The sequence below is a fragment of the Cervus elaphus genome, chromosome X, assembly GCF_910594005.1.
Source record: "Cervus elaphus chromosome X, mCerEla1.1, whole genome shotgun sequence".
NCBI lineage: Eukaryota > Metazoa > Chordata > Mammalia > Artiodactyla > Cervidae > Cervus > Cervus elaphus.
The window spans coordinates 140,881,746-140,953,834 of NC_057848.1; the positions used below are offsets into that span (position 1 = coordinate 140,881,746).

A 72,089-nucleotide genomic window follows, 5' to 3' on the forward strand; every position below is an offset into this window, starting at 1 on the left:
GCTAGCTCTTCTCTGGACTTGCTCAGTCCTTTGTTCTGCGAAAGGGCCGGCAGTGTGTTCGGGCCGGTTAATTTTCTCTCTCTCGCTTGCTATCCCACAGTTTAAGTTGCTATCTCACATTAGCTCCCTCTGATTGCCCTCAGGGCATTTGGGCCTGGTCCTTGCCCTAAGCAATGCTGCCCGCTCGTCTCCATTCTGCCCCCACTTGCTGGTGGCGAATGCGGGCATCTGGGGTACTTTTCTGCTGGGACTTGCTTTTAGGCATGTAATCTGTGGGTTTTATTTATTTTTCTTCCCAGTTAGGTTGCCCTCTGAGATTCAAACACTTCCCCCAGACCCACCAGTGTGAGGGTTTCCTGGTGTTTGGAAACTTCCTCTATTATGACTCCCTTCCCAGGACGGATCTCCGTCCCTAGCTCTTTTGTCTCTTTTTATCTTTTATGTTTTGTCCCACCTCCTTTTGAAGACAATGGGCTGCTTTTCTGTGCACCTAATGTCTTCTGCTAGCAGTCAGAAGTTGTTTTGTGAAGTTTGCTCAGCGTTCAAATGTTCTTTTGATGAATTTGTAGGGGAGAAAGTGGTCTCCCCATCCTATTCCTCCGCCATCTTAGCTCCTCCCCCTCAGAAACATATTTTTCTATCAGTAACCTTCATAAAAGGTCTCATTTAAATGACAAACAGTGGAATCTACATTTTACTTCTTTAAACAACATATTTGGTGGCTCAGATGGTAAAAATTGGCCTGCAATGCTGGAGGCCTGGGTTCAATCCCTGGGTCAGGAAGATCTCCTGGAGAAGGAAATGGCAACCCACTCTGGTATACTTGCCTGGAAAATTCCATGTATGGAGGAGCCTCGTGGGCTACAGTACTTGGGGTCGCAAAGAGTTGGACACGACTGAGCAACTAACTTAACTTATTAACCAACATTTTTAGGTTCATGGGACACTAAAGACCACAGTCATCACTACTACAGAGCATTTTATTAAGTGTATATTATTACACAGTGAGTGGATAGATATTTAGTTCTGTATCCCAGACAGATTGAGTACATTTCTGTAGTATAGTTGGCTTTATTTGAGTGGAATAGGCCTGTCGGTGAGAGGTCATAAGTAATCAGCTATCTGTATATACTTGGAAATTTAGAAATAGCTGAGAGTTTATTTAGATGGGTTGTCTTTAAAGGGGCTTCCCTGGTGGCTCAGAAAGTAAGGAATCTGCCTGCAATGTGGGAGACACGGGTTCTATTCCTGAGAAGGCACAATCCCCTGGAGGAGGATATGGCAACCCACTCCAGTATTCTTGCCTAGAGAATTCTACAGACAGAGTAGCCTAGCGGGTTTGCAGAGAGTCGGAGACATGACGGAACAATTAACACTTTCACTTTCAGTCTTAAAAAGCTGAAACTAAAAGTGACCATGTAACCATCAAACTTTAAAGCTAGAAAAAGCCTCATTCTTTTTCAAATGAAAAAACATTAAGTGGGTCATTAAATGAGTTTTTAAAGTTTCATGGCAAGAGAGTGATGGGTTTAGAATTTTAAACCCATGTCTCTGGTGCCATTGCTCTTTCCATCGTACCATGTTTCTCCCTAACATTTCATGAATCAAAACACACACACACACACACACACACACACACACACACACACACACACACACTACTCACACATGTACATATAAAGACCCAGGGTTTACTCTTCAAATTGCTTGCAATACGTGAACTGAGAACTTCCAGATGTTCAAGCTGGTTTTAGAAAAGGCAGAGGAACCAGAGACCAAATTGCCAATATCTGCTGGATCATCGAAATAGCAAGAGTTCCAGAAGAACATCTATTTCTGCTTTATTGACTATGCCAAGGCCTTCGACTGTGTGGATCACAATAAACTCTGGAAAATTCTGAAGGAGATGGGAATACCAGACCACCTGACCTGCCTCTTGAGAAACGTGTATACAGGTCAGGAAGCAACAGTTAGAACTGGACATGGAACAACAGACTGGTTCCAAATAGGAAAAGGAGTACGTCAAGGCTGTATGTTGTCACCCTGCTTATTTAACTTCTATGCAGAGTACATCATGAGAAATGCTGGGCTGGAAGAAGCATAAACTGGAATCAAGATTGCCAAAAAAATATCACTAACCTTAAATAAGTAGATGACACCACCCTTATGGCAAAAAGTGAAGAGGAACTAAAAAGCCTCTTGATGAAAGTGAAAGAGAGTGAAAAAGTTGGCTTAAAGCTCAACATTCAGAAAACTAAGATCATGGTATCTGGTCCCATCACCTCACGGTAAATAGATGGAGAAACAGTGGAAACATGGTCAGAATTTATTTTTTTGATCTCCAAGGTCACCGCAGATGGTGACTTCAGCCATGAAATAAAAAGATGCTTACTCCTTGGAAGGAAAGTTATGGCCAACTTAGATAGTGTATTAAAAAGCAGAGACATTACTTTGCCAACAAAGGTCTGTCTGGTCAAGGCTATGGTTTTTCCAGTGGTCATGTATGGATGTGAGAGTTGGACTGTGAAGAAAGCTGAGCACCGAAAAATTGATGTTTTTGAACTATGGTGTTCGAGAAGACTCTTGAGAGTCCCTTGGACTGCAAGGAGATCCAACCAGTCCATCCTGAAGGAGATCAGTCCTGGGTGTTCATTGGAAGGGCTGATGTTGAAGCTGAAACTCCAATACTTTGGCCACCTCATGTGAAGAGTTGACTCATTGGAAAAGACCCTGATGCTGGGAGGGATTGGGGGCAGGAGGAGAAGGGGATGACAGAGGATGAGATGGTTGGATGGCATCACCAACTTGATGGGCATGAGGTTGAGTAAACTCCGGGAGTTTGTGATGGACAGGGAGGCCTGGCGTGCTGCGATTCATGGGGTTGCAAAGAGTTGGACATGAGTGAGCGACTGAACTGAACTGATGTTTCTGACTTTAAATTGTTAGAGCAGGTTTATACTTAACACACCCTGCATTTGTACAGGTTGCACATTGTACAAAGTTATGATTGTTGCCATAGGTTGTAATACAATGTAATCTCACCAGGATGGAAAATGTTAAGGAAAATTTTTTGTACTGGCCAATAAGGTCTTTTCCAATAGTTGGATCTTCCCATCAGGTAGCCAAAGTATTGGAGCTTCAGCTTCAGCATCAGTCCTTCAGGTTAGTTTTGGCTAATGTGAACTTCTGAAAAAAGATTAGAAGTTAGGAGGAAAGAAGGTAAGGGTATTCATTTCTGTGATGCACCCCCTCCAAAACTTTGGATTGGCAGTGGCTGCCATTTTCTCAGCTTATAGCTCTTGCTGGGTGGACTTCTACTACACCTCTTAAGACATTTGGGGTTGCAGGAACTATCATCTCTCTATGCCCCTTCAAACCTGGGGCTTCTAATACTGGCTTCTCAGTTGCTACCCTCTGGGTACTTCATCATCTCTTGGTTTCTGCTCATTATTTTCACATTTTAGTCTCCTCATTAAATGATATTCTGTCACTCTTTTAAAGTGTGCCATCAGCTTTTGGTTGGACTCTGACTCATACATTGGTAGTGGGGAATAGGAGAAACGTTAAGGTAGTGTTAGGAGGGTGAGATAAACTGCTGGAGGGAGATAGGAAGAGAAGGGTTTCAAAGCTTTTTATGGTGTTCTATGAAAATAACATGTCTCCTTTATGTGAATGACTCTAATGCAGTCTTAAATTGCTTCTTAATTATTTAGTTGGGTTCCTGTTTGTTTGCATGCACAACCAGGATTGAACAGGGCCAAGAGATATCTGGGATTTATATGACTAGAAGATACTACTAGGATCTATCTGGATTGATTATATCATATTAGAACATTTCTCTCATGGCATCAGGAGTATCCCAACCCAGTGCACATACTACATTTCTATCGAAATTCAGTGCACTGCTATGGTGTGTAACTCATTTTTATTGTCAGAACAACACTATTTGACTTTTTAATATTTCCTTTCGTTATCAAACATAAATTGGGGAAAGCCCAATAATTTCTTCAGGAACAAGTAATTCAGTTCCGATTGTTACATATAGATTCAGATTGTTATATTTTAACATAGATAACTCTAAAAGTGAACATGAGGCAGCTGACTGTTGTCCAAACTGTAACAATTTATATATCTGACAATTCAGATCTCACATGGAATTATCTGCCTCAGAGGGATCCACTACTGGCCCACGACAAATCGGACAGGTTATGTGCTCAGCCAGCCAGTGATCAATGCAGTGATCATGAAATTCATGGGAGCAAGGTAGGATGCGTAGTATGTTGCCTTCGGTGTACTCTGTGATACAAATGCTACAGGCTTTAAATTCTTCATTCTCTCCAAAAGATCTTAAAGCCAAGTTGTCAATCTGTGCTTTGGTAAGTCCTGTAAGTTCATATGGGTCATCTTCATTTAGGAGGAAAAACTGATCCAGATTAAGGGAGGGCCAAGAGTCACTATCATCAAATATTATTGGGGTCATTCGTCCACCTTCTTGCCTGGTCTCTGATAAGCCTGTTGATAAGATTCTTTCTTCATTCTCTACCAAGATCAGAGAGCTAGTTTCTGAATCTTCATCATTTGAGCTAGAAATTAAGATAGGACTGGATGCAGAGCTGGAAATCAAATAGGGGCTTGAATCTGATATCACTATTAAACTTGAATCAGGATCATGTCTAGCATTTGAAGCAGAACCAGGTCGACTATCACTACCACTGGGTCCATGTCTTTCATTTGGTGACTCTCCCCTTTCTATGTATTCACTTGGAGGTGAGACACTATGCTCTAAATTACTGTCACTGTCCATAAGATTACTTGAGTAACTAAATCCTGTCATTGTCGGCCATAATGTACTCTGAGTTGGAACAGATGTTGTATCACTTAAGCTAGTATTTAAAATTCTATGAGCAGGATTTCCGATTGTATTGACATAAGCACTCTCATTGGCCTCATCAGAATGTGAAAACACAGGCTTCAGTTCTTCTTGCTCACTTTCTGAAGTGATAGTGTTGTTTGGTGAGTCAGATATTAACTGAGTTCTACTAACTCTGCTGTCTCTCTGAGAACATGCTTGATAATGAACTCGTCCTACTTTAAGATTGAAGGGAGTGGTTAGATTTGTTTCCATCACTTCCCAAGATTCACTACTGCACGTTGTGTCTGAATAACATTCTTCATGAACAGCATTCCTAGTTTTAGAAGTTTCAATAAGATCGCTACTCTGCAACTCATGTCCAGGTATTTGCTGTCTCAAAGTTTCTTCATGCCCAGTTCTAGAAAATCTCTCATTCTCACTTATGAGAGGTTGCTTAGAAGTCTGAGATGGTATATCTTCATTAATTCTTTGAAAAATTTCCCACCGTGAATGTGGAGGTGACCAACTGTCAGTCCTTGCTCTGGTTCTGCGATAGACTGGGCTCCTACTTCTTAGTCTTCTCTGACTTCTCGTCGGTGGGAATTCCATTAATGTTTCTGTCGTATCTTGTTCTGGTGTAGATGGTCTTATAAATAGTGACTCAGATTGTGGACGTTCCACTTGCCTTTCGCTGTCTTCCATATCTTCTATTCTGGGAAGTTTTGCAGATGCTACACATTCATTCTCTGGATTTGAGTTCTCATCATCAGGGTCAAGATTTCTTCCTAAGCCAAATCTGAGCTCATCATTGTTAGCACTAATTTGGCTCTCTTCTTTCCAAGACTGATTTTCTTTTTGTTCACTTGTCACATTTTCAGTTTGTCCGAAAGTGGTAAGCCAGTCTAGTAGAGGGTCATCACTAGACACATCATCTGAAGCATCTCCTCTATCTGTTAATTAAAAAAAAAGGGAGGGGAGGGAATATAAAAGAACTACCAAAATTGGAACCATCATATAATAGCACTCTGAAACTTTGTTTAAAAAGCAAACAAAAATGAGAACTTAAACACTCAGATGTTTCCAACTAATTTCACATTTACAGAGTTAATACTTTAAAAGCTTTATTATCTAGATTTATAAGTAAAGGCAGGGAAGTTTCAATTCCATCTGAAAAAGAGTACACTAATCCTAGATAAATTTAGAGAGTTTTTACAAAGGGTATCTGAAGGAAGTCTGTTTTTCAATATTTCTTCATATACACAGCCCTGTATACCAGTGTGGGAGGCATGTCAAGAAACAACATTTTTTTTTTTCAGTCCACTGGCAATATACCAAAGCAATTCTACAAGGTTAACACCAGTTAAGGTACAGTGCTAGTATTTTAATTCAATTGATGTTATTGTCTAATTCTCATTCGTCTCCAACATCTCTACTCCTAGGCTCTTATATGCTTTTGATAATGTATAAGTTGTTTTACAATATAAGATTATTGCCCAAATATAAACAAAGATTATAGGCTTAAAAGTATTTGAATTTTGAATACTTCTTAATATTACCAAGGTTTTTAACTGGCATTAAGCTGAAAGTCAGATCAAATGAATAGACTGAACCTAGCATGGCCCATAAAAGACCATATTCAAGAACCAAAGTGTTATAGTATCCTCTTCATTAGATAGTAAAATCCTCTATTTCACACTGGGAGAGAAGGCATCAGATCTGAGGTTCCAGCAGGGTTTCTCAGCCTTAGAACTATTTACATTTTGGAACTGGGCAATTCTTATTTTGGGGAGCTACCCTGTGTGTTGTGTCATATTTGGCAGCATCTCTGGCCTCTGCCCACTAGATCTAGTAACACCCATGCCTCCCTCTGTGAAAACCAAAAATATCTCCAGCTATTGTCAAATGTCCCTTGGGGTGGGGGAGAGCAAAACTTTCTCCAGTTGAGAACTACTTGGTTAGAATATAAAATATTTCTTTTTGCTTTTTTTTTTTAAACACATGTATATGGATAGAGAGGGCTTCCCTCATAACTCAGTTGGTAAAGAATCTGCCTGCAGTGCAGCAGACCCTCGTTCGATTCGGGAAGATCCACGCTGGAGAAGGGATAGGCTACCCACTCCCGTATTCTTGGGCTTCCCTTGTGGCTCAGCTGATAAAGAATCCACCTGGAAAGTGGGAGACCTGGATTCCATCCCTGGGTTGGGAAGATCCCTTCCACTCCAGTATTCTGGCCTGGAAAATTCCATGGACTCTACAGTCCATGGTGTTGCAAAGAGTCTGGACACGACTGAGTGACTTTCAGTTTAATCGATAGAGAAAACAATTCAGGACCAGGAGAAACTTTCCATTGAGGTACAAAACCAAAAACCAAACAAAAACCAATAGTCTACTTCACACTGTTTCCCAATTAAAGCAATCCAAATGTGAATCAGGAAAACACGAAAAACTTACTCTGGCGTTCTCACGGCAAATCAAGTAAATGTCAGTTCTTTTTTTATGAGAAGTTCCTTACCAAATAATTTATGTCACTTCTGTATGTTTACTATTTACTCTTATGAAGTGATTATGTAATAATGTGAAGTTCCTTTTTCATCCCATCCTATTCCCCCCAAAGAGAAATATACCTGTATTTTCATCTGAGTTTTGTGGTGGGTTTTCTTTTATTAATTGAAGTCTCCTCAGCAACTCTTCTTCTGTACTTTCACCTAGGGGGCCGAGCAAATTGTTGTCCTTCATAAGTATGTAATTTTCTTCACTCAGATCACTTACGAATCTGTAGTAATCACCTTCTCGAGCCAATTGGTCTATCTGACTTCTGCGTCGGACCGAAACGCTGTCTTCTTCATCGACGGAATCTGAGCTTTCCATCTTGATGAACAAGTGGAAAATTATCTGAATTTCATGATATAGTGCTGAAACTCAACAACCACAGTCAAGTTCTCTTCAGCTTCTGCTTCTGCCCGGGAGCGACCGGAACACTTTCAGTCAGACAACGGTCCGGCTTGGTTCCCCGCTGCTCCGCTACTCCGCTATGGCACCTCAGCTCTGTAGTCTCTGGTGAGGCAATAGTTGAGATCCGCCTCTATCTCATAACTTGCTGAGGCCTTGCCTAGGCATCCATTGTCTTCCTTATGTAACTGAGTAGGGGCTGGTTTCAGGTTGGGTTTCATTTCGATCAAAAGCAGCCAGTATTTCTGAGGGTTTATAATGTACCAAGCACTATCCTTGAACTCTTCCCCCGCACCCCCGCCCCGCTCCCCGCCACAGCCTGTTCTCAGGCTTTCAGAAGGCATTTTCATTCGCTACATTTTACATGACACCGGCTTCAAAATGCCACGCCAAGTCAGTCTCCTTAAATGCAGCATTCCTCATTTCCAGGTGCCGGGGCACCGCTGCCTTTTCTCCTCAGGAATTCCTCAGGCCTTAGACTCTCACTAAGAAAGTAGTTCAGAGTTTTTGATAATTCACCAGGGTCTTAGTTGACTCTCTGCAATGTGTCCTCTCCCTTTTAACTCTTAATGGCTTCATCTTGATTATAGGACCCCTCAATCCTGTTTCAAATGAACAGAAAACACCAAAACTTGGGCAGGCTTTTCTGCTCATCCAGGGAATTTCTTCTCTGCAAAAGCTTTCGGTTTCATTTTTGTCCTTGTGTCTCTTGCAAACAAAACTAGTCAGACTATCACAGGAACTTTAAAAAATGGATCCCTAATAGTTATTTTACCTACGGTATTGAGTACCAACTTTGCTGATTTTGTTCCATGTATCTTAGTGCAATCCGGATGGCTGTATTTATTGGTGAAAATAAACGAACGCTCATTTGTAATGCTACCTGAAGGAGACCTCTAAGAATTTCTGGACTCGTTAATACTATCAGTCCCACTTAACACTTGTTTGAGATTTTCTTTCAAATTATTCATGTAAAGACAAGATTTGGCTACTGAATTTGAGATTATTTAATTTGTCTTATTTAATAATTAATTCATCCAACGTAAACTGGGTCAGTTATTGTCCTAGCTCTACAGATATGTCAATTGTTGGAGCAGTTGTACTCCCAAGTGAGTGGGAAACACCATCTACAAACTATCACAATACAATATATTTTAGAATAGATTTATATATGTCTTATTGTGTAAGTACAGAGACTTGTGCAACACTTATTTAATGGGCATTTCACAGAGGTATTATGTTTAAATTCAAATCTTTAAATATACTTATCAGTTTCTATAGATGGAAAATGGCAGTTATGTGTTGATAGAGAAAGGCTCTGTCAGAAAAAGTAGACTTGAAAGACCTTGGCTTATTTGGGCATCTGTGGCCACAATTTTGGTGTAGGGGTGGAAATACAGAATTAATCTCAGAAAGGATAACTGACACAAGCTGTAAATAGAGTTTTGATTTTTTTAATGAAAGAAATAGGATACTGATTAAGATGTTTTGGTATATTTTGAGAACAAGTAGTGAATTTTATTTTTCTTGCTTAGTGTCCCCGTAACAACTTGTGCTGATAGCATCCTGATTTTCGTGGTGGAAAAACTCATTCTACAGCATTAGTTCAGTTGGTTCACGTTTAGCATGGTAGTGAATACCATGGCTAAAGGTAAGGACATATGATACAGCCATGTCCCATCAGCAAATCTCAAATTGGTTATGATAATTGGTCAAAGCATGAGCATGTGGACAAAAGTATATTTAAGAGCTAAATCTGACATGTTAGCTAGATCTAGTGAAAATGAGAAATCCTTTTCCACTGAGGTTACTAAGCTGGTAAGATACAAACCTAAAGATGCTTGTGGCTATGTTATATACCGAGAATAAGGAAAACTGGCATAAATAGAGGAAAACAAAGATGGAGAAAGAACAAGATATTTGAGAAAGAAAAAAATTGAGAAGTACCTGAAGCTATATTTGCCTTAGGACTTTTAGACCTTTAAAACAATGTATTTCATTTGTAAAACTATAAGCTTATGATTGGACGGCTGATGATAGTTGCCATAGGAAAGTGATATGATTGTGGATGATATAGTAGTAGTTGTTAAGTCGCTCAGTCGTGTCCAACTCGTTGTGACCCCATGGCCTACAGCATGCCAGGTTTCCCTGTCCTTCACCACCTACCAGAGCTTGCTCAAATTCATGTCCATAGAGTTGGTAATGTAGTTGGATGTCAAAAAGTAATTTGATAGAGGGGAGGTGGTCAGGGAATGAGTGAAATAGGTGTGGGAAATTAAGTAGTATAAACTTCCAGTTGTAAACTAAAGGAGTCAATGGGATGAAATGTACAGTGTAGAGAATATATGCAATAGCAATGTAATATCTTTGTAGGATGACAGATGGTAACTAGGTGATCATTTTATAATATACAGAAATATCTAATCACTATGTTGTGCACCAGAGACAAACAGTGTTGTAGGCCAAGTATACTTCAAAAGACAAACAAACAAACTCATAGAAAAAGAGAGATGATTTGTGGTTACCAGAGGTTGGTGGGGGGTTGGATGAAAGTGGTCGAAAGGTGCATACTTCTAGTTACAGGATAAATAATATAGGAATGTAATGTACATTAATCATCTTGTATATGAAAGATGTTAAGAGTAAATCCTAAGAGTTCTCATCACAGGGAAGAAAACATTATTTCTCTTTTATTTTATCTCTATATGAGATGATAGATGTTTGCTAAATTTATCATGGTTATCATTTCATGATGTGTGTAAGTGTAGGAGAACAAAACTTGCCACCCCAAAATGTTTCTTTGGCATGAAGATTATCTCAAGCTGGAGAAAAAAAAAAAAATCTAGGTCCAAAAGTCTCAGGAAGAAACTTTGACCTTGCTCTTAACTGCCTAAAAATTTTAGATAAAGGGCCTATTCCCCAATAGAGCTATCACCAGAGACATCTACAAAGAATATGGCTAGTTGTGGTGGGGAAAACACACCAGGGCCTAGAGATCTAAGACAGTTCTGTGTCCGATTGTCTACACGGCCCATTTGCCAAACATTTCCTTTTCCGTCATCATATGAATCACTTTGCTTTCCTTTGAAGTCTCAAACACTATCTATGACATCCTATTTTGTCTTTAGTTAAAGATGGTATTTAAGTTGAGGGTTTCAGCCATATGTTTTTAAACTTTGATTTTTTTTTCCAGTTAATTTGTCTCATGACGTTTTACTTCTTAAACCAGCTGGAAGAATCTAGATGGGTAAGGGAAAATTTCTTACTGCCCAACATAATTCAAATCATTATGCTGTGTGCCTTTAACTTAGTCTTAAATGTCAATGTCAATTGGTATAGAATATAGAAATTCAATGTCAAAACCTGGTATAGAAAATAAATAACTTATAATTAAGTTGCCATGTAAAACTTATTTGCTTTTGTCCAGCCTATAAAATTAATATGTTCATATAATATGAATTTAATTGGATTTAGTTTTTATGAAAAAATAAGAAAAGAGAATATTTATGTCATTCATTAGTTTAATAAGTATTTATTAGGCATTGAAATCGTGTAAAGTTGAAAGAAATGAGCAATCATTTTCATTTGATTATGAGTAAAATGTAGTTATGACATATTGATATAATGTTAATATTGTGGATAAATTCTTAAATCTTTGTACCATGAGATCCTCTCAAAATGCCCTTATATTGACATGCATTTCATTTATTATACAATCTATTCTGATACCTTGGTCCAGTAATCCTCATTTAATTCTTATATGAAGAGAAAATATGCTGAGGTGACGTATCCGTGAATGTTTGGTTTATATTAAGAAACAGAATGGCCCTGGTGGGAACTAAAATGTCTTTCACTGATACCTTAATAAAGAGTAAGATAATGTTATGTGACCATTTAGCTCCCTCGTGGGATTTTAAGGATGCCTAAGTCAAGAGATATCTTGTGCAACAGGCAAATTTGGCCTTGGAGTACAAAATAAAGCAGGGGAAATGTTAACAGAGTTTTGCCAAGAGAACACACTGCTCATAGCAAACACCCTCTTCCAACAACACAAGTGATGACTCTACACATGGACATCACCAGATGGTCAATACCAAAATCAGATTGATTATATTCTTTGTAGCCAAAGATGGAGAAGATCTATACAGTCAGCAAAAACAAGACCAGAGCCGACTGTGGCTGAGATCATGAACTCATTGCAAAATTCAGACTTAAATTGAAGAAAGTAGGGAAAACCACTAGACCACTCAGGTATGAAAGTGAAAGTCGCTCAGTGGTGTCTGATTCTTTGCAACCCCATGGACTATGTACTCCATGGAATTCTCCAGGCCAGGATACTGGACAGATAGCCTTTCCCTTCTCCAGGGGATTTTCCCAACCCAGGGACTGAACCCAGGTCTTCCGTATCGCAGGTGGTTTCTTTACCAGTTGAGCCACAAGGGATGCCCAAGAATACTGGAGTGGGTACTGAAGAAGACTATCCCTTCTCCAGCAGATCTTCCAAACCCAGGAATTGAATGAGGGTCTCCTGCATTGCAGGCAGATTCTTTACCAACTGAGCTATCAGGGAAGCCCAACCATTCATGTATGACCTAAATCAAATCCCTTACCGTAATACAGTGGAAGTGACAAATAGATTCAAGGGCCCATTCAGGTATGACCTAAATCAAATCCTTTATGATTATACAGTGGAAGTACAAATAGATTCAAGGGATTAGATCTGATAGAGTGCCCGAAGAACTATGGACAGAGGTTTGTGACTTGGTACAGGAGGCAGTGATCAAGACCATCCCCAAGAAAAAGAAATGTAAAAAGGCAAAATGGTTGTCTGAGGGGCCTTACAAATAGGTGAGTTAAGAAGAGAAGCTAAAGGCAAAGGAGAAAAAGGAAGAAATACCCATCTGAGTGCAGAGTTCCAAAGAAGAGCAAGGAGAGATAAGAAAGCCTTCCTCCATGATCAATGCAAGGAAATAGAGAAATACAATAGAACGGGAAAGATTAGAGATCTCTTCAAGAAAATTAGAGATACCGAGGGAACATTTCATGCAAAGATCGACACACTAAAGGACAGAAATGGTATGGACCTAAGAGAAGCAGAAGATATTAAGAAGAGGTGGGGAAAATGCACAGAAGAACTATACAAAAAAGATCTTCATGACTCAGATCAGCATGATGCTGTGATCACTGACCTAGGGCCAGACATCCTGGAATGCGAAGTCAAGTGGGCCTTAGGAAGCATCACTATGGACAAAGCTAGTGGAGGTGATGGTATACCAGCTGAGCTTCTTCAAATCCTAAAAGATGATGCTGTTAAAGTGCCACACTCAATATGCCAGCAAATTTGAAAAAATCAGTAGTGGCCACAGGTCATATTTCATTCCAGTCCCAAAGAAAGGCAATGCCAAAGAACGTTCAAACTACTGCACAATTACACTCATCTCACATGCTAGCAAAGTAATGCTCAAAATTCTCCAAGTGAGGCTTCAACAGGATATGAACCAAGAACATGCAGATTTTCAAGCTGGATTTAGAAAAGGCAGAGGAACCAGAGGTCAAATTGCCAATATCCGTTGGATCATTGAAAAATCAAGAGAGTTCCAGCAAAAACATCTATTTCTGCTTTCTTGACTATGCCAATGCCTTTGTCTGTGTAGAGCACAACAAACTGTGGAAAATTCTTGAAGTAATGAGAATACCAGACCACCTGACCTGCCTCCTGCGAAAACTGTATGCAGGAAAACAAGCAACATTTAAAACCCAACATGGAATAATGGACTGGCTCCAAATTGGGCAAGGAGTATGTCAAGTCTGTATACTGTCACCCTGCTTCTTTAACTTATACTCAGAGAATATCATGCGAAATGCCAGGCTGGATGAAGCACAAGCTGGAATCAAGATTTCTGGGGGAAATATCAATAACCTCAGATATGCAGACGACACCACCCTTATGGCAGAAAGGGAAGAGGAACTGAGGAGCCTCTTGCTGAGAGTGAAAGAGGAGAGTGAAAAAGCTGGCTTAAAACTCAACATTCAAAAAACAAAGATCGTGGCATCTGGTCCCATCACTTCATGGCAAAGAGATGGGGAAACAAAGGAAACATCTAGAGGCTATTTTCTTGGGCTCCAAAATCACTGCAGATGGTGACTGCAGCCATGAAATTAAAAGATACTTGCTATATGGAAGAAAACCTGTGACCAGCCTAGACACCATATTAAGAAGCAGAGACATTACTTTGCCGACACAGGTCCATCTATTCAAAGCTATGGTTTTTCCAGTAGTCATGTATGGATGTGAGAGTTGGACCATAAAGAAAGCTGAGCACTGAAGAATTGACGCTTTTGAACAATGATTTTGGAGAAGACTCTTGAGAGTCCCTTGGACTGCAAGGAGATCAAAGAAGTCATTCCTAAAGGAAATCAGTCTAACAATTCATTGGAAGGACTGCTGCTGAAGTTCCAATATTTTGGCCACCTGAATCAAAAAACTGACTCATTGGAAAAGACCCTGATGCTGAGAAAGATTGAAGACAGGAGGAGAAGGGGCGACAGAGGATGAGATGCTTGGATGGCATCATTGACTCAATGGACATAAGTCTGAGCAAGCTCCGGGAGTTGGTGATGGACATGGAAGACTGGCATGCTGCAGTCCATGGGGTTGCAAAGAGTCAGACTGCACTGAGTGACAGAACTGAACTAAACTGAAGTTTAGCAAAGACTTCATTTGCATGAGTAGGTGTGTACTTGTGTGTGTGTGTGTGTGTTATATTTAAAAAGTTTTAACATATTTGGTTAGGTTAATAACCAGTGACTTAAGGGTGGTTTCTGGATACTAGTGAAAGTGAAAGTCACTCAGTCGTGTCCGAATCTTTGTCACCCCAAGGACTGTAGCCTGCCTGGCACTTCTGTCCATGGATATCTCCAGGTAAGAATACTGGAGTGGGTAGTTGTTCCCTTCTCCAGGGGATCATCTTAACCCAGGGATCACACCCAGGTCTCCCGCATTGCAGGAGGATCCTTTACTATCTGAGCTACCCTTCTGACCACCTTCCTCTGATTCCCCTCCCCCACTCCCCACCCCTCCTTCCCCTACCTCTGGTAACCACTAGTCAGATCTCTTTTTCCATGAGCTTGGTTTTCCGGTTATTATTTATTTATTTAGATTCCACAATTAAATGAGATAGTAAAGTATTTGACATTCTCTGTCTTATTTCCAGTTCTCACTGCCCAATTCTCTTTATCTGAGAAACTGACTAAATCAGTTGTAGACAATAACTATTGTGTTATAGGACTTCAAAATTTGAGATAAAGTACATTCATACCACAGAGGAACTTTCAAAATTTCAGTGAAATAGGGCTCTGTTACTAGTATCCAGCTGAGCTACTCACTGAAAAACAAATTTCTCAAAGTATTGTTTGGAGTCTTGTTTTGAATATTTGTTCCCAAATACCACAACTGATGTTCCCAAACCTCATTTCAATTCCGTGTATTTAAAGTCAATATACGTTGTTGGATTCTGTTTGCTAGAATTTTGTTAAGGATTTTTGCATCAATGTTCATCAGTGATATTGGCCTATAGTTTTCTTTTTTTGTGGCATCTTTGTCTGGTTTTGGAATTAGGGTGATGGTGGCCTCAAAGAATGAGTTTGGAAGTTTGCCTTCTTCTGCAATTTTCTGGAAGAGTTTGAGTAAGATAGGTGTTAGCTCTTCTCTAAATTTTTGGTAGAATTCAGCTATGAAGCCATCTGGTCCTGGGCTTCTGTTTGCTGGAAGATTTCTGATTACAGTTCCGATTTGCTAGCTTGTGATGGGTCTGTTAAGATCTTCTATTTCTTCCTGGTTCAGTTTTGGAAAGTTATACTTTTCTAAGAATGTGTCCATTTCATCCAAGTTGTCCATTTTATTGGCATAGAGCTGCTGGTAGTAGTCTCTTATGATCCTTTGTATTTCAGTGTTGTCTGTTGTGATCTCTCCATTTTCATTTCTAATTTTGTTAATTTGGTTCTTCTCTCTTTGTTTCTTAATGAGTCTTGCTAATGGTTTGTCAATTTTGTTTATTTTTTCCAAAAACCAGCTTTTAGCTTTGTTGGTTTTTGCTATGGTCTCTTTAGTTTCTTTTGCATTTATTTCTGCCTTAATTTTTAAGATTTCTTTCCTTCTACTAATCCTGGGGTTCTTCATTTCTTCCTTCTCTAATTACTTTAGGTGTAGAGTTAGGTTATTTATTTAACTTTTTTCTTGTTTCTTGAGGTAAGCCTGTAATGCTATGAACCTTCCCCTTAGCACTGCTTTTACAGTGTCCCATAGGTTTTGGGTTGTTGTGTTTTCATTTTCATTCATTTCTATGCATATTTTGATTTCTTTTTTGATTTCTTCTATGATTTGTTGGTTATTCAGAAGCGTGTTATTTAGCCTCCATATCTTCGAATTTTTAACAATTTTTTCCCTGTAATTGAGATCTAATCTTACTGCACTGTGGTCAGAAAAGATGACTGGAATGATTTCAATTTTTTTGAATTTTCCAAGACTAGATTTATGCCCCAGGATGTGATCTATTCTGGAGAAGGTTCCATGTGCACTTGAGAAAAAGGCGAAGTTGATTGTTTTGGGGTGAAATGACCTATAGATATCAATTAGGTCTAGCTGGTCCATTGTGTCATTTAAAGTTTGTGTTTCCTTGTTAATTTTCTGTTTAGTTGATCTATCCATAGTTGTGAGTGGGGTGTTAAAGTCTCCCACTATTATTGTGTTAGTATTAATTTCCTCTTTCATACTCGTTAGGGTTTGCCTTACATATTGTGGTGCTCCTATGTTGGGTGCATATATATTTATAATTGTTATATCTTCTTCTTGGATTGATCCTTTGATCATTATGTAGTGGCCTTCTTTGTCTGTTTTCACATCAAAGTAATCTTGAGAAAGAAGATTGGAACTGGAGGAATCAACCTGCCTGACTTCAGGCTCTACTACAAAGCCACAGTCATCAAGACAGTATGGTACTGGCACAAAGACAGAAATATAGATCAATGGAACAGAATAGAAAGCCCAGAGATAAATCCACAAACCTATGGACACCTTATCTTTGACAAAGGAGGCAAGGATATTCAATGGAAAAAAGACAACTTCTTTAACAAGTGGTGCTGGGAAAACTGGTCAACCACTTGTACAAGAATGAAACTAGAACACTTTCTAACACCATACACAAAAATAAATTCAAAATGGATTAAAGATCTAAATGTAAGAACAGAAACTATAAAACTCCAAGAGGAGATCATAGGCAAAACACTCTCCGAAATGAATCACAGCAGTATCCTCTATGACCCACCTCCCAGAATACTGGAAATAAAAGCAAAAATAAACAAATGGGACCTAATGAAACTTAAAAGCTTTTGCACAACAAAGGAAACTATAAGCAAGGTGAAAAGACAGCCCTCAGATTGGGAGAAAATAATAGCAAACAAAGCTACAGACAAAGGATTAATCTCAAAAATATACAAGCAACTCCTGAAGTTCAATTCCAGAAAAATAAATAACCCAAATAAAAAAATGGCCAAAGAACTAAACAGACATTTCCCCAAAGAAAACATACAGATGGCTAAGAAACACATGAAAAGATGCTCAACATCACTCATTATCAGAGAAATGCTAATCCAAACCACAATGAGGTACCATTACATGCCAGTCAGGATGGCTGCTATCCAAAAGTCTACAAGCAATAAATGCTGGAGAGGGTGTGGAGAAAAGGGAACCCTCTTCCACTGTTGGTGGAAATGCAAACTAGTACAGCCTCTATGGAGAACAGTGTGGAGATTTCTTAAAAAACTGGAAATAGAACTGCCATATGACCCAGTAATCCCACTCCTGGGCATACATACTGAGGAAACCAGATCTGAAAGAGACACGTGCACCCCAATGTTCATCGCAGCACTGTTTATAATAGCCAGGTCATGGAAGCAACCTAGGTGCCCATAAGCAGACGAATGGATAAGGAAGCTGTGGTACATATACACCATGGAATATTACTCAGCCGTTAAGAAGAATTCACTTGAATCAGTCCTAATGAGATGGATGAAACTGAAGCCCATTATTCAGAGTGAAGTAAGCCAGAAAGATAAAGAACATTACAGCATATTAACACATATATATGGAATTTAGAAAGATGGTAATGATAACCCTATATGCAAAACAGAAAAAGAGACACAGATGTATAGATCAGACTTTTGGACTCTGTGGGAGAAGGCGAGGGTGGGATATTTGAAGAGAACAGTATCGAAACATGTATATTATCTATAGTGAAACAGATCACCAGCCCAGGTTGGATGCATGAGACAAGTGCTCAGGCCTGGTGCACTGGGAAGATCCAGACGAATCGGGTGGAGAGGGAGGTGGGAGGGGGGATCGGGATCGGGAATACATTTAACTCCATGGCTGATTCATGTCAATGTATGACAAAATCCACCTCAATATGGTAAAGTAATTAGCCTCCAACTAATGAAAATAAATGGAAAAAAAATAAAATATGTTGCAGATAAAAAAAAAATAAAGTCAATATACTGAGGCATTCAATATACAGGAAAGAGGACTGGCTTGAGGATTTAGAGACCTGGGTTGAAGTCTAATCATTAATCCATTATTCACCCAAATACTTACTCTTTCTAGACTCTGGTTTCTTAAATTCTAATATGTGAAAATTGAATCTATTTTTCATGGTTTAATTTAATCAGTTTCTCAGACAAAGAGAATTGGGCAGTGAGAATTGAAAATGAGGCAGCAAAAGACACATATTTTATTATCTCACTTTATGTGGAATCTTAAAAAAAGAGAAAAGACAAAGCCGAAATACCAAGGTCTTTGGAAAAGAGCTCAGGCTAGTGTTTACCAGAGGTAGGGGAAGGAGGGGTGGGGAATCAGAGCTATGTGGTCAAAAGGTACAAACTTCCAGTTATAAGAAAAGTAAGTACTAGGGATGTAATGTACAACATGCCTATAGCTACCACTGCTGTATGATATATAGGAAAGGTGTTAAGAAAGTAAATTCTAAGTATTCCCATCACGAGGAGCAATTATTTTCCTTTCTTTTCTTCTTTCTTTTGTTTTTGTTGTATGTATATGAGGAGATGTATGTTAGCTGGACCTATTGTGGTAATCATTTCTTGAGATATATAAATCAAACCATCATTCTGCATGTCTTAAGCTTATACAGGGATGTATGTCAATTATTTTTCAGTAAAACTGGAAAAGAAAAAAGAAAGAAAATAATGTCTGAAACAGAGGGTCACATTGGCCACTATAAATTAAAGAGGAGAGGTTGAGTGGGGCTACAGTTAGGACCAATAATGCTGAGATAAATTCCAAAGTCAAGCTAGGGTTAACTGTCTCCCATAATATTCACTCAAAACCAGTGTTAAAATAGAGTGTTGAGCCAAAGAAGACAATTCTAAAAGATTCAGAGCAGAGCCACAGTAAAGTCATACCCAGCTTGGGGATCAAAGCCATAAGGTAGTAGCAGATGTGTGTGACATTGATTTTAACTTGCTAAATTATATTTATACCTTGGATCTCTAAAAGTTGATACTCAGTTGTTTTGATATCTTTGTTTATAACACATGTGAGATGTATGACCTCAATTATCTTTTCTGCTTCCTACTTTTATGAGTGAGAATATAATCACAACAAATTTTTTAAAACACCAGGAAAAATGCTTGCTCAGAAAAATACAGTACATACATAAACAAAAAGATGTAGCATGTTACTAGCACTTAGCAAACAACAAACTCTTAGCATCTTTCCTACTTAAGTTCGTAACTGAAGATGGTCAGATTGACCACTTTGGGTGTGAAAGGAAAAAATAAAGACACATTTACTTTTCAATTCACCTGCTAGGTGTGTTCACTGTATGCTCCCTTATATATGCGAGGCCTGGACCTGGGTGACTGCAAGTACAGTGGTCAGGGTTTTTAACAAACTGGAGAACCATTTGTTTCTGCACAGCACATTACCTTTACATAGGAGCAGTCAGCGGAAAACGTCAAGTAGCCAAGCATTCTGTATTACAAAACACCACCGTCACAGTTAACCATCATTGCCCAACTGTTGTACAACTGTGTCTACTGCACAAAAATACATGCAACTAGAAATATGTTTGATAAATAATTCTTTAAAAATTTATTTTCACCTTAAATTTCTCTGTATCAACACAGATCCAGATTACCATTTAAATCCCAAGGTGAGTAACACATGTACATACACTTTATATTGCTATCAAAAACCTATCCATAGGCTCTAACTGCTTTCAAAAAGAATTTGTTATTCAGATAAGATTGTTAGTTTATTTTTTTGGAATTAGGCCAAAATAAACACATATTTTAAAACCTAGAAAGAAAATACAGAGAAAATTCTTAAGATAGAATTATTAATGTTCACAGTGACAGTAATTGATGTTGTGTATTTAAACTGATACACTCTAATGGAAAAAACAGATCAGGTGGAGCTCAGATGATTCTGGTATAAGTCTTAATCTGATTTGTCAGGGCAGATAGAAGGAGTATGATTTGGAAGATCAATATATAAAAATAATTATTACTATTAGCTTAATAATACTACTCAGCAGCTATGTTGAGACAAATTGAGTGGCTACATAGTTTGAAAGTCAGAGTGTTAAGTTAGGTTTATGATAAAAGGCGCGTACGCTGGTAGAATGAGAGAGGGTAATATGAAGTCAAGTTAGAGCTATGAGGTGTTGGTGGTTGTTCGAACAGGAAGCATATAGTCTTCTAAGAGCTTCAGTAGCAGGAATTAGGGATTCCATTCTCAGGAAAAATGGTAGATTATAATGTCATAATAGGCCTAGAACTAAGGCATTAAGGCATTTACTTGTCTTGTTGCCGTTCAGTTGCTAAGTCATGTCTGACTCTTTGTGACCGTCTCGGGCTCATTATAATCATTTTCTGGGTACAGGATGGATCCTATAGAAGACATTGTCCTAGTTTTCTTTTGCTGCATAAGAAATTAGCACAAATGTAGTGGCTTAAAACAACACCTCTTTAGTAGCTCACAGTTCTGTAGGTTGGGATACTGCCATGCAGTGGCTTGGTTCTCTGTTCAAGGTCTTAAAGGTCTGAAATCAGCATTTAAATACTTGTAAGATAATTCTAACATCTAACTCATCCTGATTTGGCATCATTTGTCATTTCTTATTCAAGTTGTTATGTGTCAAGTTGTTATGGTATGAGTAGTGATATTTTATTGTTTTTTGGACATTTTGGCTATTATGTTAGGATACTTTGGTCCCTATTTAAAGTTTTGTTTTGCTTTTTCATTTTATCAGGCCTTTCATTTTTATAGGTTTGGCACATAGTGCCAAATTTTGTGGACCATGGTTCCATGACAATCTAATTTTCAGAACCTTTATGGTACCTTTTGTGTTGTGCAGGTGGAGCTACTTCTGCCCTACTTCTACTTACCTCCATAAGTAGCTGATGCAGCTACTTCCATAAGCAGCCTCCTCATGCTGCTTCTGGAGGATTGGGCCACTTGGTGCTACTGGTGGGGGAAGGGAATCTCTGGACCACTTGATGAGGAGTACTTCCTGTGCCAGGCACTTGTGACAGGTTCTCCCTTGACTGTAGAGAATGAAGGGTACTTCCCAGGTTGAAAACTTTCTGTGGAGGTACCAGCAAGTTGCCTAATGTCTCTGGATAGGGGAGAGGAGTCTCAGGCCCCTCTGAGGAGGAGAGCGTTTTCCAAGTGTGAGCTTATTGGTGGGATCACTTTTTCTGGCTAAGGAGCCACTGGTGTGTATGGGTGGTGAAGGGGAATCTCGGGTTGAGTGGGGAGGAAATCACTTTATCTGGGGATTTATTGTCAGCAGGGATTTCAATTGCTCCTTCTTTTAGGTTCTTCGGTGCTCATTTGGTATTTGTGGGATTCCTATTTGATGTGATGGCAGAGGAGCCCATCTGAGCCACTTCCTATTACTAAGTTGAGAGGGAATGCTGGGTTTGGGTCACATTTCTTCTTGGTAGAGGTCATAAGGTGCCCCACCATGAAGTTGCTCAGTCATTCTAAGGGTCCCTAGCCAACTCACCTTCTTCTTTAGACCTTTCAGAGCTCATATTTGGTTGTCTTATACTGTTTCCAGGATATATAGTTGGGCTTATAAAAAGGGAGCAGGGAAAGAGGAGCATAAACCATCTTATATGGATTAGAAGTCCTCTCTGTGCCTTTTAAGTGGTCACCTGATTGGGACAAGCTCACTCTGTATAATTTCCCAATCAACTGTGCTGTTTATCATAATCTAACAATGGGAACAATATTCCATCACATTTACAGGTCTCATACTCAAGGAGAGGGGCTACTACAAGGATCATTAGGTGTCATCATAGAATTCTGTCAACCACAGAAGGTGTATGTGAATGTACTGAAGCATTAATTAAGCAATTATCATCCTTTGGAAGACTGGAACCTGTTAGGATAGCATGAAAACCAAGTACTGTTATAATTATTCTACTCATAGTAGATGAAGTACACCTGGTATCAGAAATGCTTGATAAAAATCAGAATATTCAAACAAATTTCAGTATTAGTTAATGTCAGTTTCAGAGGTTTGACCTAAGTCTTCATGTATGGCCATGCAGCTATCTTCTGTGTGGAAAATATGCTAGCTCAAAAGTGAATTTAAAAACTTCACCACCATTCCCCATTTATATTTTGTAGTTATGTGCAAATACTGTGGCTACCAGCAAGTCACATAGGAAATAAAGGTCAGTGATGTTTCTGACTTTAAATTTTTAGAGCAGGTTTATACTTAACACAGCCTGCATTTGAACAGGTTGCACATTGTACAAAGTCATGATTGTTGCCACAGGTTGTAATACAATGTACTCTCACCAGAATGGAAAATGTTAAGGAAAATTTTTTGTACTGGCCAATAGGGTCTTTTGCAATAATTGGTTCTTCCCATCAGGTAGCCAAAGTATTGGAGCTTCAGCTTCAGCATCAGTCCTTCAGGTTAGATTTGGCTAATGTGGACTACTGACAAAAGATTAGAAGTCAGGAGGAAAGAAGGTAAGGGTATTCATTTCTGTGATGCACCCCCTCCAAAACTTTGGATTGGCAGTGGCTGCCATTTTCTCAGCTTATAGCTCTCGCTGGGTGGATTTCTACTACACCTCTTAAGACATTTGGGGTTGCAGGAACTATCATCTCTCTATGCCCCTTCAAACCTGGGGGTTCTAATACTGGCTTCTCAGTTGCTAGCCTCTGGGTATTCATCATCTCTTGGTTTCTGTTCATTATTTTCACATTTTAGTCACCTCATTAAATGATATTCCGTCACTCTTTTAAAGTGTGCCATCAGCTTTTGGTTGGATTCTGACTAATACATTGGTAGTGGGGAATAGGAGAAACATTAAGGTAGTATTGGGGAGTGTGGGATAAACTGCTGGAGAAGGGATAAATGGAAGAGATAAACTGGATAAGGGATAAACTGGAAGAGAAGGGTTTCAAAGCTTTTTATGGCATTCTATGAATATAACATGACTTTTTAATGTGAATGACTCTAATGCAGTCTTAAATTGCTTCTAAATTATTTAGTGGGTTCTTGTTTCTTTGCATGAACAACCAGGATTGAACACGGCCAAGAGATATCTGGGATTTATATGACTAGAAGGTACTACTAGGATCTATCTGGATTGATTATATCATATTAGAACATTTCTGTCATGGCATCAGGAATATCGCAATCCAGTGCACAGACTACATTTCTATTGAAATTCAATGCACTGCTATGGTGTGTAACTCATTTTTATTGTCAGATAGGATAACACTGTTTGACTTTTTAATATTTCCTTTTATTATGAAACAGAAATTTGGGAAAGCCCAATAATTTCTTCAGGAACAAGTAATTCAGTTCCAATTGTTACATATAGATTCAGATAGTTATACTTCAACATAAATAACTCTAAAAGTGGACATAAGGCAGCTGTTTTTTTTTTCATCATTATAACACTTTATATATCCGAGAATTCAGATCTCACATAGAATTATCTGCCTCAGGTGGATCCACAACTGGCCCACGACAAATAGGGCAGTTCGAATGTTCTTCCAGCCATCGATCGATGCAGGCACAATGGTATTCATGGGAACATGGAAGGATGCGTAGCATGTTGCCTGCGGTGTATTCTGTGATGCAAATGGTACACACTTCATGTGAATCATTCTCTGCAAAATATCTTAAAGGCAAGTTTTCAATCTGTGTTGTTGTAAGGCCTGTAGTTTGGTGTGGGTCTGCTTCATTTAATAAGAGAAACTCATCCAGGCTAATGGAGGACCCAGAGTCACTATCATCAAGTATTATTGGGGACATTCGTCCATGTTCTTGCCCAGTCTCTGATAAGCCTATTGATAAGATTCTTTCTTCATTCTCTACCAAGATCAGAGAGCTAGTTTCTGAATCTTCATCATTTGAGCTAGAAATTAAGATAGGACTGGATGCAGAACTAGAAATTGAATAGGGGCTTGAGTCTGAGATCACTATTAAACTTAAATCAGGATTATATCTAGCATTTGAAGCAGAACCAGGTCGACTATCACTACCACTGGGTCCATGTCTTTCATTTGGTGATTCTGCCCTTTCTATGTATTCACTTGGAGGTGAGACACTATGCTCTAAATTACTGTCACTGTCCATAAGATTACTTGAGTAACTAAATCCTATCATTGTCTGCCATGATATACTCGGAAATGAAACAGTTGTTATATTTAAAATTCTATGAACGGGATTTCTGATGGTATTGACAGAAGCACTCTCATTGCCCTCATCAGAATATGAAAGCATAGGCTGAAGTACTTCTTCCTCACTTTCTGAAGTGGTAGTGATGTTCAGGGAGTCAGATGTTAACTGAGTTCTACTAATTCTGCTGTCTATCAGAGAACATGCTGGACAATGAACTCGTTCTACTTCAAGATTGAAGGGTGTGGTTAGATTTGTTTCCATCACTTCCCAAGATTCACTACTGCATGTTGTATCTGAATCACATTCTTCATCTGCAGCATTCCTAGTTGTAGAAGTTTCAGTAAGATCCCTAGTTTGCAACTCATGTCGAGGCATTTGCTGTCTCAATGTTTCTTCATGCCCAGTTCTAGAAAATGTCTCATTCTCACATATGGGAGGTTCTTTAAAAGTCTGAGATGGTATATCTTCATTAGTACTTGGAAAATATTCCCACCGTGAATGTGGAGGTGACCAACTGTCAGTCCTTGCTCTGGTTCTGCGATAGACTGGGCTCCTACTTCTTAGTCTTCTCTGACTTCTAGTCAGTGGGACTTCCATTAATGTTTCCATTGTATCTTGTTCTGATGCAGATGGTGTTGTAAATAGTGGCTCAGACTGTGGATTTTCCAGTTGTCTTTGGCTGTCTTCCGTATCTTCTCTCCTGGGAAGTTTTGCAGATGCTACACATTCATCCTCTGGATTTGAGTTTTCATCATCCCAGTCAAGATTTCTTTCTAAGCCAAATCTGAGCTCATCACTATTAGCACTACTTTGGCTGTCTTCTCCCCAAGACGGATATTCTTTTTGCTCACTTGTCACATTTTCAGTTTGTCCGGAAGTAGTAAGGCAGTCTAGTACAGAGTCATCACTGGATGTATCATCTGAAGCATGTCTCTCTGTGAATTAAAAAAGGGGGGGAGGGGCCATAAAAGAACTACCAAAATTGGAACCATCATAAAGTAGCACTCTGAAACTTGGTTTAAAAAGCAAACAAAAATGAGAACTTAAACACTCAGATGTTTTCAACTGATTTCATATTTACAGAGTTGATACTTTAAAAGCTATATTATCTAGATTTATAAGTAAAGGCAGGGAAGTTTCAATTTCATCTGAAAAAGAGTACACTAATCCTAGATAAATTCAGAGGGTATCTGAAGGAAGTCTGTTTTTCAATATTTCGTCATATACACAGCCCTGTATACCACTGTGGGAGGCATGTCAAGAGACATTTTTTTTTTTTCAGTCCACTGTCAAAACACCAAAGCAATTCTACAAGGTAAACACCAGTTAACATACAGTGCTAGTATTTTAATTCAATTGATATTATTGTCTAATTCTCATTAGTCTCCAACATCACTACTCCTAGGCTCTTATATGCTTTTGATAATGTCTAAGTTGTTTTACAATATAAGATTATTGCCCAAATATAAACAAAGGTTATAGGTTTAAAAGTATATGAATTTTGAATACTTCTTAATATTACCAAGGTTTTTAATTGGCATTAAGCTGAAAGTCAGATCAAATGAATAGACTGAACCTAGCATGGCACATATAAGACCATATTCAAGAACCAAAGTGATAGTATCCTCTTCATTAGATAGTAAAATCCTCTATTTCACACTGGGAGAGAAGGCACCAGATCTGAGGTTCCAGCAGGGTTTCTCAGCCTTAGAACTATTTACATTTTGGAACTGGGCAATTCTTATTTTGGGGAGCTACCCTGTGTGTTGTGTCATATTTGGCAGCATCTCTGGCCTCTGCCCACTAGATCTAGTAACACCCATGCCTCCCTCTGTGAAGACCGAAAATATCTCCAGCTATTGTCAAATGTCCCTTGGGGTGGGGGAGAGCAAAACAGTCCCCAGTTGAGAACTATTTGGTTAGAATATAAAATATTTCTTTTTGCTTTTTTTTTTTTTTTTACACATGTATATGGATAGAGAGGGCTTCCCTCATAACTCAGTTGGTAAATAATCTGCCTGCAATGCAGGAGACCCCAGTTGGATTCCTGGGTCGGGAAGATCTGCTGGAGAAGAGATAGTCTACCCACTCCCGTATTCTTGGGCTTCCCTTGTGGCTCAACTGATAAAGAATCCACCTGGAAAACGGGAGACCTGGGTTCCATCCCTGGGTTGGGAAGATCCCCTCCATTCCAGTATTCTGACTTGGATATTTCCGTGGACTCTATAGTCCATGGGGTTTCAAAGAGTCTGACACGACGGAGTGACTTTCACTTTCATAGATAGAGAAAATAATTCGGGACATAGGAGGAACGTTCCACTGAGGTACAAAACCAAAAACCAAACAAAAACCAATAGTCTACCTCACACTGTTTCCCAGTTAAAACAACCCAAATGTGAATCAGGAAAAAAAGAACCTACCCTGGCATTCTCACCGCAAACCAAGTCAATGTCAGTTCTTTTTTATGAGAAGTTCCTTACCTAATAATTTATGCCACTTCTTAATAATTTACTATTTACTATTATGAAGTGATTATCTAATACTATGAAGTTCCTTTTTCATCCCATCCTATTCCCTCCAAAGAGAAATATACCTGGATTTTCATCTGAGTTTTGTCGTAGGTTTTCTTTCATTAATTGCAGTCTCTGCAACAACTCTTCTTCTGTACTTTCACCTAGGGGGCCGAGCAAATTGTTGTCCCTCATAAGTATGTAATCTTCTTCACTCAGATCACTTACGAATCTGTAGTAATCATCTTCTCGAGCTTTTCTGTCTTTCTGATCTCTGCGTCGGACCGAAACGCTGTCTTCTTCATCGTCGGAATCTGAGCTTTCCATCTCGATGAACAAGTGTAAAATTATGTGAAGTTCATGACATAGTGCTGAAACGCTAAAACCGCAGTCAAATTGTATTTAGTTTATGCTTCCACCCGGGAGTGACCGGAACACACTCGGTCAGACCGTCAGCCTAAGTTCCCCGCAGCTCCTCTACTCCGCTATGGCACCTCAGCTCTGTACTCTCTGGTGAGGCAACAGTTGACATCCGCCTCTACATCCGAACTTGCTTAGGCGTTGCCTAGGCAACCATTGTCTTCCGTAAGGAACTGAGTAGGGGCTGGATTCAGGTTGGGTTTCATTTCATTCAAAAGCAGCCAGTATTTCTGAGGGTTTATAATGTACCAAGCACCATCCTTAAACTCTTCCCCTTCCCCCCCAGCTCTGCCCCGCCGCAGCCTGTTCTCAGGCTTTCAGAAGGCATTTTCATTCGCTACATTTTACATGACACCGGCTTCAAAATGCCACGCCCAAGTCAGGTTCCTTAAATGTAGCATTCCTCATTTCCAGGTGCCGCGGGACCGCTGCCTTTTCTCCTCATGAGTTGCTCAGACCGTAGACTCTCACTAAGAAAGTAGTTCAGAGTTTTTGATAATTCACCAGGGTCTTAGTTGACTCTCTTCAATGTGTCCTCTCCCTTTTAGCTCTTAATGGCTGCATCTTGATTATAAGACCCCTCAATCCTGTTTCAAACGAACAAAAAAACACAAAACTTGGGCAGGCTTTTCTGCTCATCCAGGGAATTTCTTCTCCACAAAAGCATTCGATTTCATTTTTGTCCTTGTGTCTCTTGCAAACAAAACTAGTCAGACTATCACAGGAACTTTAAAAAATGGATACGTAATATTTATTTTGCCTATGGTAATGAGTACCAACTTTGCTGATTTTGTTCCATGTGTCTTAGTGCAACCCGGATGTCTTTATTTACTGGTGAAAATAAACGAATGCTTATTTGTTATGCTACCTGAAGGAGACCTCTAAGAATTTCTGGACTCGTTAATACTGCAAGCCCCACTTAACACTTGTTTGAGAGTTTTTCATTCAAATTATTCATGTAAAGACAAGATTTGGCTACTGAATTTGAGATTATTTAATTTGTCTTATTTAATAATTAATCCATCCAACATAAACTGGGTCAGTTATTGTCCTAGCTCTACAGATATGTCAATTGTTGGAGCAGTTTGTATTGCCAAGTGATACAGACCAGGTGAGGCAAACACCATCTCAGCTCAGTTCAGTCGCTCAGTCATGTCCACCTCTTTGCGACCCCATGAATCACAGCACACCAGGCCTCCCTGTCCATCACCAACTCCTGGAGTCTACTCAAACTCATGCCTATCGAGTCAGTGATGCCATCCAGCCATCTCATCCTCTGTCATCCCCTTCTCCTCCTGCCCCCAATCCCTCCCAGCATCAGGGTCTTTTCCAGTGTGTGAATTCTTCGCATGAGGTAGCCAAAGTACTGGAGTTTTAGCTTCAGCATCAGTCCTTCCAATGAACACCCAGGACTGATCTCCTTTAAGATGGACTGGTTGGATCTCCTTGCAGTCCAAGGGACTCTCAAGAGTCTTCTCCAATACCACAGTTCAAAAGCATCAATTTTTCAGTGCTCAGCTTTCTTCACAGTCCAACTCTCACATCCATACATGACCACTGGAGAAACCTTAGCTTTGACCAGACGGACCTTTGCTGGCAAAGTAATGTCTCTGCTTTTTTCTTTTTTTTTTTTTTCCCATTCATTTTATTAAAAAAATTTTTTTTATTTTAATTTTTTTTTATTAGTTGGAGGCTAATTACTTCACAACATTTCAGTGGGTTTTGTCATACATTGATATGAATCAGCCATAGAGTTACACGCATTCCCCATCCCGATCCCCCCTCCCACCTCCCTCTCCACCTGATTCCTCTGGGTCTTCCCAGTGCACCAGGCCCGAGCACTTGTCTCATGCATCCCACCTGGGCTGGTGATCTGTTTCACCATAGATAATATACATGCTGTTCTTTCGAAACATCCCACCCTTGCCTTCTCCCACAGAGTTCAAAAGTCTGTTCTGTACTTCTGTGTCTCTTTTTCTGTTTTGCATATAGGGTTATCGTTACCATCTTTCTAAATTCCATATATATGCGTTAGTATGCTGTAATGTTCTTTATCTTTCTGGCTTACTTCACTCTGTATAATGGGCTCCAGTTTCATCCATCTCATTAGAACTGATTCAAATGAATTCTTTTTAATGGCTGAGTAATATTCTATGGTGTATATGTACCACAGCTTCCTTATCCATTCATCTGCTAATGGGCACCTAGGTTGCTTCCGTGCTGAGATGTACATTGGGGTGCACGTATCTCTTTCAGATCTAGTTTCCACAGTGTGTATGCCCAGGAGTGGGATTGCTGGGTCATATGGCAGGTCTATTTCCAATTTTTTAAGAAATCTCCACACTGTTTTCCATAGTAGCTGTACTAGTTTGCATTCCCACCAACAGTGTAAGAGGGTTCCCTTTTCTCCACACCCTCTCCAGCATTTATTGCTTGTAGACTTTTGGATAGCAGCCATCCTGACTGGCATGTAATGGTACCTCATTGTGGTTTGGATTAGCATTTCTCTGATAATGAGTGATGTTGAGCATCTTTTCATGTGTTTCTTAGCCATCTGTATGTGTTCTTTGGGGAAATGTCTGTTTAGTTCTTTGGCCCATTTTTTTGATTGGGTTATTGATTTTTCTGGAATTGAGCTTCAGGAGTTGCTTGTATATTTTTGAGATTAATCCTTTGTCTGTTTCTTCATTTGCTATTATTTTCTCCCAATCTGAGGGCTGTCTTTTCACCTTACTTATAGTTGCCTTCATTGTGCAAAAGCTTTTAAGTTTCATTAGGTCCCATTTGTTTATTTTTGCTTTTATTTCCAATATTCTGGGAGGTGGGTCATAGAGGATCCTGCTGTGATTCATGTCGGAGAGTGTTTTGCCTATGTTCTACTCTAGGAGTTTTATAGTTTCTGGTCTTACATTTAGATCTTTAATCCATTTTGAATTTATTTTTGTGTATGGTGTTAGAAAGTGTTCTAGTTTCATTCTTTTACAAGTGGTTGACCAGTTTTCCCAGCACCACTTGTTAAAGAGGTTGTCTTTTTTCCATTGAATATCCTTGCCTCCTTTGTCAAAGATAAGTTGTCCATAGGTTCCTGGATTTATCTCTGGGCTTTCTATTCTGTTCCATTGGTCTATATTTCTGTCTTTGTGCCAGCACCATACTGTCTTGATGACTGTGGCTTTGTAGTAGAGTCTGAAGTCAGGCAGGTGGGTTCCTCCCGTTCCATTCTTCTTTCTCAAGATTACTTTGGCTATTCGAGGTTTTTTGTATTTCCATACAAATTGTGAAATTATTTGTTCTAGTTCTGTGAAAAATACCGTTGGTAGCTTGATAGGGATTGCATTGAATCTATAGATTGCTTTGGGTAGAATAGCCATTTTGATAATATTGATTCTTCCAATCCATGAACACGTAATGTTTCTCCATCTATTTGTGTCCTCTTTGATTTCTTTCATCAGTGTTTTATAGTTTTCTATGTATAGGTCTTTTGCTTATTTAGGTAGATATACTCCTAAGTATTTTATTCTTTTCGTTGCAATGGTGAATGGTATTGTTTCCTTAATTTCTCTTTCTGTTTCTTCATTGTTAGTGTATAGGAATGCAAGGGATTTCTGTGTGTTAATTTTATATCCTGCAACTTTACTATATTCATTGACTAGCTCTAGTAATTTTCTGGTAGAGTCTTTAGGGTTTTCTATGTAGAGGATCATGTCATCTGCAAACAGAGAGAGTTTCACTTCTTCTTGTCCTATCTGGATTCCTTTTACTTCTTTTTCTGCTCTGATTGCTGTGGCCAAAACTTCCAACACTATGTTGAATAGTAGTGGTGAGAGTGGGCACCCTTGTCTGTTCCTGATTTCAGGGGAAATGCTTTCAATTTTTCACCATTGCGGGTTATGCTTGCTGTGGGTTTGTCATATATAGCTTTTATTATGTTGAGGTATGTTCCTTCTATTCCTGCTTTCTGGAGAGTTTTAATCATAAATGAGTGTTGAATTTTGTCAAAGGCTTTCTCTGCATCTATTGAGATAATCATATGGTTTTTATCTTTCAGTTTGTTAATGTGGTGTATGACATTGAGTGATTTGTGGATATTAAAGAATTCTTGCATTCCTGGGATAAAGCCCTCTTGGTCATGGTGTATGATTTTTTTTAATATGTTGTTGGATTCTGTTTGCTAGAATTTTGTTAAGGATTTTTGCATCTATGTTCATCACTGATATTGGCCTGTAGTTTTCTTTTTTTGTGGCATCTTTGTCTGGTTTTGGAATTAGGGTGATGGTGGCCTCATAGAATGAGTTTGGAAGTTTACCTTCATCTGCAATTTTCTGGAAGCGTTTGAGTAAGATAGGTGTTCGCTCTTCTCTAAATTTTTGGTAGAATTCAGCTGTGAAGCCATCTGGTCCTGGGCTTTTGTTTGCTGGAAGATTTCTGATTACAGTTTCGATTTCCTTGCTTGTGATGGGCCTGTTAAGATTTTCTATTTCTTCCTGGTTCAGTTTTGGAAAGTTATACTTTTCTAAGAATTTGTCCATTTCATCCAAGTTGTCCATTTTATTGGCATAGAGCTGCTGGTAGTAGTCTCTTATGATCCTTTGTATTTCAGTGTTGTCTGTTGTGATCTCTCCATTTTCATTTCTAATTTTGTTAATTTGGTTCTTATTTCTTTGTTTCTTAATGAGTCTTGCTAATGGTTTGTCAATTTTGTTTATTTTTTCCAAAAACCAGCTTTTAGCTTTGTTGATTTTTGCTATGGTCTCTTTAGTTTCTTTTGCATTTATTTCTGCCCTAATTTTTAAGATTTCTTTCCTTCTACTAATCCTGGGGTTCTTCATTTCTTCCTTCTCTAATTACTTTAGGTGTAGAGTTAGGTTATTTATATTACTTTTTTCTTGTTTCTTGATGTAAGCCTGTAATGCCATGAACCTTCCCCTTTGCACTGCTTTTACAGTGTCCCATAGGTTTTGGGTGGTTGTGTTTTCATTTTCATTCATTTCTATGCATATTTTGATTTCTTTTTTGATTTCTTCTATGATTTGTTGGTTATTCAGAAGCGTGTTATTTAGCCTCCATATGTTCGAATTTTTAACACTTTTTTTCCTGTAAATGAGATCTAATCTTACTGCACTGTGGTCAGAAAAGATGACTGGAATGATTTCAATTTTTTTGAATTTTCCAAGACTAGATTTATGCCCCAGGATGTGATCTATTCTGGAGAAGGTTCCGTATGCACTTGAGAAAAAAAGTGAAGTTGATTGTTTTGGGGTGAAATGTCCTATAGATATCAATTAGGTCTAGCTGGTCCATTGTGTCATTTAAGATTTGTGTTTCCTTGTTAATTTTCTGTTTAGTTGATCTATCCATAGTTGTGAGTGGGGTACTAAAGTCTCTCACTATTATTGTGTTAGTATTAATTTCCTCTTTCATACTCATTAGCATTTGCCGTAAATATTGTGGTGCTCCTATGTTGGGTGCATATATATTTATAATTGTTATATCTTCTTCTTGGATTGATCCTTTGATCATTATGTAGTGTCCTTCTTTGTCTCTTTTCACAGCCTTTATCTTAAAGTCTATTTTATCTGATATGAGTATTGCGACTCCTGCTTTCTTTTGGTCTCCATTTGCGTGAAATATTTTTTTCCAGCCCTTCACTTTTAGTCTGTATGTGTCCCTTGTTTTGAGGTGGGTCTCTTGTAGACCGCATATATAGGAGTCTTGTTTTTGTATCCATTCAACCAATCTTTCTCTTTTGATTGGCGCATTCAACCCATTTACATTTAAGGTAATTATTGATAGGTGTGGTCCCATTGCCATTTACTTTGTTGTTTTGAGTTCACGCTTATACAACCTTTCTGCATTTCCTGTCTAGAGAAGATCCTTTCGCATTTGTTGAAGAGCTGGTTTGGTGGTGCTGAATTCTCTCAGCTTTTGCTTGTCTGTAAAGCTTTTGAATTCTCCTTCATATCTGAATGAGATCCTTGCTGGGTACAGTAATCTAGGTTGTAGGTTATTCTCTTTCATTACTTTCAGTATGTCCTGCCATTCCCTTCTGGCCTGGAGGGTTTCTATTGATAGATCAGCTGTTATCCTTATGGGAATCCCTTTGTGTGTTATTTGTTGTTTCTCCCTTGCTGCTTTTAGTATTTGTTCTTTGTGTTTGATCTTTGTTAATTTGACTAATATGTGTCTTGGGGTGTTTCTCCTTGGCTTTATCCTGTTTGGGACTCTCTGGGTTTCTTGGAATTGGGTGGCTATTTCCTTCCCCATTTTAGGGACGTTTTCAGCTACTATCTCCTCGAGTATTTTCTCATGGCCTTTCTTTTTGTCTTCTTCTTCTGGGACTCCTATGATTCGAATGTTGGGGTGTTTCACATTGTCCCAGAGGTCCCTGAGGTTGTCCTCATTTCTTTTGATCCTTTTTTCTTTTTTCCTCTTTGCTTCATTTATTTCCACCATTTTATCTTCTACCTCACTTATTCTATCTTTTGTCTCCGTTAGTCTACTCTTGGTTCCCTCCAGAGTGTTTTTGATCTCATTCATTGCATTATTCATTTTTAATTGACTCTTTTTTTATTTCTTCTAGGTCTTTATTAAAAATTTCTTGCATCTTTTCAGTCTTTGTCTCCAGGCTATTTATCTGTAACTCCATTTTGTTTTCAAGATTTTGGATCATTTTTATTATCATTATTCTAAATTGTTTTTCAGGTAGATTCCCTATCTCCTCTTTTGTTTGACTTCGTGGGCATTTTTCATGTTCCTTTACCTGTTGGGTATTTCTTTGCTTTTTCATCTTGTTTAGATTGCTGTGTCTGGAATAGGGCTTCTTTTTTTTTTTTTGTAAGGTTATAGTGTATTGAAAATGAAAATTAAGGAGTAGTAGAGGAGTACCAGAGGACTTTAAAAGAAATAAGTGAAAAAGAAAAATAGAAATTAGAAGAGAAAAAGGAAAAAAAAAGAAGAAAAAAAAAAAGAAAGAAAGAAAAATAATTTTTTTTCCTAATTAAAAAAATCATAAAAATCTATGAAAATGAAAGTTAAGGAGTAATTTGGGAGTAATAGGAAATTTTAAAGGAAAATAAAAGAGAAAAAAATAAAAAAGAAGAAAGAATTTTTTTTTTCCTACTAAAAGAACAAAAAAGTTAAAATATATCTTGGAATTTCTCTGGAGCTGTTGCGTTCAGTGTGGGTTCGGCTCAGTTTCAGATAGCTCCTCGTTCCAGCTTACACTTCTCGGTATCTACAGGCCCCTTCCGGTGTAGTCGATGTTTTCTACAGGGATTTAATCAGTTGCACCAGTCCCTTCCAAAGCGGTTCCCTTTGTTTATTTGGCTTCTGTTTGCCGGTCTCTTCAGAGCCTCATTTCTGCCCTGACACAGGCGGGCGGAGGTGGACTCTTATTCAGGTAGCTAGTTCCGTCGCGCTGCCAGGAGGTGCTGGCACGCGGGGAGGGGCTGGCGCTGCTTTCTCCGTCTGTGCTGCTCAGGCTCCCAGCTGCTCTATGTGGAGCGTGCCCCACGCTGCCGCCTTCGACTGTTCCACAAAAGTGCGGAACAAAAAGCTGCGCCTGCTCTTTGTGCCTTCCCCCTCAGAGTGGTCCAGGCGGCCAGGGGCTTGACGGGCGCACTCTCCCCGGGTGTGGCGCGCCCACTCCCTTCCACGGTCCCAGTCTCAGTTTCCGCCGGTGCCAGTCGGGTGTGTGCGCCTTCTGCCCTCCGCGTCCCCAGCCCCAGTCCCCACCCGCGCCGGTCAGGTGCCTGCACCCTCTCTCTCGCCACGACCCTCCCGGGGGATGTCAACCATCCAGAATCTCAGGAGGTCTTTGATTAGAAAGTGGAGGCCTGTTTGCAGTGCGGCAGGGGATGTGGTCCTTGGGGCCGAGCCTGCCCCCTTCCCCTCCCCTCTGCCTCCTGCCTCCGGCTGGGCTGTGCCGGTCCGCAGCCTGCGAGCTCTTCTCGGGACTTTCTCAGTCCCTTTGTTCTGCGAACGGCCGGCAGTGTTTTCGGGCAGGTTAATTTTCTCTCTCTCTTTTGCTGTCCCACAGTTTAAGTTGGCAACTCACAAAAGCTCCCTACGATTGTCCTCAGGGCACTCAGGCCCGACCCCACCCAAAGCAATGCCGCCCGCTCCTCTCCGTTCTGCCCCCACTTGCTGCTGGCGGATGCGGGTGTCTGGGGTACTTTTCTGCTGGGAGTTGCTTTTAGGCTCATAATCTGTGGGTTTTATTTATTGTTTCCCTCCCAGTCAGGTTGCCCTCCAAGATTCAAACACTTCCCCCAGGCCCGCCAGTGCGAGGGTTTCCCAGTGTATGGAAACATCCTCTATTGAGACTCCCTTCCCGGGATGGATCTCTGTCCTTAGCTCTTTTGTCTCACTTTTTATCCTTTATATTTTGTCCTACCTCCTTTCGAAGACAATGGGCTGCTTTTCTGGGCGCCTGATGACCTCAGCTAGCGATCAGAAGTTGTTTTGTGAAGTTTGCTCTGCGTTCAGTTATTCTTTTGATGAATTTGTAGGAGAGAAAGTGGTCTCCCTGTCCTACTCCTCCGCCATCTTGGCTCCTCCCCGTCTCTGCTTTTTAATATGCTATCTAGGTTGGTCATATGAGAACCTCATGAACAATATGAGAAGGCAAAATGATAGGATACTGAAAGAGGAACTCCGCAGGTCGATAGGTGCCCAATATGCTACTGGAGATCAGTGGAGAAATAACTCCAGAAAGAATGAAGGGATGGAGCCAACGCAAGAACAACACTCTGTTGTGGATGTGACTGGTGATAGAAGCAAGGTCCTATGCTGAAAAGAGCAATATTGCATAGGAACCTGTAATGTTAGGTCCATGAATCAAGGCAAATTGGAAGTGGTCAAACAGGAGATGGCAAGAGTGAATGTTGACATTCTAGGAATCAGCGAACTAAAATGTACTGCAATGGGTGAATTTAACTCAAATGACCATTATATCTACTACTGTGGGCAGGAATCTCATAGGAGAAATGGAGTAGCCATCATGGTCAACAAAAAAGTCTGAAATGCAGTACTTGGATGCAATCTCAAAAACGACAGAATGATCTCTGTTCATTTCCAAGGCAAACCATTCAACACCACGGTAATCCAAGTCTATGCCCCAACCAGTAACACTGAAGAAGCTGAAGTTGAACGGTTCTGTGAAGACCTACAAGACCTTTTAGAACTAATACCCAAAAAAGATGTCCTTTTCATTATAGGGGACTGGAATGCAAAAGTAGGAAGTCAAGAAACACCTGGAGGAACAGGCAAATTTGGCCTTGGAGTAAAGAATGAAGCAGGGCAAAGGTGAATAGAGTTTTGCCAAGAGAACGCACTGGTCGCAGCAAACACCCTCTTCCAACAACACAAGCGAAGACTCCACACATGGACATCACCAGATGGTCAACACCGAAATCAGATTGATTATATTCTTTGCAGCCTAAGATGGAGAAGCTCTATACAGTCAGCATAAACAAGACCAGGAGCTGACTGTGGCTCAGATCATGAACTCTTCTTGCCAAATTCAGACTTAAACTGAAGAAAGTAGGGAAAACCACTAGACCATTCAGGTATGACCTAAATCAAATCCCTTATGATTATACAGTGGAAGTGAGGAATAGATTTAAGGGACTAGATCTGATAGACAGAGAACCTGATGAACTATGGACGGAGGTTCGTTACATTGTACAGGAGACAGGGATCAAGGCCATCCCCATGGAAAAGAAATGCAAAAAGGCAAAATGGTTGTCTGAGGAGGCCTTACAAATAGCTGTGAAAAGAAGAGAAGTGAAAAGCAAAGGAGAAAAGGAAAGATATTCCCATTTGAATGCAGAGTTCCAAAGAATAGCCAGAAGAGATAAGAAAGCCTTCCTCAGTGAACAATGCAAAGAAATCGAGGAAAACACCATCTAGAAACTATGAAAATACACAATATTTTAGAATAGATTTATATATGTTTTATTGTGTATGTACAGAGAATTATGCAGCAATTATTTAATGGGAGTTGGGAAATGTTTCACAGAGGTATTATATTTGAATCTGAATCCTTAAATATAGTTATTAGTTTCTATAGATGGAAAATGGCAGTTATGTGTTGGTAGAGAAAGGCTCTGTCAGAAAAAGTAGACTTGAAAGACCTTGGCTTATTTGGGCAACTGTGGCCACAATTTTGGGGTAGGGGTGGAAACACGAAATTAATCTCAGAAAAAGTAACTGGCACAAACTATAAACTGAGTTTTGAGTTTTTTGAATGTAAGAAATAGGATACTGATTAAGATGTTTTGGTATATTTTGAGAACAAGCAGTGGATTTTATTTTTGCCTGCTTAGTGTCCCCGTAACATACTTGTGCTGATAGCATCCTGATTTTCATGGTGGAAAAACTCATTCTAGTCTTAGTCCAGTTAGTTTAAGTTTAGCTGAATTCCCTACTGTGGCTAAAGGAAAGGACATATGATACAGCCATGTCCAATCAGCATATCTCAAATTGGCTATGGTAATTGGTCAAAACATGAGCATGTGAACAAAAGTCCCATTTAAGAGGTAAACCTGAAATATTAGCTAGGACTACTGAAAATGAGAAATTCTTTTCCACTCGAGTTACTAAGCTGGCGAGATATGAACCTAAAGATGCTTGTGGCTATGTTTTATCCCAAGAATGAGGAAAATTGACATTAAGAGACAGAGGAAAACAAAGATGGAGAAAGAATGAGATATTTGAGAGAAAAAAAAAATTGAGAAGTACCTGAAGCTAGATGTGCCTTAGGATTTTTATATCTTTAAAACAATGTATTTCATTTGAAAACTATAAGATTATGATTGGAAGGCTCCTAATAATGTCAGGAGAGTAATAGGATTGGTGATGATGTAGTAGTAGTTGTTGTTGTTAAGTCGGTCAGCTCTGTCCAACTCTTTGTGACACCAAGGACTGTAGCATGCCAGGCTTTCCTGTCCTTTACCATCTTCCAGAGCTTGCTAAAATTCATATCCATTGAGTCGATGGTATAGTTAGATGTCAAAAAGTAATTTGATAGAGGGGAGGGGGGTCAGGGAATGCGTGAAATAGGTGTGGGAGATTAAGTGGTACAAACTTCCAGTTGCAAAATAAAGAGTCAAAGGGATGAAATGTACAGTCTGGAGAATATAGTCAATAGTAATATAATGTTTTTGTAGGATGACAGATGGTAACTAGGGTTGTGATGATTTTATAATGTACAGAAATATCTAATCACTATGCTGTGCACCAGAGACAAACAGTGTTGTCGGCCAAGTATATTTCAAAAGACAAATAAACAAACTTATAGGAAAAGAGATAAGATTTGTGGTTACCAGAGGTTGGGAGGGTGTTGGACGAAGGAGGTCAAAGGGTACATACTTCTAGTTAGAAGATAAATAAGTACAGGAATGTAATGTGCAACATGATTAATATAATTAAGACTGCTATGTTGTATATGAAAGTTGTTAGGAATAAATCCTAAGAGTTCTCATCACAAGGAAAAATATTATTTGTCTTTTCTTTTCTATCTGTATGAGGTGATAGATGTTTACTAAACTTATCATGGTTATCATTTCATGATGTATGTAAGTGTAGGAGAACAAAACTTGCCACCTCAAAACGTTTCTTTGGCATGTAGATTATGTCAAGCTGGGAACAAACAAAAAATCTAGGCCCAAAGTCTCAGGAAGACACTTTGACCTTGCTCCTAACTGCCTAAAACTTTTAGATAAAGGGCCTATTCCCCAATAGAGCAATCACCAGAGACATCTACAAAGAATATGGCTAGTTGTGGTGGGGAAAACACAGCAGGGCCTAGAGATCTAAGAGAGTTCTGTGTCCTATTGTCTACATGGCCCATTTGCCAAACATTTCCTTTTCCGTCTTCATATGAACCACTTTGCTCTCCTTGGAAGTCTCAAATACTATCCATGACATCCTCTTTTGTCTTTAGTTAAAGATGTTCTTTAAGGTGAGGGTTTCAGCCATTTGGGTTTTTCAGATTTCCTGGGTCTTTCTCATATGTTGATGTTATTAAACTTTGATTTTTTTCCAGCTAGTTTGTCTCATGCCAGTTTAATTCTTAGACCAGACAGATGAATCTAGACGGGTAAAGGAAAATTTCTTACTGCCCAACATAAGTCAAATCATTATGCTGTGTGCCTCAAACTTAGTGTTAAATGTCAATGATATCTCCAAAATCTGGTAGAAAAAATAGATAATTTATAATTAATTTACCAAGTAAAATTTATTTGCTTTTGTCCAGTCTATAAGGTTAGTATGTTCATATAATTTCAATTTAGTTGGATTTAGTTTTTATGAAAAGTTCAGATAGCAATATTTCTGTCATTCGTTTAATAGCTATTTATTAGGCATTGAAATTGTGTAAAGTTGAAAGCAATGAGCAATCGTTTTCAATTGATTATGAGTGAAATGTAGTTATGACATATCAATATAATGTTAATATAGTGGATAAATTTCCTACATCTTTGTGTGAGGCTGTCACGGCTAACGCCATGGCAGGCAGCCTAGATTAGGAGTAGGCCTGGGTTCCCGGGGTAACATAATAATCAGGCCTCCTGGAGCCAGCCAATCAACATATGCCTAGCCAGGAAAAAGGGAACCTATCAGGGGAAAGCTGAAAGCCCCACGTTGGGCCAACAAAAATTACCTTGCAACTGTGTAACCAATCCACTTGCACGAACTACCCACTGTGTAACCAATCCGATTGCGCCAACTACCTGCTGCTTATTTTGACCTAATAAATACCCGAGAGAAGTGGGGCTCGGGGCCTTTCGTCCTCACACACCTGGTGAGGGCAGGAGGCCCTGGCTCAAGTCAGTAATAAATTCCCCTATTGCGAGTTGCATTGTTTCGAGGAGTCTTCTTTCCCGACCGGGGACTTGTACTACGGGCAGAACATTTGGGGGCTCGTCCAGGATCGCTTGACCGGGGAAGAATGCTCTTTGGAACAAAGGGGGAAAAAGACAGGTAATAGCACTGGTGCTCAGGCAGGTCTAGAAAAGTCCAGAGTAAATCCGGGGCCCTGCTGTGAAGCAGGAAGGTGTCTGGTGCAGAAAGACCAGAGTAAATCCGAGGCCCTGCTAAAATGCAGGAAGGTGTCTGGCGTTAGGGAAAGCTTTCCATGAGGGAACGGATTAGCCATTCCGGCTGGTGTGAGGCCGAGGCCAGCGAGCGTGCCGGAAGGCAGCCAGCTCTGTGGGAAGGAGACCTCCTCTCCTAAGCCCGAATCTGGGGAACAGTGGACGCCATTCGGTAAGGTGACCCTTGTTCCAGAGGATCTGTGTTGTCGGCCGATGTGTGTCTGTGTGTTTTTCTGTATAACTGCCGGCATTGTCTCCTGTCTCGTTGTTCTCTGGTGTGTCGTTGTCTACTTCTTCCTATAGAGCCTTGGAGCCTCATTTCTGTTTCTGGGAGTTTCAGTGAACAGGCAGACAGTTGTCGGGGCAACTGACGAGTCCCGGCCAGGGCTACTCCCTGGCGGATTCTGAAGGCCTCCCAACAAGTCAGCCCCAGTAACGGGAGCCCGAGAGGGTGAAACTCTTTTCTTTTTTCTCGTATTCTAAACCGAGAATCTGGCCAAATAAAAACCCGTCTGTGTGGGCACGGGACAGGCACTTAAGAGCCGATAGGGCGCCTGCCACTGGAAGACTCCCATGAAAGGATAAGGGGGTCACGGAACGGGCTAGAAACCCTTAGGGTGCCCGCCCCCAACAAGAAAACTTCCGTGCAATGACTAAGGCACTCAAATAGTTCCACGAAGCATACCACAAGCCCAACCACCACTCCCGATAAGATTTTTTGGTGGTAATTCTTGGTGACTTTCTTCTGACTCTCGCTATGGAGCAAGGAAAATCTACCTCACTCTCTCTCATGACTGATCATTTCTCGGATGTCAGGGCTAGAGCATATGATCTGTCGCTACTGGTTACAAAGAGTAAATTAATAACCTTTTGCTCTGCAGAGTGGCCCGCCTTCCAAGTTGGATGGCCTCCAGAGGAAACTTTTCAACCTTCTATTATTCGGGCGGTGAAAGAAAAAGTTATGGCTCCTGATCCCTGGGGCCACCCGAGCCAAGTCCCATATGTTATGGTCTGGCAAGATCTAGTAAAAGATCCACCTGAATGGTTAAAACCTTTTGTTCACAAACTCCCTGATTCTCCTAATGTACAGGCCCTGGTTATGGAAACTCCCACTCCTCCAGAGGAAGCCAAGAAGAATAAGGGCCCAAAACCGGTCTTGCAGGAATCCTCGGACCGGAACCTGATTGACTTAGAGACGGAAATTAGGCCCCCGCCATATGCCCCTCCTCCGTTGCAGGTTCTCCTGGGGGGAGGAGCCCCCCCGATGAATCAGAAGGGATAAGGAAACCCCGACCCCAGAGAAGAAATAGAGGAAATAAGGGTGAGAAGGATCATGGGGACCCAGAGTTACCTTCATCTACTGTACAGGCACTCCCCGTCCCGGTGGGACCAGCTAACCCGGACGGAGAGCGAACCTATCAATACTGGCCCTTTTCCCATTTTGTTCACTCATAACCCCACCTGGGATGATTGCCAGCAGCTGTTGCAGGTGCTCTTCACTACCGAAGAACGGGAGCGAATCCTGGCAGAGGCGCAGAAACGGGTCCCGGGGGTCGACGGGAGACCAACCACCCAGCCTCATCTCATGGACGAGGGGTTTCCTCTGTTGCGGCCTAACTGGGATTTTGAGCGAGTGGAAGGTAGGGAGCGTCTCCGAGTGTACCGCCAGACTCTAATGGCTAGCCTGCGGGCCGCAGCTAGGAAGCCAACAAATTTGGCAAAGGTAAATTTAGTAAGGCAAGAGCCCACTGAGAGCCCGTCAGCCTTCCTAGAGAGGCTAATGGAAGCCTTTAGGCAATATACACCCATGGACCCCCAGGCTGAGGAATCACGCGCTGCAGTTCTACTAGCGTTTGTGAATCAGGCAGCCCCAGATATTAAGAGGAAATTACAAAAGATAGAGGGGTTAAGAGAACAGACAATACAAGACTTACTGAAAGCAGCTGAAAAGGTATTTAATAATAGGGAGACCCCAGAAGAAAGGGAGGAATGACTTCGTTGAGAAGAAAGGGAACCAGCTGAGAAGATCAGGAAAGAAGATAGGGAACATAGGGTGAAGGAAAACCAGAAGAACCAGAGAGAGCTAGCCAAGATTCTTTTTGTGGGGATAAAGGCCGGAACAGAATTGAGGGAGCCTCGAGGCCCCCAGACGGGAGAAACAGAGAGACCCAAAAGGCAGGCCCTAAAGAAAGATCAGTGCTCTTACTGCAAAGAACGAGGGCACTGGAAAAAGGAGTGCCCTAAGAGGGACCTGAAGAGAGGAACAACCCAGAGAGAGAGAATTTCCCCTGGAACTCGAGTTCTATATGCGGGGGAAGACAGTGACTAGGGGAGTCAAGACTCGGCACCCCTCCCCGAGTCCTGGGTAACCATACATGTGGAGGGGAAACCCGTTGGCTTCATGGTGGACACTGGCGCCCAACACTCTGTTTTAAATCAAAAACTGGGACCAATGTCTAGAAAAACCAGCTTGGTGCAGGGAGCCACGGGGACAAAAAGATATTGTTGGACTACGGAACGGAAAATAAATCTGAGGACTCACCAGGTGTCCCATTCGTTTTTGGTGATACCAGAATGCCCAGCCCCTCTACTTGGACGGGACTATTTGACTAAAGTTAATGCTCAGATCCATTTTGACCCTGGGGGAATGTCAGTCACAGATGGACTTGGACAGCCGATACATGTCTTGTCTCTAGCTTTAAGAGATGAATACAGACTTTTTGTGCCTAAGCCCTCAGAGGTTATAGCACCAGATATACCACCGTGGGTCCACAAATACCCGTTGGCATGGGCAGAAACAGCAGGAATGGGACTGGCTAAACAGAGACATCCGGTCGTCATCGAACTAAAAGCCAAGGCGACTCCTGTGAGGGTGAGGCAATACCCTATGAGCCAGGAGGCTCGGCGGGGGATCACTCCCCACATTCGACGGCTCATGGATGCCGGAATTCTTAAGCGGTGCCAATCCCCTTGGAACACCCCCTTACTACCGGTGAAGAAGCCAGGGAGTACGGATTACAGACCTGTCCAGGACCTACGAGAAGTCAACAAGCGGGTGAGTGACATACACCCTACTGTCCCCAACCCGTATACCCTCCTGAACAGTCTGCTGCCTGAGTACACTTGGTACACTGTGTTGGACTTGAAAGATGCTTTTTTCAGCCTACCCCTGGCGGCCCAGAGCCAGGAAATATTTGCCTTTGAGTGAACTGAGGGGGAAGTCCAACCGGTAGTACAACTAACTTGGACCCGCCTCCCACAAGGGTTCAAAAACTCCCCTACCTTGTTTAATGAGGCTTTGAGTGAGGACCTCTATGAATATCGGACTCAGCCACCCAGAGGTCATCCTGCTGCAATATGTGGATGACCTTATGTTGGCTGGAACCACAGAGGAGGCATGCAGCTGTGCCACCGGTGACCTCTTACAGACTCTAGGCACCTTGGGATATCGTGCTAGAGCAACGAAGGAGCAAATACCCGGCAAGAGGTCACCTATTTGGGGTATAAGATCAGGCAGGGACAAAGGTGGCTAACTCAGGCCATGAAGGAAACAATATTGCAGATACCAGAGCCCAAGACCCCCCGCCAGGTGAGAGAGTTTTTGGGGACTGTTAGATATTGTAGACTGTGGATCATGGAGTTTGCTGAGAAGGCCAAGCCCTTGTATGAGGGAAGTAAAGAGACCCCAAACTGGACTTGGACTGAGCCAATAAAACAGGCTTTCCAGACACGCAGACGGGCCCTACTAAAAGCGGCCGGCCGGGACTACGCCGCCCCCATATTAGCCATGGGACTTCCACCTCCTGGTATGGGGACTCTACCGCCAGTCCCCGACTATTCCCTCACTGACCTCGTTTGGATCAACAAGGATACCACCCTCCAGAAGGATGACAAAGATGGATGGTACCGAGATCAAAACAACAACCTGATATTGCCTGCCATCCTGGGTCGTCACCTATGCACAACTACACACTTGGGAGAAAAAAAAGACCTTGACTCTTCTCCAGACGGCCTGCCTGAGGTTCCCTCGACAAAATGCAACTGTACGAGAGATAATCCAGGCTTGCAAAGCGTGCCAGCTGATGAGGACAGGGAAAAAGCAGCACACTGAAACGAGGTACCGAGGGGAAGAGCCAGGGCAACACTGGGAGATAGATTTCACTGAGGTAAGACCAGGCAAGTACGGGTATCGCTATCTGTTGGTTCTGGTAGATACCGTCTCGGGATGGGTAGAAGCTTTCCCCACTAAGGGAGAGACAGCAACAGTGGTTGCTAAAAAGATCTTAGAGGAGATAATGCCTAGGTATGGGCTGCCAGTGACTATGGGCTCTGATAACGGACCTGCCTTTGTGAGCCAGATTGTACAAGGGCTGGCCCAAACTCTGGGGACAAAATGGAAGTTACATTGTGAATATAATCCCCAGAGCTCAGGACAGGTTGAGAGAATGAATCGGACCCTAAAAGAAACTCTGATAAAGTTGACAATAGAGACTGGCGGGGACTGGGTGACCCTCCTTCCCTTCGCGCTCTTTCGAGCGCATAACACCCCTTATAAGCTGAATCTTACCCCTTTTGAGATTCTGTATAGAAGACCCCCTCCTGTATGTCCTATATTCAAGAGAAAATGCCTACCACCCCCTACCTTGGGACAATTTCAGCAAACACTGATGGCATTAAGTAAGGTACATAGCCATGTTTAGAAATTAATTCGAGAGATACACGAGGGTCCAAGCAAGGGGACCATCCCCTCACATAATATTGGCCCGGGTGATTGGGTTTGGGTAAAACGACACCAATCTAAAGCATTAGAACCTAGATAGAAAGGCCCTTATGTTGTTCTCCTTACCACTCCTACTGCTGTTAAGGTCGACGAGATCGGGCCCTAGGTTCACTGCAATCACGTGCGGCAAGCCACCCCAGAAGAACAGGAGAAGATGCAAGCAGAATGGGAGGCAAGACCTCACCCGTCAAATCCTTTGAAACTGAAACTCGTACGACGGGAGCCCTCTTAACTCTCCTGCTGATAACAGTTTTCATCGGCCCAAGAGCAACCAGCCACAACCCCCATCAGCCAGCTAACCTGACTTGGGTGATCTACAATCCTGAGACTGGAGAAGTGCTTCATTCGAGCTCCAACGTGGCCCCCAAAGGGACATGGTGGCCAGTACTGACCTTTGATTTGTGTGTGCTGGCGGCTGACGGTAATGGGTTTGGTCCCCACCAACTGACCAAGTTCTTTGCCCACGGCTCTTTCGGTCTGTTCACCCGTAACTGTGAGCGAAAAGGCCCACAGTACTACGAACAGGAGCCTGTCTATGTCTGCCCGGGGGGGAAGAAGGGATCGAAACCAAATTGAAAAATGTGGGGGAGATGACTCTTTTTATTGTGCCGCTTGGGGTTGCGAAACCACAGGAACAGTCCATTTCGCACCTCCAAGAATCCTTGAGCTCCTTGGCTGAAGTAGTGTTACAGAATAAGAGAGGTTTAGATTTGTTGTTTCTGCAACAAGAAGGATTATGTGCAGCACTGGGGAAAAAATGCTGTTTCTATATCGACCATTCAGGGGTGGTACAAAAATCTCTCCAGAAAGTAAGAGAGAGACTAGCCCAGTGAAAGAGAGAATGAAAAGCCCAACAAGGCTGGTTTAAATCTTGGTTTCAGCGCTCCCCCTGGTTGACCACTTTGATTTCCACCCTCCTGGGCCCACTCATAATATTAATATTGTTACTGACCTTTGGTCCATGCATTTTAAACCGTCTGGTCTCATTTATTAGGGAGCGCCAAATTCCATCCAAATTATGGTATTGAGACAACAATATCAGTCAATTTCACAGGGTGAAGAGAAAGATTTCTCTACAAAAGTACAAAGACAGGGGGGAAATGTGAGGCTGTCACGGCTAACGCCATGGCAGGCAGCCTAGATTAGGAGTAGGCCTGGGTTCCCGGGGTAACATAATAATCAGGCCTCCTGGAGCCAGCCAATCAACATATGCCTAGCCAGGAAAAAGGGAACCTATCAGGGGAAAGCTGAAAGCCCCACGTTGGGCCAACAAAAATTACCTTGCAACTGTGTAACCAATCCGCTTGCGCCAACTACCCACTGTGTAACCAATCCGATTGCGCCAACTACCTGCTGCTTATTTTGACCTAATAAATACCCGAGAGAAGTGGGGCTCGGGGCCTTTCGTCCTCACACACCTGGTGAGGGCAGGAGGCCCTGGCTCAAGTCAGTAATAAATTCCCCTATTGCGAGTTGCATTGTTTCAAGGAGTCTTCTTTCCCGACCAGGGACTCGGACTACGGGCAGAACATTTGTACCTTGAGATCCTTTCAAAATGTGCTTATATAGGGAAGGGAGCTAAGATGGCAGAGGAATAGGACGGGAGACCACTTTCTCCCCCACAAATTCATTGAAAGATCATTTGAACTCTGAGCAAACTCCACAAAACAACTTGTGATCGCTAGCAGAGGACATCAGACACCCAGAAAAGCAGCCCATTGTCTTCAAAAAGAGGTAGGACAAAATATAAAAGATAAAAAGAGAGACAATAGAGTTAGGGAGAGATATCCGTCCCAGGAAGGGAGTCTTAATAGAGGAAGTTTCCAAACACCAGGAAACCCTCTCACCTGTGGGTCCAGGGGAAGTTTTCGAATCTCGGAGGACAACCCAACTGGGAGGAAAAATAAATAAAACCCACAGATTACATGCCTAAAAACAATTCCCAGCAGAAAAGTACCCCAGACGCTCGCATCTGCCACTAGCAAGTGGGGGCTGAACGGAGAGGAGCGGGTGATAATGCTTAGGGTAAGGACCGGGCCTGAAAGCCCTGAGGGCAATCGGAGGGAGCTAAGGAGAGAGAGCAACTTAAACTGTGGGATAGCAAGAGAGAGAGAATTAACCTAGGGAAAGCCCTAAGTTTATGCACTACTGCCTGTTCCCAGAACAAAGGACTGAGCAAATACCAGAGAAGAGCTAGCCAGCTGTGGACCGGCCCAACCCCCGCTGGAGGCAGGAGGCAGCGGGGAGGGGAAAGGGGCAAACTCGGCCCCAGAGACGGCATCCCCTACCAAACTGCAAACAGGCTTCCAGCTTCTAACCAAAGACTTCCTGAGATTCTGGATGGTTGACATCCGCCAGGAGGGTCGCAGCCAGAATTCAGCTCCCTAGAACAGACACAAGGAGCACCCGACCGGTGCACCCGGAAACTGAGGCTGGGATCTCTGAGGGGAGAAGGCCCACTGCACCCGGGGAGAGTGCGCTCATTGAGCTCCTGGTTGTCTCAGCTGCTCTGACCGGGAAGGCACAAAACGCAGGCCCAACCGAGTCTGCGTCTTTGTGGAGTACCCGAAAACCTGAACCTGAGCGGCTTAGGCCTGGGAAGTGCATGCAACGCAGGGCCCGCTCCCTGGAGAGCAGCCTGGAGCCTGAGCTGTGTAGACGGGGAAAGCACACACGCTGTGAGCGGGGTCAAACCCAGTGTGGCCGGAACACTGCGGGTACTCCCCTCACATGCCAGTGATATTTGTCTGCAGGGCCCCTCCCTCCCCACAGTACGACTGAGCAAGCGAACCTAAACAAGAGACCACATCTGCCCACTTGTGTCAGAGTGGAAATTAGACACTGAAGAGACCTGCAAACAGAAGCCAAATAAACAAAGGGAACCGCTTTAGAAGTGACAGGTGCAACAGACTAAAATCCCTGTAGTTAACACAACTACACTGGAAGGGGCCTATAGATATCAAGAAGTGTAAGCTGGAACAAGGAGCTATCTGAAACTGAACCAAACCCACACTGCCCGCAACAGCTCCAGAGAAATTCCTAGATATATTTTTACTATTATTATTTTTTTTAAATTAAAAATATTTTTCTTCTCTCTTTTTTTCAGAGTCCTCTATTACTCCTCTCTCATTCCTTAATTTTCATTTTATAACCCACTATAACCTCACAAAAAAAGGACCCTGTTTTTAAAGCAAACTTCATATATGTTTCTTACATTTTTTGTGTTTTTGTTGTTTTTTAATATTGTATTTTTAAGAGTCTAACCTCTACTCGAGATTTTTAATCTTTGTTTTTCAGTATTGGATATCAATTTTGGACATTTAAGACTTCAACCTTCAGTACCCATTTTTACTCAGGAGTGTGATTACTGGTTTGATCACTCTCTCCCCCTTTTGACTCTCCTTTTTCTCCCCCAGATCACCTCTATTTCCTCCCTCCCCCTTCTCTTCTCAATCTAAATCTGTGAATCTCTGTGGGTGTTCTGGGCTGCGGAGAACACTTAGGGAACAGAGTACTGCCTAGATCTGTCTATCTTCTCTGAATCCCCCGTTTTCTCCTCCTGCTCACCTTTATCTCCTTCCTCCCTCTTTTCTTCATGTAACTCTGTGAACCTCTCTGGGTGATGCTCACTGTGGAGAATCCTTTCACCATTAACCTAGAAGTTTGATTATCAGTGCTGTATGGATGGAGAAGTCTTGAGGCTACTGGAAGAATAAGACTGAAATCCAGATGCCAGAGGCTGAAGCCCAAAACCTGAGAACACCAGAGAACTCCTGACTACAGGATACATTAATTAATAAGAGATCATCCAAAAACCTCCATACCTACACTGAAACCAACCACCACCCAAGAGCCAGTAAGTTCCAGAGCAAGACATACCATGCAAATTCTCCAGCAATGCAGGAACATAGCCCCGAGTGTCAATATACAGGCTGCCCAAAGTCACACCAAACCCATAGACCCATCTCAAACCTCACTACTGGACACTCCATTGCACTCCAGAGAGAAGAAATCCAGCTCCACCCACCAGAACACCGACGCAAGCTTCCCTAACCAGCAAACCTCGACAAGCGAAATATCCAGCCCCACACACTGGGAGAAACCTCCCCAATAAAAAGGAACCACAGACTACCAGAATACAGAAAGGCCACCCCAAACACAGCAATCTAAATAAGATGAAAAGGCAGAGAAATACCCAGCAGGTAAAGGAATATGAAAAATGCCCACCAAGCCAATCAACAGAGGAGGAGATAGGGAATCTACCTGAAAAAGAATTTAGAATAATGGTAATAAAAATGATCCAAAATCTTGAAAACAAAATGGAGTTACAGATAAATAACCTGGAGACAAGGATTGAGAAGATGCAAGAAATGTTTAACAAGGACCTAGAAGAAATAATAAAAGAGTCAATTAAAAATGAATAATGCAATAAATGAGATAAAAAACACTCTGGAGAGAACCAACAGTAGAATAATGGAGGCAGAAGATAGGATAAGTGAGGTAGAAGATAAAATGGTGGAAATAAATGAAGCAGAGAGGAAGAAAGAAAAAATGATCAAAAGAAATGAGGACAACCTCAGGGACCTCTGGGACAATGTGAAACACCCCAACATTCGAATCATAGGAGTCCCAGAAGAAGAAGACAAAAAGAAAGGCCATGAGAAAATACTCAAGGAGATAATAGCTGAAAACTTCCCTAAAATGGGGAAGGAAATAATGACAGGGTTCAAGAAACCCAGAGAGTCCCAAAGAGGATAAAGCCAAGGTGAAACACCCCAAGACACATATTAGTCAAATTAACAAAGATCAAACACAAAGAACAAATATTAAAAGCAGCAAGGGAGAAACAACAAGTAACACACAAGGGGATTCCCATAAGGATAACAGCTGATCTATCAATAGAAACTCTTCAGGCCAGAAGGGAATTGCAGGACATACTTAAAGTAATGAAAGAGAATAACCTACAACCCAGATTACTGAACCCAGCAACGATCTCATTCAGATATGAAGGAGAATTCAAAAGCTTTACAGACAAGCAAAAGTTGAGAGAATTCAGCACCACCAAACCAGCTTTTCAACAAATGCTAAAGAATCTTCTCTAGACAGGAATCACAGAAAGGTTGGATGAACTCAAACCCAAAACAACAAAGTAAATGGCAACGGGACCATACCTATCAATAATTACCTTAAATGGAAATGGGTTGAATACCCCAACCAAAAGACAAAGACTGACTGGATACAAAAGCAAGACCCCTATATATGCTGTCTACAAGAGACCCACCTCAAAACAAAGGACACATACAGACTGAAAGTGGAGGGCTGGAAACAAATATTTCACACAAATGGAGCCCAAAAGAAAGCAGGAGTCACAATACTCATATCAGATAAAACAGACTTTAAAATAAAGGCTGTGAAAAGAGACAAAGAAGGACACTACATAATGATCAAAGGATCAATCCAAGAAGAAGATATAACAATTATAAATATATATGCATCCAACATAGGAGCACCGCAGTATGTAAGGCAAATGCTAACAAGAATGAAAGGGGAAGTTAACAATAACACAATAATAGTGGGAGATGTTAATACCCCATTCACACCTATGGATAGATCAACTAAACAGAAAATTAATAAGGAAACACCAACTTTAAATGACACAAGGGTCCAGCTAGACCTAATTGATATCTATAGAACATTTCACCCCAAAACAATCAATTTCACCTTTTTCTCAAGTGCACACGGAACCTTCTCCAAAATAGGTCACATCCTGGGCCATAAATCTAGCCTTGGGAAATTCAAAAAAATTGAAATCATTCCAGTCATCTTTTCTGACCACAATGCAGTAAGATTAGATCTCAATTACAGGAAAAAAACTATTAAAAATTCAAACATATGGAGGCTAACTTACACGTTTCTTATTAACCAAGAAATCATAGAAGAAATCAATAAAGAAATCAAAATATGCATAGAAATGAATGAAAATGAAAACACAACAACCCAAAACCTATGGGACACTGTAAAAGCAGTGCTAAGGGGAAGGTTCATAGCAATACAGGCTTACCTCAAGAAACAAGAAAAATGTCAAACAAATAACCTAACTCTACACCTAAAGCAACTAGAGAAGGAAGAAATGAAGAACCCCAGGGTTAGTAGAAGGAAAGAAATCTTAAAAATTAGGGCAGAAATAAATGCAAAAGAAACAAATGAGACCATAGCAAAAACCAACAAAGCTAAAAGCTGATTTTTTGAAAAGGTAAATAAAATTGACAAACCATTAGCCAGACTCGTCAAGAAACAAAGGGAGAGGAACCAAATCAACAAAATTAGAAATGAAAATGGAGAGATCACAACAGACAACACTGAAATACAAAGGATCATAAGAGACTACTACCAGCAGCTCTATGCCAATAAAATGGACAACTTGGATGAAATGGACAAATTCTTAGAAAAGTATAACTTTCCAAAACTGAACCAGGAAGAAATAGAAAATCTTAACAGCCCCATCACAAGCACAGCAATCGAAACTATAATCAGAAATCTTCCAGCAAACAAAAGCCCAGGACCAGATGGCTTCACAGCTGAATTCTACCAAAAATTTAGAGAAGACCTAACACCTATTTTACTCAAATGCTTCCAGAAAATTGCAGAAGAAGGCAAACTTCCAAACTCATTCTTTGAGGCCACCATCACCCTAATATCAAAAGCAGACAAAGATGCCACAAAAAAAGAAAACTACAGGCCAATATCAGTGATGAACATATATGTAAAAATCCTTAACAAAATTCTAGCAAAGAGAATCCAACAACATATTAAAAAGATCATACATCATGACCAAGTGGGCTTTATCCCAGGAATGCAAGGTTTCTTTAATATCCACAAATCAATCAATGTAACACACCACATTAACAAATTGAAAGATATAAACCATATGATTGTCTCAAATAGATGCAGAAAAAGCCTTTGACAAACTTCAAATTCCATTTATGATAAAAAACTCTCCAGAAAGCAGGAATAGAGGGTACTTAACTCAGCATAATAAAAGCTATACATGACAAACCCACAGCAAACATTGTCCTCAGTGGTGAAAAATTGAAAGCATTTCACCTGAAATCAGGAACAAGACAAGGGTGCCCACTCTCACCTCTACTATTCAACATAGTGTTGGAAGTGTTGGCCCCAGCAATCTGAGCAGAAAAAGAAATAAAATTAATCCAGATAGGAAAAGAAGTAAAACTCTCACTGTTTGCAGACATGTTCCTCTACATAGAAAGCCCTAAAGACTCTACCAGAAAATTACTAGAGCTAATCAATGAATATACTAAAGTTGCAGGATATAAAATTAACACACAGAAATCCCTTGCATTCCTATACACTAACAATGAGAAAAACAGAAAGAGAAATTAAGGAAACAATACCATTCACCACTGCAACAAAAAGAATAAAATACTTAGGAGTATATCTACCTAAAGAAACGAAAGACCTATACATGGAAAACTACAAAACACTGACGAAAGAAATCAAAGAGGGCACAAATAGATGGAGAAATATACTGTGTTCATGGATGGGAGAATCAATATTTTGAAAATGACTATACTACCCAAGCAATCTATAGAATGAATTCAATCCCTATCAAGCTACCAATGGTATTTTTCACAGAAGTAGAACAAATAATCTCACAATCTGTTTATGGAAATACAAAAAACCTCGATAGCCAAAGCAATCTTGAGAAAGAAGAATGGAACTGGAGGAATCAACCTGCATGACTTCAGGCTCTACTATAAAACCACAGTCATCAAGACAGTATGGTACTGGCACAAAGACAGAAATATAGATCAATGGAACAGAATAGAAAGCCCAGAGATAAATCCACGAACCTATGGACACCTTATCTTCGACAAAGGAGGCAAGGATATCCAATGGAAAAAAGACAACCTCTTTAACAAGTGGTGCTGGGAAAACTGGTCAACCACTTGTAAAAGAGTGAAACTACAACACTTTCTAACACCATACACAAAAATAAACTCAAAATGGATTAAATATTTAAATGTAAGACCAGAAACTATAAAAATCCTAGAGGACAACATAGGCAAGCACTCTCTGACATACACCACAGCAGGATCCTCTATGACCCACCTCCCAGAATATTGGAAATAAAAGCAAAAATAAACAAATGGGACCTAATGAAACTTAAAAGCTTTTGCACAACAAAGGAAACTATACGCAAGGTGAAAAGACAGTCTTGAGAATGGGAGAAAATAATAGCAAATGAAGAACAGACAAAGGATTAATCTCAAAAATATACAAGCAACTCCTGCAGCTCAATTCCAGAAAAATAAGCGACCCAATCAAAAAAATGGGCCAAAGAACTAAACAGACATTTCTCCAAAGAAGACATACAGATGGCTAAAAAACACATGAAAAGATGCTCAACATCACTCATTATCAGAGAAATGCAAATCAAAACCACAGTGAGGTACCATTACATGCCAGTCAGGATGGCTGCTATCCAAAAGTCTACAAGCAATAAATGCTGGAGAGGGTGTGGAGAAAAGGGAACCCTCTTCCACTTTTGGTGGGAATGCAAACTTGTACAGCCACTATGGAGAACAGTGTGGAGGTTCCTTAAAAATTTGGAAATAGAACTGCCATATGACCCAGCAATCCCACTCCTGGGCATACACACCGAGGAAACCAGATCTGAAAGAGACATGTGCACCCCAATGTTCATCTCAGCACTGTTTATAATAGCCAGGACATGGGAACAACCTAGATGCCCATCAGCAGACGACTGGATAAGGAAGCTGTGATACATATACCCAATGGAATATTACTCATCCATTAAAAAGAATTCATTTGAATCAGTTCTAAGGAGATGGATGAAACTGGAGCCTATTATACAGAGTGAAGTAAGCCAGAAAGATAAAGACCAATACAGTATACTAACTCATATATATGGAATTTAAAAAGATGGCAACTATACCCTATATGCAAGACAGAAAAAGAGACACAGATGTATCGAACAGACTTTTGGACTCAATGAGAGAAGGAAAGGGTCGGATGTTCTGAGAGAACAGCATTGAAACAAGTATACTATCAAGGGTGAAACAGATCACCAGCCCAGGTTGGATGCATGAGACAAGTGCTCAGGGCTGGTGCACTGGGAAGACCCAGAGGGATGGGATGGGGAGGGAGGTGGGAGGGGGGATCGGGATGGGGAACACATGTAAATCCATGGCTGATTCATGTCAATGTATGGCAAAAACCACTACAATATTTAAAGTAATTAGCCTCCAACTAATAAAAATAAATGAAAAAAGAAATCCTTATATTTGCAAGTGTTTCATTTATTATACAATGTATTCTGATACCTTGGCCCAGTAATACTCATTTAATTCCTATATGAGGAAAAAATATCCTGAGATGAAATATCACTGAACATTTGGTTTATATGAAGAAACAGAATGGTCCTGGTGGGAACTAAAATATCTTTCACTGATACCTTCATGAAGAGTGAGATAATGTTATGTGACCAGTTAGTTTCCTAGTGGGACTTTTAGGATGCCTAAGTCAAGAGATATCTTTAGTGATAGCAAGTTTGGCCTTGGAGTACAAAATGAAGCAGAGGAAAGGCTAATAGAGTTTTGCCAGGAGAACACACTGCTCATAGCAAACAGCCTCTTCCAACAACACAAGAAATGACTCTACACATGGACGTCACCAGATGGTCAATACCAAAATCAGATTTATTATATTCTTTGCAGCCAAAGATGAAGAAGCTCTATACAGTCAGCAAAAACAAGACCATGAGCTGACTGTGACTCCGATCATGAAGTGCTCCTTGTAAAATTCACACTTAAATTGAAGAAAGTAGGGACAAACTAGATCATTCAGGAATGAAAGTGAAAGTGAAAGTCACTCAGTTGTTTCCAACTCTTTGTGACCCCATCAGAATACTGCAGTGGATTGCCTTTCCCTTCTCCAGGGGATCTTCCCAACCCAGGGATTGATCCCAGGTCTTCCCATTGCAGGTGAATTCTTTACCAACTGAGCCAGAGGGATGCCCAAGAATAATGGAGTGGGAATGGAGAAGCCTATTCCTTCTCCAGCAGATGTTCCTGCCCCGGGAATCAAATCAGAGTCTCCTGCATTGCAGGCGAATTGTTTACCAACTGAGCTATCAGGGAAGCCCAACCATTCAGGTATGGCCTAAATCAAATCCCTTACATTTACACAGTGGAAGTGACAAACAGATTCAAGGGATTAGATCTGATAGTGTGCTTGAAGAACTATGAACAGAGGTTCGTGACATTGTACAGGAGGCAGTAATGAAGACCATCACCAAGAAAAAGAAATGCAACAAGGAAAAAGAGTTGTCTGACGAGGCCTTACAATAGCTGAGAAAAAAGAGAAGTGAAAGGCTAAGGAGAAAAGGAAATATATACCCATCTGAATGCAGAGCTCCTAAGAATAGCACAGAGAGATAAGAAAACCTTCCTCAGTGATCAATGCAAAGAAATAGAGGAAATCAATAGAATGGGAAAGACTAGAGATCTCCTCAAGAAAATCAGAGATACCAAGGGAACATTATATGCAAAGATGGGCACAGAAAAGGACAGAAATTGTATGGACCTAATAGAAGCAAAAGATATTAAGAAAGTGTGGCAAGAATACACAGAAGAACTATACAAAAAAGATCTTCATGAACCAGATGACCAGGACGGTGTGATCACTCACCTAGAGTCAGACATCCTCGAATGTGAGGTCAACTGGGCCTTAGGAAGCATCACCATGAACCAAGCTAGTGGAGGTGATGGAATTCCAGTTGAGCGATTTCAAATCCTAAAAGATGATGCTGTGAAAGTGATGCACTCAATATGCCAGCAAATCTGGAAAACTCGCCAGTGGCCACAGGACTTGAAAAAGTAATTTTTCTTTCCAATCCCAAGGAAAGGCAATGCCAAAGAAAATGTTCAAACTACCACGCAATTGTACTCATCTCCCACGTTAGCAAAGTAATGCTCAAAATTCTCTAAGCGAGGCTTCAACAGTATTTGAACCAAGACCTTCCAGGTGTTCAAGCTGGATTTAGAAAAGGCAGAGGAACCAGAGATCAAATTGCCAACATTTGTTGGCTCATCAAAAAAGCAAGAGAGTTCCAGAAAAATATCTACTTCTGCGTCATTGACTACACTAAAGTCTTTGACTATGTAGATGACAACAAACTGTGGAAAATTCTTCAAGAGGTGGGTAGACCACCTGACCTGCCTCCTAAGAAATCTGGATGCAGGTCAAGAAACAACAGAATCAGACATGAAACAATGGACTGGCTCAAAATTGGGGAAGGAGTACGTCAAGGCTGTGTATTGTCACCCTGTTTGTTTAACTTCTATGCAGAGTACCTCACGTGAAATTGCGGGCTGGGTGAAGCACAAGCTGGAATCAAGATTTCTGGGAGAAATATCAATAACCTCAGGTATGCAGATAACACCACCCTTAAGGCAGAAATAGAGAGGAACTGAAGAGCCTATTGTTGAAATTGCAAGAGGAGAATGAAAAAGCTGGCTTAAAACTCAGCATTAAATAAACGAAGATCATGGGATCTGGTCCCATCACTTCATGGCAAATAGATGGAGAAACAATGGAAACATGGAGAAACTTTATTGTCTTTGGCTCCAAAATCACTGCAGATGTTGACTGCAGCCATGAATTTCAAAGATGCTTGCTCCTTGGAAGAAAATGTATGGCCAACCTAGACACCATATTAGAAAGCAGAGACATTACTTTGCTGACAAAGGTCTGTTTAGTCAAAGCTATCATTTTTCCAGTAGTCATGTATGGATGTGAGAGTGGGACCATAAAGAAAGCTAAGCACTGAAGTGTTGATGCTTTTGAACTGTGGTGTTGGAGAAGACTCTTGAGAGTCCCATGGACTGCAAACAGACCAAACCAATCATTTCTGAAGGAAATCAGTCCTAAATATTCATTGGAAGGACTGATGCTGAAGCTGAAGCTGAAATTCTTTGGCCACCTGTTGTGAAGAACTGACTCATTGGAAGAAACCCTAATGCTGGGAAATATTGAAGGCGGGAGGAGAAGGGAACGACAGAGGATGAGATGGTTGGATGGCATCACTGACTTGATGGATATGAATGTGAGCGAGCTCAGGGAGTTGGTGATGGACAGGGAAGCCTGGCATGCTACAGTCCATGGGGTCGCAAAGTGTTGGACACAACTGAGTGCCTGAACTGAACTGAATTGGAGTTTAGCAGTCTTAATTTGCATGCTAGGTGTGTAGTTATGTGTGTGTGTGTGCATGCATGCATATGTTTTCTATATTTATACAGTTTTAACAGATGTTTGGTTCCGTTAATAACCTTTGACTGAAGTGTGATTTCTGGTTACTAGTGCAAGTGAGAGTCACTGAGTCGTGTTTGACTCTTTGCACCCCATGGACCGTAGCCTGCTGGCTCCTCTGTTCATGGAATTCTTCAGGCAAGAATTCTGGATTTGTTAGTCCTTCCCTTCTCCAGGGTATCTTTTCAACCCAGGGATTTAACAAGGTTTCCCGCATTGCAGGTGGATTCTTTACCATCTGAGCTACCCGTTTGACCACCTCTTCCATTTCCCCTTCCCCCACTCCCCACCCCTCCTTCTCTATCTCTGGTAACCACTAGTCAGATCTCTTTTTCAATGAGCTTGGTTTTTTGTTTTTGTTTTCTTTAGATTCCACATATAAGTGAAATAATAGAGTATTTGACTTTCTCTGTGTTATTTCCAGTTCTCACTGCCCAATTCTCTTTATCTGAGAAACTGACTAAATCAGTTGTAGACAATAACTATTGTGTTATAGGAATTCAAAGTTTGAGATAAAGTGCATTCATAGCACAGAGGAACTTTCAAAATTTCGGTGAGATAGGGCTCTGTTACTAGTATCCAGCTGAGCTACTCACTGAAAAATAAATTTCTCAAAGTATTGTTTGGAGTCTTGTTTTGAATATTTGTTCCCAAATACCACAATTGATGTTCCTAAACCTCATTTCAATTCCGTGTATTTAAAGGCAATATACTGAGGCATTCAATATACAGGAAAGAGGACTGGGTTGAGAATTTAAAGACCTGGGTTGAAGTCTAATCATTAATCCATTATTCTCCCAAATACTTACTCTTTCTAGATTCCAGTTTCTTAAATTCCAATATGTGAAAATTGAATCTATTTTTCATGGTTTAATTTAGTCAGTTTCTCAGACAAAGAGAATTGGGCAGTGAGAATTGAAAATGAGGCAGCAAAAGACACATATTTTATTATCTCACTTTATGTGGAATCTTAAAAAAAGAGAAAAGACAAAGCCGAAATACCAAGGTCTTTGGAAAAGAGCTCAGGCTAGTGTTTACCAGAGGTAGGGGAAGGAGGGGTGGGGAATCAGAGCTATGTGGTCAAAAGGTACAAACTTCCAGTTATAAGAAAAGTAAGTACTAGGGATGTAATGTACAACATGCCTATAGCTACCACTGCTGTATGATATATAGGAAAGGTGTTAAGAAAGTAAATTCTAAGTATTCCCATCACGAGGAGCAATTATTTTCCTTTCTTTTCTTTTCTTTTTGTTATATCTATATGAGCAGATGTATGTTAACTGGACCTATTGTAGTAATCATTTCTTGAGATATATAAATCAAACCATCATTCTGCATGTCTTAAGCTTATACAGGGATGTATGTCAATTATTTTTCAGTAAAACTGGAAAATGAAAAAAAGAAAGAAAATAATGTCTGAAACAGAGGGTCACATTGGCCACTATAAATTAAAGAGGAGAGGTTGAGTGGGGCTACAGTTAGGATCAATAATGCTGAGATAAATTCCAAAGTCAATCTCGGATTAACCGTCTCCCAAAATATTCATTCAAAACCAGTAAGTTACAATAGAGTGTTGAGCCAAAGAAGACAATTCCAAAAGATTCAGAGCAGAGCCACAGTAAAGTCATACCCAGCTTGGGGATCAAAGCCATAAGGTAGTAGCAGATGTGTGTGACATTGATTTTAACTTGCTAAATTATATTTATACCTTGGATCTCTAAAAGTTGATACTCAGTTGTTTTGATATCTTTGTTTATAACACATGTGAGATGCATGACCTCAATTATCTTTTGTTTCCTAGTTTTATGAATGAGAATATAATCACAACAAATTTTTTTAAAACACCAGGAAAAATGCTTGTTCAGAAAAATACAGTACATACATAAACAAAAAGATGTAGCATGTTACTAGCACTTAGAAAGTAAAAAAATTCTTAGCATCTTTCCTACTTATGTTCGCAACTGAAGATGGTCAGATTGACCACTTTGGGTGTGAAAGGAAAAAATAAAGACACATTTACTTTTCAATTCACCTGCTAGGTGTGTTCACTGTATGCTCCCTTATATATGCGAGGCCTGGGCCTGAGTGACTGCAAGTACAGTTGTCAGGGTTTTTAACAAACTGGAGAACCATTTGTTTCTGCACAGCACATTACCTTTACATAGGAGCAGTCAGCGGAAAACGTCAAGTAGCCAAGCATTCTGTATTACAAAACACCACCGTCACAGTTAACCATCATTGCCCAACTGTTGTACAACTGTGTCTACTGCACAAAAATACATGCAACTAGAAATATGTTTGATAAATAATTCTTTAAAAATTTATTTTCACCTTAAATTTCTCTGTATCAACACAGATCCAGATTACCATTTAAATCCCAAGGTAAATAACACGTGTACATACACTTAAAGTAACTTTAAGTAGGTCTTTATTTTTCAAAGAATGTTGGCAATGAAGAATCAATCACTAGACAGTCTTTGACTTCTCAAAAAGAAAAGGCTACACACATTTTCTTAAGTCTAGAGGCCACAAATTAGATAACAACCTGTTTACTTTCAAAGAAAATGCAGTATATAAAGATAAATGAAAGTTTACCTCAAATATTGAAACCAATAACAAAGTTGTTCATCTCACTAACTTAAAAGATATGTGAATAAAAGAAACAAAATACCATTATAAAATGAAGTGTACCGCTTGAGGCAAAATTTGAAACAAGTAAAAAGTTACACAATGTATTAAAGAACAACCTGTTCAACAGGTAGTGGCTAATTTCAAAGACTGTCTGATCAACTGAGATGTTGTTCCTCTCCCCCCTCTCCCCGCTGACCCCTCATTCCCTACCACGCCCCCAGTTTTCAGGTTGTTCGTTCATTACTTATTCTAATATGACACCGCGCCTTCCCCTTCTGGAAACCTGGAGGGATTTTTTTGATTGTCCTCAGGACCTGTACTTTCTTCCTGGTGGAAGGCTTCTGAATCTAGACCTAGACGTGGTTGCTGAGAAAGATCTGGACTCTGAGGATGATGGCGAACTGTCACAGGAGCGAGATGGAGACTTGGAGCGGCTGAAGCGAGATCGGGCCTGACATGGCGATCGGCTCCTGGTGCTGGACCTGCGGCAGCGACGAAGCCTCAGGCTGTGGCTCTGGCGTTCTTGACCCTGGGGAGGAGTTTTCTGGCGGCGGCCTTGGTGGAAATCTAGGAGGCGACCGTGGCGTGCCATCTGCACCCACAGCTCACGGCCATCCAGCATGACCCCGTCTAGGGCGTCCATGGCCTCCTCAGCGTGGTGCTTGTCATAGAAGCGGACGAAGGCAAAGCCGCGGGACTCTAGAGTGAAGCGGTCCCGGGGGATGTACACATCGCCGACAGGCCCGTACCTCTCGAAGATGCGCCTTAGGGTGCGGCGTGAGATGCGGTCAGTCAGGTTGTCCACCTTGAGGGAAATCAAGTCGCCCACGTTGGGAGGAGGGCGGCTGTAACTCATGACCTTTGCGAGCTAAGCGGGGAGCCCCCGCGAACTGAATTCTGAGCTAGCTGCAGTCTGCGAAGGCTGCGAGGACGACGCAGGCACTCTTAAGGTTGCCTTGGCTTTGTTCAGCCCGAAGACTCTGCCTCTCTGCGTCAGTTGACCTCAGCCGGTGGCTGCTTAGAGACCCCCGAATGTCGAACCGTCGCTCTGCGCGGATGGTCTCCAGAGCTGCGACTGCTGGAGGAACAGTTTTGTACCAGTTTTCCTTTTATTAAAGTGAAAGTCCACGACTATAACATCATTTTATGACTTTTCCGGTATATGTCTAAACACCCAGTTTTAATTATGGGCAAAAGTATATACGTATGGATGTAATTATGTGACCAAGTACATGGCAGTGTTGATTCATGTATGCTAAAACCATTTGTTGCCTTTGGAGACAGAAACACAGTTTCAAAGCAGATCATGAACAGATAGGTTGATTCAGTAACACTAACAGGCAGGAGAACATGAGAGCCACCTAGAGGGTATGAGCTGTAATCGGAAATGCAGTATGAGATCTCTTATTCTGCTTGAAAAAAATAAAAAATGAAAGTCAGTTATGACCTGTCATTCCAAATTACATAATTGAATATAACTCAGACTACTAACATTTACTGTTTTCTTATTCATTAACTAGATATATTTTTGATGGGGTAAGTTCATTTGATATGACTTGCATTTTAAAAATGCTTTTAGAATTAATAATTATATTTCATCAGATTGTTGGCAAGGCATCTTTTCTCATGAATCATGCCTTTTAGGCTCTAATAAATGAGTTTGATAGCAATGGGTGTAGAAAATAGTATTTTGTTAATTATTTCTCACTTTCAGTGAGCATTATATACTCTTTACAAGTGTCAAGGAGAGGGAAATTTTCCCCTCTATCCCTCTTGAGTTCTTTTGGCTGGATTGATAAGAAAATTCGCATAAAGCAGATTAACAGGAGACAAAGGAACACTTCAATTCTTGTGCACCGAAGTCTCACAGAAATGGCACCTAAGAAGTAGCCAAAGCAGGCAACTTTTATACTTTTTATGTAAACAGTAAATTTATGAGGAATTGACAGGACAAAGAATTTAGGCTTTGGGTTCCTAATTAGTGAGAACTTTAAACAGTGTGGACTTGGGGTAGTCAATTAAAGAAGTAACAAATTTTGTGTATACAGGCTTCTCAGCGCGGAACTCCCCCTCTCTGGTGATAAGAGTGTCCTTCAGCCTCTAGATGCAGGGAGAGATTCATCTCCTGCTTTCAGAGAGAGAAAGAGAAAGGTCTTAATGGTCCCTTTTGTATTGGCTGTTTCGTAAGTAAATGTAATTTAAAATAATCGATATGCTGTTGAGGCATATGGGGCCCTGGGCCCCAACAAAAGTCACTGCATCTTCTGCACGTTATTGATTCCTATGTATGTGCTCTGGTTATTCACTACTGCATAGCAACCTACATCAAAATTTAGTGGCTAAAATTCTTATCATTATTTTATCTCATAATTCTAAGACACTGAAATCCAGGCAGTAGACTATAGGACTCGTTTCTTCATTTTATCTGCTGAATTAGCTAGGGTGACTGGGATGGCTCTCTTGGAACTACTGGGTGTTGGCTGGTTCCCATCACCCACCGCCCCAGCCCCTTTTTCAGAGCCTCTCCGTGTAGTCTGGCAAATTTCTACTCTAGTTAGATTTCTTAGATAATAGTCAGATTTATAAGAGACCATAGCAGAAGCATCAGTCCTCTTAAAGTCTAGGACCACGCCAATATATAGTATCAGTTCTGCATCTTTTCCAGGAATATTCCCATACTCTGGAAAAGATAGTCTCTCCTGCTCTTTACAAACACCCTTGGGCAACCCTTTTTCATACCTTTTATAGCAGAGTGTTGAATTGTGGATTTACTTGTCTTAATCTTCTTTAACTGTGAGAAAATTGAGTACAGGGACTGAATCTTCCAACGCTGTATGTTCCAGTGCCACACACAAAATAATCAGTTGAAATAGAGCTTAAAAAAATAAGTATTTTGTATATATTGTAAGTGTTCAATATGTTTGTATGTCAAATATGAAATAATCAAAGCTAATAAATGATTGGAAAAAATGTCAAGGAGGCTTTATAGGTGAGTAGAGAGGTAATTTTAGGAAGGAAATCATGATTTAAGATATTTACAGTTCCTTTGAAGTAGTATATTTTGAGGCACGCTATAGAAGCAAAGGCAGTTAAAAACTTTAAATATTTGTGAAGTCTGTATTCATTAGTTCATCAGCTAAAATAAGCTAGTATCACTGGAGCTGCTCATCTTTTAAAATTTTGTCTTAAATGTAAACTTGTTGAAATATTTTTGAAACTAATTTTTTTTTATCTTTTCCATTCTCTTGGGATTAAACATGGTGATTTACCACTAAGAACTTCAAGATGTATTAATAAATTTGAGAGAGAATGTAGCTCAGACGTTGCATGGAGATGCATTTTAAAAGCACAATCACTCAAAAGTAATTTTTAACATGATTCAAATTGTAAGCATTACCCATAAAAAAAAACATTGAAAATAATTTAATGAAAAGTTGAACATTCTGAAAGTTCCATCCTCCTACTCATTTTACTTGTACCTCACAATGGTGCAGAATTTCTAATGTAAAAATCCTCAATTATAGTCAGAATTTTTTGGCTTTTCTATTTTTCTTTACAAACCCTCAATTATTTTCTTTTGAAGATAGTCTTCATGTCTTTTCCCCTAAGCATTTCAATTATATTTCAGAAAAGGAAGAGATAAAATAAACTGAAGCAGAAATAATACAAGTTTGGGGACAAGTTTGGAAAGTGGGAACATCTCTAAATTTATTCCTTGTCATGTCTTATAAAATACTTTGATGATTTTATGCCTTATTTTGGCCTTATCTACTGAATTATAACTTCACTGAAGACAGACTTTGGATCCTTTCATAGCTTCCACCTTCATAGTCATGGAGAAAACAGCCAATTCATTGGGCATAATAAAGAGCTGAGATTCTTCAAGGCCTTCCCATCCCTAAGAACTGGATATTTGGCAAACTAAGATTAAAGCTGGCCATGTATTTAGTAAATAAAGTGTTATTAGAACATAGCCAAGTCCATTGATTTAGTATTATGCATGACTGCTTTCTAGGGCAGAATTGACTAGTTTCCACAGAGATCATACGGCTGGCAAACCTAAACTATTTACTATCTGGCCCTTTAAGAAAAGTTTAACATCCCTTGCCTTAGAAATCAAAATCCAAACATCCCAGCTTGTTTCAAAAGATTTTTGTCATCTTTGCCCAGTATCTAATCCTTCCTTACCATTTTGAGGATAATCTCTACTTTGTGTGGTCTTTCTAATGAGAAGAACACAGCTCAGACCTGATTAAAGCTTCTTACCTAAAAGATTGAATATGGAGCAAAATGCTTCAGTGATTAGAGATGGTTAGAATTATTTCACAACAGTTATATTGGTAGTATCCTGTACCTGGGCTTCTCAGGTGGTGCTAGTACTAAAGAACTCGCCTGACAATGCAGGAGACATAAGAGACTCAAGTTCAATCCCTGGGTCAGGAAGATCTCCTGGAGAAGCGCATGGCAACCCACTCCAATATTCTTGCCTGGAGAATCCCATGGACAGAGGAACCTGGTGGGCTATAGTCCACAGGGTTGCAAAGAGTCAGAGATGACTGAGTGACTTAGCATGCGTGCATACATCCTGTACATAGTCTGTAGCATTCTGACCAAATTGTTCCTGTTAAAGGAATGCTAACTTCCTATTCTGTGATCTGGCAAAATATTTTGTTTCTTCAACAACCCCATAGCAGTACTATGAGTGTCACCAAACCAAACTTGGGTCTACTTGCCTCTGTGCAGTAAAGTCAATCTACTGATACTGGGTTGTAATGAAAGAAAGTGCAACATTTATCGTAAGGCCCGTCAAAGGAGTCTAGACAGCTAGTGCTCAAAAAGCATCATGTCCCTGATGGGTTTCAGCAAAGCAGTTTTAAAGGCAAGATGAAGGAGGGAAGTTCCAGGGTATGTAATCAACTTGTGCACGATTCTCTGATTGGTTAATGGTGAAGTAACAGTCCTTGTCACAGGGGTTACCATCATCAGTCCTTTGGCTCCAGTATGCCTGGGGACTATGTGCTCACGGTCATGAAGTAGTTCACGGTCATGAAGTCTTCCGCTCGGTGGGAGTTTTAACATCTGTAAAACAGCTCAGAAAATGTGCATCAGATACTGTCATCTAGGTACTTCAGAGACAAGCTGAAATAGAAGACATGGGGAAGGGGTCTGTCCCAGGAAGGCCCCCTAGGGTTCTCCTCAATTACATGCACCCTGATGTTCTTCCAAAATCCTCTTGAAGTTAAGGACAGACAGATTTGGTTTCCATTGTTTACTACCCAAAGCATCCTAACATATATACTTGGCATAAAAATGCTCCATTAATTTCATACCTGCTCAGAGGTCTTGCTCAGGGCTGTACAGAACTCCAGCTTGTGCCATTCACATTGACATCATCATTATGAATGGTATCCATTGGAGTTGTGCAGGGTCTGAACTTCATAGTTGTAAAAGGCTGCACTGCTTTGTATCGGCTCATTTTTCAGCTTCTCTTCAGTTAGCTTACATCTGCACTCTGCAAAAGAGTCAGTTCTAACTACTTTTGCTATCCTGAGGAATCATGGTATCACTTGGTCTTTTTGTGATCACTTTGTTCCCAATGCCAAATACAGACTCCTCAGTTTGTTCACCTGACAAATTCATATTTATTCTTTAATGCTCTTCTCAGATATCACCTTTACTATAAAACTTTCCTTGTCACATCTTTTTCCTGCCACTGACCCCAGGCATTCATAGTAAATGGCTTTATAAGATGTAAACATAATACTTTGTATACATTTCTGATATCAATGCATTTCATGATGGTTTTATGTTAGTCTTCCGTACTAACCTATGTGCTTTTTGAGCAAGCATATTTGTGTAATTGTGGTCTAGTTGAGGAAAATCCTAGCACAGAGCAGATGCTTAAAGGACTATCTCTTTGTGGACTTTTTCATGTATCCATTAATACTCGTAATTCATTGTATGTACTAGATCATTTAATATTTAGAGCTTTCAGTTGCACATTATCATATATATCCAGATGCAGCAATATTTACTTCTTTCTATCAATTGGCAATGTCAACTAAAAAAAAAATATCTTAGCACAGTAAGGGGAAACCTCACTTGAAAGAAAAGGTCAGTGTGAGGAGGGTCTACTGCAATTGGGGGAGAACTATTGCAGTAGGGAGAATGCCATAACCATAAGATCTGCAAGCCTCTCAAGGTTAATCAAAAGTGATTTTTCTTCTGTTGAGAGGAAGTAGCAAGGGTATTAAGGGTAGGGAGTGGGAAAATGGGGTAAAAGAGTAGTTTGATTAAATAGTAGATCAGAGAATATTTTACCCTAAAGTCAGCCTATTCTAGTCATAATTCTGGAGTCAGGAGGAAGGAGTGAAACTTTAACGTTTGGCTAATAAGCAGTTTGTTCCAATAAGAATAAACACTTCAGCTGATAATTTATGAGACAAAAAAATGGCAATTTGGAATATTTGTCTGACCCTGCCATAGGTAAGCAAGAGGAGACATCTGTGAGTCTTATTTAAGTCATATGGGGAAGGGTCGTGCTTGTGCTTGTGCTCAGCAGTGTCTGACTCTTTGTGACCGCATGGACTATAGCCCACCAGGCTCCTCTGTCCACGGGATTTCCCAGGCAAGAATACTGGAGTGGATTGCCATTTCCTCCTCCAGGGGAATCTTCCAAAACCCAGCGACCCAGCGATTGAACCACTGAGCCACCTGGGAAGCCCATGGGGAAGGGTGGTTCTTACCAATAAACTGTTTTCTGCAACACAAAAGGCAGAGAGATACCTTAACTTTTGCAGTTTTCCAGGATTAGAGGGCTCAGGTAAAATTCAACATTGTCACTAATAATAGTTTTCAGTGTTGAAGGAGAAAAGCAGACTTTCTTTTCCAGTAGTCATCATACAGCCAATAAATGTATCCACTTGTTAAATTTAGTTGCTTTTTATCTTAGAGAGTTTCCCCAGGGAATTTTTTACAAAGAACCAAATATTACTTTCCTACATAAATCAAGAATGTGGACTAAGTATCAGAGACTTATCGGATTTCTTTCAAGCTAAAGTCACCTTCATTCAGTTGATAAGACTATAGAGGGCATAGTTATACTGGAACAAAGCTTGAGTGAAAGAAATTTATTAAACAAAATACACCTGCTAAGACCCAAATGTGTGCTGTCAGTGATTCATATCTGCCTTTCAGAACAAAGATTTTTTAAAAATATCTTTTAAAAAGAGAATTTTCTTATTTGTCATTTGGTTTCTTTTTAATTGATCCTAACCACATTTCATGTGGGAAAAATGTGTTTGAAGAGAGAATTACAAATGAGTTCAGCATTATTGTTATAGTCTGCATATTAAAATATTACTGTAAGCTAAGGCAAGAAAGTTAAAGATAGTAGATTAAGAGAAAACTTCTGGGGAATTGAACAAGCAGTATTAAAAATAAATGATAGGGTTCTATTACTCTGTTGGAAGTAGCATATAGTAGTGGAACATCTAAGGAATTAGGCTATTGGTAAGCTATTTGAAGTATAGATTTTTTCAAAACTAAGTACAATTTTCTCTAATCATCAGCTAATTTGTGGTGTCAAAATCCCTTAGTGTCCTTGATGCAGTTACCACCAAAAGGAAGCATGCCCTTCTTCCTAATAGTCTACTCCTCGCCTTCCTTGTACACTGAGAGGTGTAAAACAAGTGGCATACATGCACTATTAATGTTTTTTTTCACCCTGCTTTCATTCCACATTCCAACAAGATGTTTTCAAGATCAATAATGGCTTTATAATTTCCAAATTCAAAGGTTTTTCTTCTGTCTCATTTATTTTAAAATGTCCATTGCTTTTGATTTTTTGCTGCTTACAGTTGACTTTTCCCTTGAACTGTGTTGACTGTATGCTACCTGTTACTCTTTTTACAGATTTGGCAAATGAGTTTGTTACTTTGAGTGTTTCTTTTTAATTTTTCCCATTCCATCATTTTGGGAATTTACCATACTTCTATATTTTGTGTGCTGGTTCTCCTCTGTATGACTATTTATTCAATTTTATGGTTCCAACTAAAACCTGCCATTGGATTGGATATTACCTCACTGGGGAAGGGTGTCTATGTACTTTACTCTCAATGAAATGCTAAGCTTTATATTGCTAATTGCCTTCCGAATATTCTCAAATGGATGTCTTGCTATTCCTTCTAAGATAGCTATTCAAAATCATTTTTCTTTCCAAACCTAGTTCCCTTTTCTGATTTTCTCATTCTTCTAACTCTGCCATAGCCTTTGGATATAAAAAAAATGAATTTTTAAACTTACACTCCACAGGCTCATTGCTACCCTCCTAGGCCAGACCTTTAAGCCAAAGTAGCTAGTCTCTGGGCCCACTAGAATGTCCAAGAGGGCAGAATTTACTGTATGCTTTGTTAATGTAGCCTAATCACAATGGATGGGCTTTCCAGGTGGCTCAGTGGCTAAAGAATCTGCCTGCAATGAAGGAGACACAGGAGATGAGGGTTCCATCCCTGGGTCAGGTAGATCCCCAGGAGGAAGAAATGGCAACTCACTCTAGTATTTTTGCCTGGAGAATCCCATGGACAGAGGAGTTTGGTGGGTTACAGTCCATGGGGTTGCAAAGAGTTGGACACAACTAAGGTGACTGAACACAATCACAAAGGATGGTAACTGGCTCAGTTAATCAGTTCAGTTGCTTAGTTGTGCCTGACTTTTTGTGACTCCATGGATTGCAGCACCCTAGGCTTCCCTGTCCCATCACCAACTCCCAGAGTTTGCTCAGACTCATGTCCATCAAGTCGGTGATGTCATCCAATCATCTCATACTCTGTCGTCCCCTTTTCCTCCTGCCTTCAGTCTTTCTCAGCATCAGAGTCTTTTCCAATGAGTCAGTTCTTCGCAGCAGGTGGCCAAGGGATTTCAGTTTGAGCTTCAGCATCAGTCCTTCCAATGAATATTCAGGACTGATTTCATTTAGAGTGGACTGGTTGGATCTCCTTTCAGTCGAAGGGACTATCAAGGGTCTTCTCCAACACCACAGTACAAATGCATCAATTCTTCAGTGCTCAGATTTCTTTACGGTCTAACTCTAACATCCATACTTGACTGTTGGAAAAACCATAGCTTTGAGTAGATGGACCTGGGTCAGCAAAGTAATGTCTCTGCTTTTTAATATGTTGTCTAGGTTGCTCATAGCCTTTCTTCCAAGGAGCAAGCCTCTTTTAATTTCATGGCTGCAATCACCATCTGCAGTGGTTTTGGAGCCCCAAAAAATAAAGTCTGTCACAGTTTCCATTGTTTCCCCATCTATTTGCCATGAAGTGATGGGACCGGATGCCATGATCTTAGTTTTCTGAATGTTGAGTTTTAAGCCAACTTTTTCACTCTCCTCTTTCACTTTCATCAAGAGGCTTTTTAGTTCTTCTTTGCTTCCTGCCATAAGGGTGGTGTCATCTGCATACCTGAGGTTATTGATATTTCTCCTGGCAGTCTTGAATCCATGTTGTGTTTCATCCAGCCCAGCATTTCTCATGATGTATTCTGCATATAAGTTAAATAGGCACGATGACAATATACAGTCTTGATGTACTCCTTTCCTGATTTGGAATCAGTCTATTGTTCCATGTCCAGTTCTAACTGTTGCTTCTTGACCTACATACAGATTTCTCAGGTGGCAGGTAAAGTGGTCTGATATTCCTGTCTCTTTAAGTTTTTTCCATAGTTTGTTGTCATCCATACAGTCAAAGTCTTTGGCATAGTCAATAAAGATGTTTTTCTGGAACTCTCTTGCTTTTGTGATGATCCAACAGATGTTAGCAATTTGATCTCTGGTTCCTCTGCCTTTTCTAAATCCAGCTTGAACATCTGGAAATTCTTGATTCACATCCTGTTGAAGACTCGCTTGGAGAATTTTGAGCATTACTTTGCTAGCATGTGAGATGAGTGCAATTGTGTGGTAGTTTGAATATTCTTTAGCATTGCTTTTCTTTGGGATTAGAATGAAAAATGACCTTTTCCCATCCTGTGGCCACTGCTGAGTTTTCCAAATTTGCTGGCATATTGAGTGCACCACTTTAACAACATCATTTAGGAATTGAAATTGCTCAACTGGGATTCCATCACCTCCACTAGCTTTGTTCATAGTGATGCTTCCTAAGGCCCACTTGACTTCACACTCCAGGATGTCTGGCTCTAGGCAAGTGATCACACCATTGTGGTTATCTGGTTTATGAAGATCTTTTTTGTATAGTTCTTCTGTGTATTCTTGCCACCTCTTCTTTATATCTTCTGCTTCTGGTAGGTCCATACAGTTTCTGTCCTTTATTGTGCCCATCTTTGCATGAAATGTTCCCTTGGTATCTCTAATTTTCTTGAAGAGATCTCTAGTCTTTTAAAATATTTGTTAATACATGAATGAACCCAAATATTTAAAGTTAATTCTGCTATTACTTATTTTATCTTAATTGCAAGATAGGTATTTTTAAATACCACTTTTGTATTACTACTTTTTTTTATCAGAAACTTCATTTGGTCTACTGTGTCTCTCTTTTTTTTGACTTAAGATCATCCATTTTTCTATTCTAATGATCTCCTAAGAAAGAGAGTTAATGTTATAAGACTGAACATACTGGGGTTAAACAGCCTGAGTTTGATTATAATTTTTTCATTTACTAATTGAGATATTAATTTAATTTTTCTATGCTTTGATTTTTACATCTATAAAATTGAGCTAATGATCATTGGCTTGTTGTTATGATTAAATAAGTTTGCACTCTTAAGCACTCAAACAGTGCCTGGTATTTAGCAGATGCTCAATATGCATTATTATTATTATTGTATCAGCCACTACATTTCAAAATATTCTTGATGCATAAGTCAGGGATATCTAAATGTTTAATAAAACATATTTCATCTTTCAAACAAAATTTTCATATAATCACAATAAATTTATGAAATACAAAATCAGTGCTGTTTTGATTATTTGTACCTTCCTTTCTCTCATAAACTCATAAGTCCCCTTCACAAAGTTCCCAAACTCAAAGAATTACAATTTAAAAACTACTGGTCTCAGTAACTTTTGATTGACTAAGTATTTATTGATTGACTAAATCATGTTGAAAAATCATTAGATTATAGAAAGAGCAAACATTTTTATAATTCATCTATTATTTTGCCTGTCTCAAATGAGGATATTCTAAGTCAAGGAAGTTATATTTGAAGACAGTTTTCATATCTTTTAGTAAATTAATTTAGATCAAAGGAATAAGCTTTTTCATAAATAATAAATCAGGGATAAGTCTGAATTAAAATCATATTTAAGGAATCAAAGCATTGTGTTATTATAATCATCATATATAGAATAGATTATCTGCCCTTTGAGCATTTGTAGATGACTTAAACATTATTAGTTTCTGAATGAAACCTATAAGATGTAAAAAACATTTTCTAAATAATATTAATAGTATTTACCCTTTTACTTTCAACTCTTTAAGCTTAGTGAAATTTTAGACTTAACTGATATTCCCATTTCTAGCAAAAAGATATCTATTTATCTCTAGTGCTTAACTGGAAATTTTTAAGAAAATGTTAGTTGATGTTATTAAAAGAAAGTGAAAGTGTTAGTGGCTCAGTTGTGTTGTACCCTTTGCAACCCCATGAACTGTAGCCCACCAAGCTCCTTTGTCCATGAGACTTCCCAGGCAAGAATACTGGAGTGCACTGCCATCTCCTTCTCCAATTAAAAGAAAGGTGTCATCTAAAATT

At 40.3% G+C, this 72,089-nt stretch overlaps 3 protein-coding genes across 3 annotated transcripts; all 3 read right to left on the bottom strand.

Annotated features, from left to right (window-relative positions):
- Positions 1 to 4,147: 4,147 nt before the first annotated feature.
- LOC122689231 (E3 ubiquitin-protein ligase RLIM-like) lies at positions 4,148 to 7,899 on the bottom strand. Its single transcript, XM_043895469.1, has 2 exons — positions 7,477 to 7,899; positions 4,148 to 5,802 (listed from the first exon to the last, which is right to left on the bottom strand). Exons 1-2 carry the CDS (start codon positions 7,718 to 7,720, stop codon positions 4,148 to 4,150), a joined length of 1,899 nt encoding a protein of 632 aa, XP_043751404.1. The 5' UTR covers positions 7,721 to 7,899.
- Positions 7,900 to 23,832: 15,933 nt separating this feature from the next.
- LOC122689562 (E3 ubiquitin-protein ligase RLIM-like) lies at positions 23,833 to 27,371 on the bottom strand. The gene is made up of 2 exons (XM_043896124.1): positions 27,128 to 27,371; positions 23,833 to 25,469 (listed from the first exon to the last, which is right to left on the bottom strand). The coding sequence occupies exons 1-2, from the start codon at positions 27,369 to 27,371 to the stop codon at positions 23,833 to 23,835; spliced, it is 1,881 nt and encodes a 626-aa protein (XP_043752059.1).
- A 33,262-nt stretch (positions 27,372 to 60,633) lies between these two features.
- On the bottom strand, positions 60,634 to 61,182 carry LOC122690517 (serine/arginine-rich splicing factor 2-like). Its single transcript, XM_043897456.1, has one exon. The coding sequence runs from the start codon at positions 61,180 to 61,182 to the stop codon at positions 60,634 to 60,636; it is 549 nt and encodes a 182-aa protein (XP_043753391.1).
- Positions 61,183 to 72,089: the final 10,907 nt, after the last annotated feature.

Coding starts and splice junctions, on each gene's coding strand:
- LOC122689231 (XM_043895469.1), bottom strand. CDS start 7,720: ATGGAAAGCTCAGATTCCGTCGATGAAGAAGACAGCGTTTCGGTCCGA. Junction 5,803..7,476: donor AAACTCAGATGAAAATACAG/GTATATTTCTCT, acceptor TTTAATTAACAG/ATAGAGGAGATGCTTCAGAT.
- LOC122689562 (XM_043896124.1), bottom strand. CDS start 27,371: ATGGAAAGCTCAGATTCCGACGATGAAGAAGACAGCGTTTCGGTCCGA. Junction 25,470..27,127: donor AAACTCAGATGAAAATCCAG/GTATATTTCTCT, acceptor TTTAATTCACAG/AGAGACATGCTTCAGATGAT.
- LOC122690517 (XM_043897456.1), bottom strand. CDS start 61,182: ATGAGTTACAGCCGCCCTCCTCCCAACGTGGGCGACTTGATTTCCCTC.